The 53782-nt window shown below is 43.6% G+C and overlaps 2 protein-coding genes and 1 pseudogene across 5 annotated transcripts; all 3 read right to left on the bottom strand.

Moving 5' to 3' along the window:
* Positions 1-24762: 24762 nt before the first annotated feature.
* On the bottom strand, positions 24763-35906 carry LOC117444874 (uncharacterized). 4 transcript variants are annotated; one of them, XM_034080253.2, is made up of 10 exons: positions 34740-35906; positions 34142-34225; positions 30990-31099; positions 27901-28059; positions 27584-27726; positions 27118-27202; positions 26855-27008; positions 26051-26192; positions 25681-25808; positions 24763-25234 (listed from the first exon to the last, which is right to left on the bottom strand). In XM_034080253.2, the coding sequence occupies exons 2-8, from the start codon at positions 34206-34208 to the stop codon at positions 26149-26151; spliced, it is 762 nt and encodes a 253-aa protein (XP_033936144.1). In that variant the 5' UTR covers positions 34209-34225; positions 34740-35906; the 3' UTR covers positions 24763-25234; positions 25681-25808; positions 26051-26148. The 4 variants fall into 4 exon arrangements, with proteins under 4 accessions (XP_033936144.1, XP_033936143.1, XP_033936146.2 ...); XM_034080252.2 differs by having other exon boundaries at positions 34142-35906; XM_034080255.2 differs by lacking the exons at positions 34142-34225; positions 34740-35906 and adding an exon at positions 33632-33825.
* A 198-nt stretch (positions 35907-36104) lies between these two features.
* Positions 36105-49370, bottom strand: LOC117444875 (organic cation/carnitine transporter 2-like; annotated as a pseudogene).
* On the bottom strand, positions 40340-43940 carry LOC139433691 (uncharacterized). Its single transcript, XM_071202802.1, has 3 exons — positions 43661-43940; positions 42812-43033; positions 40340-42100 (listed from the first exon to the last, which is right to left on the bottom strand). The coding sequence occupies exons 1-3, from the start codon at positions 43873-43875 to the stop codon at positions 41887-41889; spliced, it is 651 nt and encodes a 216-aa protein (XP_071058903.1). The 5' UTR covers positions 43876-43940; the 3' UTR covers positions 40340-41886.
* Positions 49371-53782: the final 4412 nt, after the last annotated feature.

Here is a 53782-nt window from a genome sequence, read left to right as displayed (position 1 = left end):
TTGAAGACATTAGGCCCACACTGCCCCTTTGCGCGTCTGCGGAGATTCTTGGCTGCAGGCCAGAGGAACGGTTCTCTTTCGCGCCTCCCTCCTCCTGGTGTGTGGAAATGTTGGAAGGTAAGATAGTACTGTCTATCATGTCCTACATATAAATGTTCACATTTTTTAAGGTTCATCACAAGACTTGTTGTCTGCTTGCTTCACTGTTAGACAAGGAATTTAAGTTTGTTCTCGACTATTACTCACTGGTAGTCGGTCACTGATGCTAGATAGCTGTAGCTAACATAGGCAACCCAGTCTCACGGCATTTCGTGTTCACCAACATGATTTTTAATCTATTGATTCGTGTTTACCAACACGATTTGCCCCTTTTTTTCGTGTTGCACAGCACGATTTTAAAAGCAATTTATTTCTACTGGTAATATGTTTCGTGCTTGCAGGCTGCAGCACGTCTTTTTCTCCGGTCGGGTCGTGGAAGACCGGAAGCTGTGTGGTTCATAAAAACATGTTCTTACTCAATATCAAGCCACAGTTATTGCTTTTATTTTAAATCGTATAATTTCGGACTTTTGTTGCTATCTGTGAGGAAAATAAATGGGGCTCAGAGCCTCAGGATACTGAAATCTGTATTTTTTCAATCTTTTTTTCCTTCTAATTTGTTATTCTTTTCAAAATAACACACTGTTATTTACTCACCAATAACACACAATTATCCTTGCTTTTATTTATTGGTTTAATTCCATAATCTCGAGCTTTTTTGGCGTCCGTCAGGAACTGAATTTCAAAATAAATATAACCGGAAACAGACGTGGGCATTTCGAGCGATTACCCAAGATCCTCAGCTATGGTTTTAAGCTCGCTGATTGGATGTGTTATCCGCAATGCATGCTGGGATTTGGTGTTTATATTATATGAAATCCGGAAAACATTTTAAAAGAATAAAATAATACTTAATTCCGAGTGCTCTTGCTTTTCTCTTTGAAAGTCATCACATAACAGCATTGTAATACACGGTTCGGCTGCATTACATATTACAGATCTGCCGTAGTTCTTTATTTAGAGAGCCCTGATGAGAAGACCTTTGGAAAAACTGGAAGAAATGCCGCCGAAACTGAATACTTGACGTGGATCATAAATATATCAACAATTAAACAACATCTTCAATTTCTCTTCACACAATACGTCTCCTTGCAGTATCAACACTAATTTGGCTGACTTTTACATTTGATCTAATTCATAGATAGGTTATATTTACACCATAACGGTGCACAGCTGATATAAAAGGACTGTCGTTTTTAAAGATATTACTGATTTTCTTTGAATGTAAGAATGTAAATACTGAGTCTGAAATAGTATAGTAATATGCTGTAAAATTATGTGAAAGCATGCATGAAACTATACATCTTCAGATGTTGTACATACACACTAATAATACAAAGTTATTATGGCTGTGTGTACCTTGTGTACACCTCCTAGTGGTTAAAGCACGTTATTGAATTATTGTTTTTATGTGTTATATTTGATTAAAAAAATATTAAGAGTACATACTTTCATAGGGGGAAAGTATAAATATAAAAATATAGAATATAAAAAATCAAGAAGATACTATAAGTGATCTCTACAATAAAACAGTTTAGTGCAGGATGTACAAAGATATTAAGGGTTGCTTCTTTAAACATTAATGGGGGTAGAAGTGCTTTAGTGCTGGAGGTCTTTAATCCGAAAAAATTAGATGTGATATTTCTGCAGGAAACGCACAGTGATAGCCTGAATGAGACGGACTGGGGAATGTGGTGGGGGGGGTCAGTATGTACTCAGTCATGGCTCAAACCTTAGTGCTGGAGTAGCTGTTTTTTTCTCCCCCTCTCTAAATGTTAAGATTTTATCCAGCACAGAGATAGTGGCAGGTAGAACCTTGATGGTGACAGTGGAACTGTTAGAGTTCTTTTTCACTTTTATTAATGTGTATGCACCCAATCAGGGCCCTGCACGTGTATCTGTGTTTCAGTTATTAAAAGATGAGTTAGACACTAGTGTACAAGGGGAGTGTGTTATACTGGGGGGGGGACTGGAACGCTTGCAGTAATGTCACTTTAGACAGAATAGGACGGGAGCCCATTCTCATCCAGGTGTATTGTTATTGTGGATGAGAATGCTAGATGGGGGGCGTCCAGTCAGTGCAGCCAGGCTAGACAGATTTTACACGTCTGCTTCTTCTATTACTCGTGCAGTGAACTGTCACATCCAACCGGTTGGTTTCACAGACCATCAGCTAGTTTCTTTAGATTTGGTTTTATCCAACACAGAGAAGCCGAGATCGTTCTGGCAGTTTAATGTTAACATTTTACAAGATTTGACTTTTTGTGAGAATTTTAAATTATTTTGGATCAACTGGAAATCAAAGAAAGAGTCTTTTCCCTCCCTGAGTCAGTGGTGGGAGGTAGGAAAGGCTCAGATTAGAGTGTTCTGCCAACAGTATACAGCCTACTCCACTGTAAACATTAGGAGAGCTATAGAGCAGTTAGAGAGGGAGATCAGAGAGTTAGAGAGTGTGTTTGCTCGAAATATAGAACAGTCCCTCCTAAAACAACAACAGCTTAACTGTTTTCTTCAAGAGAAGGCCAAAGGAGCCCTGATCAGAGCCCGTTTCACTTCCATGAGAGACATTGATGCACCAACCACCTTCTTCTTCAACCTGGAGAGGTCTGTGGGCCAAAGGAAGCAGATGGTATGTCTGCGTCTCCCCGATGGACAGGTAACCTCTGAGCCTGCTGAGATGAGGAGGCATGCAGTGTCCTTCTACACAGACCTGTTCAAAGCTGAAGGTTGTGACGTGGAAGCTGCTGATGAACTTCTTCAGGGTCTTCCACAGCTGAGTCCAGCCGAAAGTGACACCCTGGGCTCTGACATTACGCTGGAGGAATTGACCTCTGCGGTGACACAGATGGCCTCCGGCAAGGCTCCCGGCATAGACGGTTTACCTGCAGACTTTTTTAAACATTTCTGGAGTATTCTGGGAAATGACTTGCTAGAAGTGTTGATGGAGTCCTTTGGGAAAGGGACTCTTCCAGCTTCCTGTAGGCGTGCAGTGATTTCACTGTTGCCTAAGAAAGGAGATCTAACCCTGCTGAAGAACTGGAGACCTGTGGCTCTCCTATGTACGGACTATAAGATACTGTCAAAGGTCTTAGCTAACAGACTGAAGGTTTTTATCGAACTTCTTATCGGTCCTGATCAGACATATTGCATCCCTGGCAGATCAATTGTGGACAATTTGTTTTTGATGAGAGACACTTTTGATGTTTGTAAACTGTATGATATAAATGTTGGTATTATTTCTATTGACCAGGAGAAGGCGTTTGATCGTGTGGATCACACGTTTCTGGCTGCCACATTGCAGGCTTTTGGTGTTGGGGAGCATTTTTTGTCCTGGGTGAAGTGTTTGTACAGTGATGCATGTTGTGTTGTGAAGGTGGGGGGAGGGCTGAGCAGACCTGTACCAGTTAAAAGGGGGATCAGGCAGGGCTGCCCTATCTCAGGCCTATTATATAGTATTGCCATCGAGCCGCTTTTGTGCAGACTTAGAAACCGGCTGAGGGGCCTGTGTCTGCCAGAGTCAGCTCAGGCCCCCCCGGTGGTTGTATCAGCTTATGCTGATGATGTCAGTGTTTTTGTCCAGGGTCAGCGAGATATCCAGGAGCTACAGGACAGTCTAGCTTTGTACAGGAAGGCTGCTTCAGCCAAAGTTAATTGGGAGAAGAGTGAGGCAGTTTTGGTAGGTCAGTGGAGTCTTGAAAATAGGCCCAGTCTTCCTGGTAACCTTAGCTGGGGAAACAAGGGTTTAAAAGTCCTGGGAGTTTGGTTGGGGTCTGAGGACATGGTGGCACAGAACTGGGAAGGATTGCTGGAAAAGGTGCAAGCAAAATTAGCCAAATGGAAATGGCTGCTCCCCCAGCTGTCCTACAGGGGAAGAGTTCTTGTCGCCAACAATCTGGTTGCCTCGTCTCTGTGGCACAGACTGCAGGTGTTAACCCCACCGCCGGGCCTCATGAAACAACTGCAGCGGCTCCTCGTGGATTTCTTCTGGTCGGGTCATCACTGGGTGCCAGCATCGGTCCTGTACCTGCCTGTGGCGGAGGGGGGGCAGGGGGCTTTGGTTTTGATAAACACCTGTTTCTGCTGAAGGCCCCTGCGTACAAGATAACTGGACTTACACCTTTTTACTGCTCAGTCATCAATGCCTGGAAGATTCTGAGTTTTACCAGACCACCCGACCCCCGGCCTGGGATGTGGCTGTTTGAGGAGCCACTGTTTGACACTGGTTTTCTTTCTGGAACCCTTTTCTCTTCAGCCACCCTAAAGAACGCGTTAATTGAAGCGGGAGTGGTAAAACTTGGCCATTTGACGGGGTCTCCATGGAAAAACTGGCTGAGGTGACGGGCATTCAATCAACCCGAGTTCTGGAGAACTTGGTAGATGAGGTGTGGCAGTCGCTGTCGCCATCCCACCTGACTTTTGCTCTGGATGCAGATCTGGCTGACCAGTGGAGAAAGGGACATGAGTATGTTTTTCCTGCCTTGAGTGTGGGTCCTGCGGTGGGGGAATGGAGAGAGGAGGATGGTCTCCTGCTATCACTGGGGACTCTAACACCTGCAAAGTTCACCTCCTGCAATGGGAAGAAGCTATATCTTAGCTGCGTAAAGGTGTTAAATCTCAGCTCGCTTGCAGGCGTCAGAGAGTCGAGATGGACGGATGTGTTTGGCTTGGGCTCTTCCCCTCAGGGCAGCTGGCGGATCCTGTATAAATCTCCGGTTGAAAAACGGATGGCTGACATCCAATGGAGAATTATACACGGTGCAATAGCCACTAACAAATACAGAGCTCATTTTGACCCAGGCACAAGGGGAGGCTGTCCGTTCTGTTTTATGGCGGAAACATTGGAGCATTTAGTCGTGTCCTGTCCCAGATTGGCTGGTCTTAAACATTTTTTACAGGGGTGGGTGGAAGGGTTCGGGGAGGTTTTCTCCATACCACTTTTTGTCCATGGCCCCAAATACATCCTGAAAAAGAAGGAAACCCTACTGTTGATGAATTTCTTGTTTGCTAATGCAAAATTAGCAATCTGGAAAAGTAGGAAGAACCAACTTGCTGGAGTGGGATGGACGGATGCAGTGCTCTGTCTGAGGGGGCTGGTGGCAGCGCGTCTGAGGGTGGAGCATGCGTACTATACGCTGATCAATCATCTGCAGGGGTTTCTGGATGTGTGGGCTGTGGGGCGGGTTCTGTGCTCGCTGGGGGAGAATGACTCTCTCATATTGAAGTTTTAAAGGATAGGTGTAGTTTTTGTTTTTAAAGTGTTTAAAAGAGGATGTCTTTAAATGGGTAAAACGCTTTTCAAATGATATTTATTTGGTAGTCATGAAAATCTGTTTATTTATTTGATTGTGTAATGTTTTAGTTTTGTTCCGACTCTTTTGCAGGGTGGGTGTATGTTTAAAACAAATGCAAATAAAATTTGTTTTAAAAATCAAATCAAATCTTCTTCTTCTTCTTCTTCTTCTTCTTCTTCTTCTTCTTCTTCTTCTTCTTCTTCTTCTTCTTCTTCTTCTTCTTCTTCTTCTTCTTCTTCTTCTTCTTCTTCTTCTTCTTCTTCTTCTTCTTCTTCTTCTTCTTCTTCTTCTTCTTCTTCTTATGTCTGTTCTCAATCGCCAAGTATGGGATTTAATATTACATTAGTTTAGATTAGATTTATTGTCCCCAGGGGGAAATTCATTTCCACAGCTCTGTTGTGGTAATCTGTATTATATAAACCGTATTGGTACAATTAGCCACATCTAGTGGCGGATTGTGGAACATTGATCTGATTTTTCTCATGGCAGTTTGACTCTAGAGACAAACCAGGGGACTTTACTTTTAATCTGTGTCTGTCCATTTGGTGTAGTGTTTGATCCAATATTACATTTGGTTTATATATTAGTCACTTTCTTATGAAATGCCAGATTTTAGGCCTTGGTCTGAACATTCAATCCTGGAAATAAAAAATCAACCAGATATATTTTTCTAGATAGATAGTAAGTAACATCTGTATAGGAAGATGAGTTAAGGGATAGAGGAGAAAAGGTTATGGTAAAATTACAGAGCCAATTTATAAATGGAGGAAATCAATGTTAGTCTGTTAACCAAAGTGCAGCCATCTAATAATGTACTATCTGTTATTAAAGATCAGAGGAAAAGAACAGAATGAGAAGGGTAAATCCGGAATACAAATAAAGAAGCAAAGAGATTGTAGAGCAGTGAGAAGGAAAAAAGCTTGGTGTGTCAATTCATTACATTGCCAGTATTTTTCGTTGTTGTGAGAAAAAAAATCGCCCCCTCGGATTTTTTAACAGCCCCCTCAGTCATTTCATCCTGGAGCCGGGCCTGGAGATCAGTATCACTTTGTGTTGCAAGCCAAATTCATGTAGGGGTTCTACTTGAGCCCAATTTAAATACCATAAAGAGAGTATTGAACCCAGCTCAAGCTGAAAGTCAAATGTATTTAATTCATGTACAAGTGTTTTGATTTATTTTAAATTCTCCAGTCGAGCTTCCTTCGAGTTCAGTCTAAGCAACAAATTGTTTCTCTTAACAAGCGCCTCACATTCACACTGCTGTCCCAAATGTTTTAACCTTGAGCAGACAAGCTGTTAACACGCACACACACACACACACACACACACACACACACACACACACACACACACACACACACACACACACACACACACACACACACACACACACACACACACACACACACACACACACACACACACACACACACACACACACACACACACACGCACGCACGCGCACACACACACACACACACACACACACACACACACACACACACACTTTGGATAAGTATTCACCTTATCCACATTGTAAATTGTTGCCTTCCTTAAAGTTATTAGTAATTTAAGATTATCTTTTAAATTAAATGCGGGACATAAGATAAAATGAATAAAATAACTTTGACTTGATAATTTTGTTCACACCATTAGACCTTGTCCTCTAATCTCTACTAGAATAAGATACGTGTGCATGTTTGGGTGTTTTAACGCTCCCGTAATGTACCTAATCTTGTTGTACTTTTCATTACGGAGCTGGGAAGATGGTGTATTGATTAGATTCTGATATGTGGTGCAAGTCCAATTTTGACTGACTTTAGTTCTAATGTTAATTTGACTTCAACCCATAAGTAATCAACTCTAAATGTCACCTGATGATGGATTAGTGTTCCACATTTTTTCCACTAATTTGTTTTACAATTAGGCCAAAGGTAAAGAGAGACATTGATGACCTTGTGTCCCTTTTGTTGGACACCATTTCCTGCTCCCAGAGAGAATGACACTCCTCAAACGGAACATTACAGCCGTTGATACTGTCTCACGTGGGTCTGCTCCCCCCCATCGAGCCATGAACTGAAAGCTTGACCTCTGCTTTGAACACTTGGAAGCCTCCCTGTCACACCAGCACCAACCCTTGGGTCAGTCAGATGACACTAACGGCTTCACTTAGGGCATTTGGTTCAGATACATGACTCTCGTTACCACAGAGTGGGTTTTTTTGTTTAAAGGATATTCATACTGCTATGCAGAGGATGCCTGTAAGTTGGCAAGCTGTTAAAAGCCCCTACTATTTTTAGTATAGGCCTGATGTCAGGGGCCTCTTAATGTCTAGTTCTACATGTATTCACATTATATGGACCATGTTTCCACCTGGTGAAACTAGAGGCTGCACGAAACTCAGGCTACAATACAACCATTCTGTTCTGCTCTAACGATTCAATTGATAGATGCTACATCAAAACAATTAGCTTTTATTGTTTCCAATGATAACGTCGCCTTAAGTGGAGGAATGCAAACCTGTTTTCAAATGTAAGGTTTTGATTTTGTTTGACATTTCTCAGTAATGACACCCTCAGACATCCACTATCATTCATGCTATGCCTTCAGTAATAACTCAGATGTTAAGGGGATGAAGCTTTTCCTCCCAAATCAGATATCTTTGTTCTTCAACAAATGTATAAATTTCCTGCATAATAGGTTTCTCACAATTGTTTTTTGAAAGCTGCACACAGGTGATACTGAGTCTTCTCGATTCATAGATTATAAACTATACCATGTGTTACAACCCGGCTCCTGGGCTGCAACATAAAACTGGGAGGCGAGACGAGGGGTATGAATATAAGAATAGTTTATTCATAATAAACAAGCAAGTAATGGAACCAGCAACAGGTCCCCGAGGCTGGCACGGAGAGAGTGCCCCAACGGAGTGAGAGAGCGACGTATCCGGCTTGGCTCCTCTTGAATGCTTCCGGCAGGTTGAGCTCATCAGGCAGATGCAGCTGGAACCTGCAATCACACACAAAACACACACAAACAGACGGCACCCCACGTGGTGTGTAGGGGTCGTCACACTCCCCCCCCCATAAAGAAAGGAGTTCCACTAAGAACACCGTAAACTACCCAACAGGACCCTCTTCTCACCAAAACAATACAGCTACATTAGCCTTCAAAACTCCAGACTGACGTCTATACTCCTTTTTGTACCAGCCAACAAACCTTCCCCTGCCCACTCAGCAACTCCAGCGCCTGAAGAAGCGATTTAAGAGGGACAGAGTAAATCTAAAAGACCAGACAGCACAGTAATGTCAGGCAAACCCAAACAAACTAGGAGCTCTCCTTCTATGCTTCGGTGTGGACAGGAAACAATTGTGGTCAGTCCCTTGAGTCAGGGTTAGGGTTAACCCTAGTCATGGAAAGGCCCGGAATGTTTTTCTAGAAACGGCAAACTCGCCCTTGGCAACAAAACCAGGAGCTGACCCCGAGGAGCGCTGCTCGTTTAGTCGCTGTCGAATTGGCTTACCTTTCATTTGACACGTGTGACATGATTTAATATGCCGAGACACATCTCTCTTTAACCTGTTTAGCACTGAGCCTGTTTTTCAGGTCTCAGGCTCGAAAATGACATTTCTAGAACAAATTACACTACACTTCTAAAAGGGTTAAATTAATAATCTTTTTTCTCAAAGTAATAATAAACCTGTGAGTTGGATGTAGAAAAGTCAGAATCAATATAGATGTTTTTTATTTTAAAGAAAATTCAGATTGAACATAGTAAAAAACTGTAAATGATTGTGTCTGTCCAAAGAATATGTTGTACTTATAATGAAAACCAGTGGTGTAGTGGGCGTTGGATGTGGGGGTACGCTGTACCCCCGCTTTTTTTTAATAGTCTAATAAATATAAAATCATTGCCAGTGTTATCAGTTGCAAGTGTGTATTTTTTGTAATAATGACAAAAACATACAAAATAAAAACGATTTCCTTAAATAATTATGATTTGTCATCACGCTCGTGACCCTGCGGAGAGCTGGGGGTGTGTCAGTGACACACCCACTGGGGGGAACCAGCTTGCTGCCCGCCGATTTTGCGGCAGCTCTTTCCCTCAAAAACGCTAAAGAAAAAGCTCTATAATGGCAGGCAAATATTTTTTACCTGACTTCTTTTCTAAAAAGAATATAATTGACAAGAAGAAAGAGGCTAGCAGCACCGAAGCTACAAATGAAGCTACTACTAGTACAACATCATCAGAAAAGCCACCTAAAGACGTGGATAATGCTAGCACTAACGTTAGCTGCGCTAGCAACATTCCCCTGGCTAGCTCAAGCTCACCTTTCCCAGATGCGTGGACGGAGGAGATGTGGCGGAGGAAACAAGAGGCATACCTGTGGATAGACTGCAAAGCTGGGAAACTGGGCTGCAAAGTTTGTTCATCCATTTCGGATTTATCAGTCTTCAAAACACAAGGTGTGTGTGTGTGTGTGTGTGTGTGTGTGTGTGTGTGTGTGTGTGTGTGTGTGTGTGTGTGTGTGTGTGTGAAAAGCAGCGCTGTCTGCTTATTTGCAATGTAGGCTAGGCATAATCAGATTAATTTCAAATCCAGATTCATTGTTGTTTGCATAAGTAGGCTATATTTTTCGTTTCGTTTATTTAATAAGTTAATTTCAGGACAACTTTGGGAATTTTGTTTGTTTGTTATGAGTTTTAAATAGATTGAGAGAGAGAGAGGTCTGCTTAGTTGCAATACTGTAGTTGATGCAATTTAGGCCTATAAATTGTTTATGTAATTTATGTGCCAGTGTGTCCATGGTTTTGAGTCTGTGTGTATGTTGAGCGCAGCGCTGTCTGCTTTTTGCATAGTAACTAAAGTGGGACTAAGCATACCGGTAGTTTCTGTGGACCTGTCTGCCCGTTTTGTGAGTGCACTGCGCGTGTGCGCTCTTGTGTGGCATTGTTTTGGGATTATTAAAATAGCGTCCCCCCAGTAAAACAATCCCCACTACACCACTGGTGAAAACTAACCTTGGATGATGGGTTAGTAGACTAAAAGCTTTAGGAATCCAAAGTACAACTTATAATAAGTACCCTGTATCAAGATTGATGCAAAACAAGTGAAATCTGACCTTTTTTTAGAGAGATTTAGCAAAAGAAACCCACTTCTGGGGTCATTTGGGTGGACTTTCCATATCGCTGGCCCCCCTTTGTCGATTTTGCTGATTGACATCTCTTTCTGACCGTTAGAGCGAATAGAATCGAAGGGAAATCGTCCCGCACATACTCATGTTAAAAAAAAGATGGCGTCTTCGTGCACACAGTTTTGCTCCAGAGTGAAGCTGTCTCTGTGGTGGTTGTGTACTCCAGCCACCTCCCTTGTGTGTGTTTTCCCTTCCCCTGTCTGTGTGGGCGTGGTGGCTGTCACTCCTGGCTCCCGGCTCAACCTCCACCTGCTGCAATCAGTTGGGCACCCTCCTCTGCTACACACCTGATTTCCATCATGGCATATCAGCGGAGGCTCCACAACCTGTCAGTGCCAGATCGTTGTTTAAACCCCAGTGATAAAAACTCTCAGCCTTCTTAGTATTAGTTAGCTATTTCCGCTACACTTGAATGTTCTTCTTACCTGTTCTTCTTGTGCTCCAGGATTACTCTCCAGTGGATTACTCTCCAGTGGATTACTCTCCAGTGGATTACTCTCCACGCTCCTCCACCTCAACAGCCGCTAGCAACCGGATTTCTCTCCACGCTCCTCCACCTCTACAGCCGCCAGCAACCGGATTACTCTCCACGCTCCTTCTCCTCAAAATAAAACCTTTGTAACACTCTGCCGTGTCCTGCGTTTGGGTCCACTCAGATAACCGTAACAGAACGATCTGGCCAGTATGGACCCAGCGGACACCGGCTACCAGCCCAAAACTGCGGACGAACTCTGCCAAGCCCTGGCCAATCAAGGCGTTCTCGTGGGGCATCATGATACAGTTCTCCGTGAGGCAGTGGAGACTCTCCGGAACCTCTCCGCTAATGTGCAAAGGATCGGCACGCAGGTAGAACTGCTCACCTCACAGGCTTTTCCCCCGCAGCCTGCTGCACTGCTGACAGCCCCTCCCCCCCCTCCTGCTGCACCCCTCCATCAGCTACGAGAGGCTGTCATTCCCACACCGGAGCGATACGCTGGAGATTTGGGTATTTGTAGAGCCTTTTTGTTCCAGTGTACGTTAGTTTTTGAGCAGCAGCCTAGTACTTATCACACAGATGGTGCTAGGGTAGCATATGTAATAAGTCTGTTGAGGGGGAGCTTTAGATTGGGCTACAGCTGTTAGGGAGAGCCAGCCACAAATTTGCTGGTCATATGATACTTTCATTTCGGAAATGAAAAAGGTTTTTGATCACCCGGTACGGGGGAGGGACGCTTCCAAACACCTTCTTTCTCTCCGGCAGGGCTCCCGTAGTGTAGCCGAACAGTTGCTTCCGACTCACGCTGGAATAACGAGTCATTGCAGGATGCTTTTCTTCAGGGGCTGAACGAAGCAATTAAAGACGAGCTAGCGGCTAGGGATGATCCAGGTAGCTTGGATAATTTAATTGCCACAGCCATTAAGATTGATAATCGCCTCAGAGAGAGACGTAGGGATAGGACTAGCCGTCACTCCAATCCCAGCGACTCCTCACTTCATCCCCAAATTGACACTGCCACTACCCCACACCCCAGATCTTTCCCGACTCCTTACTCAGTCTCATTCCCTGGAGATGAGCCCATGCAAGTGGGAAGGGCCCGCCTCTCACCAACTGAGCGTGCTAGAAGGATCCAGACTGGGGAATGTGTTTATTGCCGCCAAACCAGTCATCTCGTTTCCTCCTGTCCTAATCTGCCAAAAGGTCAGGCTCGTCAGTAGCTGTGGGGATTCTGGCGAGCCCTTCCTCCTCTCTCAACCCCCGACCCAGAACGCAGCTAGAAGCCATGCTTTGCTGCGACCAACAGTCCCTACCCCTGCTCGCCTTAGTGGACTCTGGGGCGGATGAGAACTTTTTGGACATTGACATTGCAGCTCAGGCAGGAATTTCCTGCGAAGTGTTAGATTCACCTCTTAGTGCTAATGCTCTAAATGGAAAATTCCTGTCCCAAATCACTCACCGCACCAAGCCAGTAAACCTCATTCTGTCTGGAAACCATCGTGAGTTTATTCAGTTTCACCTAATTTACTCACCTCATGCCCCCATAGTGTTAGGTCATCCCTGGTTAAGAACACACAACCCCCAGATTGATTGGGTAACTGGCAAAATCATTAGTTGGAGTTATTTTTGCTTATCCTCATGCATGCAATCTGCCCTACCGCCAGCAGAGGCCGCCTCTCCACCACCCAAGATCGAGCCCCCTGACCTGTCATCTGTTCCCACTGAATATCATAACCTAGGAGAGGTGTTCAGTAAACAGCGAGATCTTTCTCTTCCTCCTCATCGACCCTACGACTGTCCCATTGACCTCCTTCCCGGGGCCCCTCTGCCTTCCTCACGTCTGTTCAACCTGTCTCGCCCTGAGAGAAAATCCATGGAGAATTACATCCATGACTCCCTGGCTGCGGGTGTCATTCGGCCATCCTCCTCCCCGGTCGGGGCTGGTTTTTTCTTCGTCTCCAAGAAGGACCGCTCACTGCAGCCCTGCATTGATTACAGGGGTCTCAATGCCATTACTGTAAAGAACAAATACCCACTACCCCTCATTAACTCCGCCTTTGAACCCCTCCAGGAAGCCACCATTTTTTCCAAACTGGACCTCCGCAATGCCTACCACCTCGTCAGAATCCGAGAAGGGGACGAGTGGAAGACAGCCTTTAACACACCACTCGGTCAGTTCGAGTATCTGGTGATGCCTTTTGGACTGACAAATGCCCCAGCAGTCTTTCAGTCGATGGTGAACGATGTGCTCCGTGACCTCCTCAACCGGTCAGTCTTTGTCTACCTGGATGACATCCTCATATTCTCTCGTAACAAGGAGGAGCACATTATCCATGTCAGGCAGATGCTGCAGAGACTCCTGGAGAACAGACTCTTTGTAAAGGCGGAGAAATGCGAATTCCATGTCAACACAATCTCATTCCTGGGCTAGATCCTTGAGGAAGGAAAGCTTAGGACCAACCCTGAGAAGATCCAAGCGGTGGCAGGGTGGCCCAAACTAACCTCAGTTAAACAGCTTCAACGGTTTCTTGGTTTCGCCAATTTCTATCGGCGCTTCATCAGGGACTACAGCAGAGTGGCGGGTCCTTTAACCAGACTCACTTCCCCTACAACTGTTTTTTCCTGGACCCCAGAGTGCGATGCAGCCTTCTCAGAGCTAAAGAGACTCTTCACTACTGCCCCTGTGCTCATCCACACTGATTCCTCTCGCCAGTTCGTTGTGGAGGTCGATGCCTCCAACATACCCTAGGGACCAGAGGGTACAATGGTTGGACATTTACTACCGGCCGCGGTATGCCTAGTGTACAGGGTCCATATAACCGACTTAATGCATAGCGGGAAGTCGGTTATATAGACATCAACAGAATAAGTGTTTAACGGTGATTTAAACTAGTTTATGCGGGGAAAAGAGTGCTCAAAATCGGATTCAACAGGCCATCCACACCGACTCCCATTAAAAGTGATTGAAATGTACAGGAATCTGTCCATTTCAATCACATTTGATGACCCGTCCAGGGTGACTTTCTTCCCCAGGAATTAGTGTCTGAAAGCTGGCTAACATTACTTTAAATACAGTGTGCACATGGCTTTATTACCCATGAAATAGTGTGTGAAAGCTGGGTGAGTTTGATGTGAATTTAAGGAAGATATGGCCATTTCATCCACACCTCACGACTCCCATTAAAAGTGATTGAAATGTACAGGAATCTGTCCATTTCAATCACATTTGATGACCCGTCCAGGGTGACTTTCTTCCCCAGGAATTAGTGTCTGAAAGCTGGCTAACATTACTTTAAATACAGTGTGCACATGGCTTTATTACCCATGAAATAGTGTGTGAAAGCTGGGTGAGTTTGATGTGAATATAAGGAAGATATGGCCATTTCATCCACACCTCACAACTCCCATTAAAAGTGATTGAAATGTACAGGAATCTGTCCATTTCAATCACATTTGATGACCCGTCCAGGGTGACTTTCTTCCCCACGAATTAGTGTCTGAAAGCTGGCTAACATTACTTTAAATGCATGGTGCACATGGCTCTGTTACCCATGAATTAGTGTGTGAAAGATGGGTAACTTTGCTGTGAATTTAAGGGAGATATGGCCATTTCATCCACACCTCACGACTCCCATTCAAAGTGATTGAAATGTACAGCACTCTGTACATTTCAATCACATTTCACGACCTGTGTAGACTGGCTTTCTTACCCATTAGGTACACCGACAAAGGCACCTCGAGCACCTTGGGTCCCCGGGCCCCCGAACTTAAGCACTCCCCCACGGACTAAACCAAGATGATCACACCCTCAAGAATCTCGTGCCCCTGGCTACACTTAAAGGGGGGTGTATTTTGCGGTGCTTTACCGTCCGCCCATCGGCACCCATAGTCGGCCTTCTTCACAGCAGCAGCACCCAACCTCCATGGAGGATTTTGCTCGTGCCCCTGGCTACACTTAAAGGGGGTCTACTTTGCGGTGCTTTGCCGTCCGCCCATCGGCACCCATAGTCGGCCTTCTTCACAGCAGCAGCACCCAACCTCCATGGAGGATTTTGCTCGTGCCCCTGGCTACACTTAAAGGGGGTCTACTTTGCAGTGCTTTGCCGTCCGCCCATCGGCACCCATAGTCGGCCTTCTTCACAGCAGCAGCACCCAACCTCCATGGAGGATTTTGCTCGTGCCCCTGGCTACACTTAAAGGGGGTCTACTTTGCGGTGCTTTGCCGTCCGCCCATCGGCACCCATAGTCGGCCTTCTTCACAGCAGCAGCACCCAACCTCCATGGAGGATTTTGCTCGTGCCCCTGGCTACACTTAAAGGGGGTCTACTTTGCGGTGCTTTGCCGTCCGCCCATCGGCACCCATAGTCGGCCTTCTTCACAGCAGCAGCACCCAACCTCCATGGAGGATTTTGCTCGTGCCCCTGGCTACACTTAAAGGGGGTCTACTTTGCGGTGCTTTGCCGTCCGCCCATCGGCACCCATAGTCGGCCTTCTTCACAGCAGCAGCACCCAACCTCCATGGAGGATTTTGCTCGTGCCCCTGGCTACACTTAAAGGGGGTCTACTTTGCGGTGCTTTGCCGTCCGCCCATCGGCACCCATAGTCGGCCTTCTTCACAGCAGCAGCACCCAACCTCCATGGAGGATTTTGCTCGTGCACCTGGCTACACTTAAAGGGGGTCTACTTTGCGGTGCTTTGCCGTCCGCCCATCGGCACCCATAGTCGGCCTTCTTCACAGCACCACCTGCCCTGCTGGAGGTTCACACTTTAACTTTTTTTACCCTCTTCTACCTTACAAATCATCCCACACTTGAGCACTCCTCACTCGGACTAAACACCTCCATGCTACCACCAGAACCAGAATATCGTGCCCCTGGGGATCTTAAAGGAAGAAAACCCATAGTGGGATTTAAAAACAGAAGACTTAGTAATTTTAACAAACTTTATTTACAGTAATATTGACAGTAATAAATACATTCAAACAGGATATAACGTATTTACAAGGGGACTGATTACAACAACACACTGCATATTTACAAGTTGATCACTGGCAACAGTGGGTGAAGTTGGGGTAGAGTATGGCACCCTCTCTTCACCCATGTCTGAGGGGTTGTGTTCGGCCAGTGACTGGTCCCTCTTCGGGACATGTCTTGGTAGGGAGTCTTGGTAGGGAGCCGGGCTGTGCTCCTCTCCAGAGCTGTCACTGTCGATGTCAATACCCGCAAAAGTGTCTTCATTTCCCGCTGCTGCTGCTGTCGATGCCGCCGCCGCTGCTTGCAGTGACTCTGTGAAGAGCAACCGAATGTCCGCAGCCTCCTTCAAAGAAGGATTATTCGCGTAAAATGTGTCCGCAGTTGCAGTGTTGTGACACATGAAATCACTCACTCTTTGGCGGTTGCCTTTGTCTTGAAACCTCTTCGCATTATCGGCGTGGACTGTGCGGAGGTCGGTGAAGTTAATGGGACTGCGGAGCCCCACATCGGGGTCGTTTCTTCAGAATGACCCGCTCTCGTTCCTCCCCATCGAACGCGGGCATGTCCCCGGCCCGCTGATCCATCCTCTGTCGCTTGTCCTTTATCCTCTGCTGCAACTTGCAGCGCAGGGATTTCACCTCAGCAGCATATATGTCCCGCTGAGCCCTCACTGCGTTAGCCTCCAGCCTCCATTCTTTGCAGTCCGGGTTGTCACATTCATTCACCGGGGACAAGGGTGGAGGTTGTGACAGTATATCGTCGTCTGCCACCGTGTCAACAGCCCAAGCGGTAATCATTTCTATGGTGGGGTTTGTCATTCGGAGTTCATAAAGCTCCTTCTTGGCCACTGTCATTTTCATTTGATTTTGAACCACATGTAGTTCCTCCCGGGCCAGCTCAACATGGTCTCTGGCCAAGTGGCGATCCAGCCTTGTGCCGCGGTACTCGCATCCCAGAATGGTACAGGGATGGAGCCTAATGTTGGTCCGTCCGTTGGCCAACAACAGCAGAATTTTTCTTTCATCCAAGTTACGCACACCATGGTTCCTCTGTAGGTGCTTGCTCAGGGCACGGTAGGAGCTATTGCAGATCGGACAACGGACCGCCATCCGACCTGTATTCTTGAGCATTTCGGTACCGGGAAATGTCACCAGAATCGTGGGTAAAAAAGAAGGAAGCGTGAAAAGACTCACGAAAGACGCACTCAGCTTATTTTCAAATCAGTGTTTGTTTTCATTTGCATCATGGTGCGGTGTCCCATTTAGGCACTCGTTAGGCGGGCAGAGATCCCTGTAATCTCCCCTCACGTTCCTCCAGAGTCTGATTCTCCCAAAGGATACCCGACAGTTTCGGGTACGACCCAGAGGGCGCACGGTGGACGGCCAGGGCGAGGCCGCCACACCGCGCTGGAGTCAGGGTCCCGGTGAGGCGCAGGACGGAGCACCCGGCAGTAGCCTCCAGCAGACCCCCGCGCGGTTCCCTCGTCCCTCAGAAGAGGTGGAGAGGCGGAGGGGTGGGTCTTTTCATCTGCTGGCGGGTTGCCGGGATAACAGTATCCTCCGGGGAGGCATTGAACCCCTCTCAACTGCCCCCCGGAGGAGGCAGGGGAGTCAGGTACCCAGAGGGTGGACGGCCAGGGCGAGGCCGCCACACCGCGCTGGAGTCAGGGTCCCGGTGAGGCGCAGGACGGAGCACCCGGCAGTAGCCTCCAGCAGACCCCCGCGCGGTTCCCTCGTCCCTCAGAAGAGGTGGAGAGGCGGAGGGGTGGGTCTTTTCATCTGCTGGCGGGTTGCCGGGATAACAGTATCCTCCGGGGAGGCATTGAACCCCTCTCAACTGCCCCCCGGAGGAGGCAGGGGAGTCAGGTACCCAGAGGGTGGACGGCCAGGGCGAGGCCGCCACAACCAGAGAACCAGAGAAAAGGGGTGAAAATGGGAAAAAAGTACCCCAAAATAGTGTTCCATAAGGCGGGTAGAGTCCCCTGACAACTCCCCATACCTTTCTCCAGGGTGGGAAAAAGTACAAGTCAACTTTTGGAAGAACCAGAGAAAAGGGTGAAAATGGATAAATTGTATCCGAAAATAGTGTTCCAAAAGGCGGGTAGAGTCCCCTGACAACTCCCCATACCTTTCTCCAGCGTGGGAAAAAGTTTAAGTTAACTTTTTGGAAGAACCATAAAAAGGGGTGAAAATGGATAAAATGTATCCCAAAATAGTGCCTCTTGAGGCGGGTAGAGTCCCCTGACAACTCCCCTTGCATTCCTCCAGAGACCAGTTTGAAAACTTAAAGTTTTGTGAGAACCATGATTGGAGGTCCTCCAGGCAACAATTTCATCCGATCCAAAGTGCTCATGAGGCGGATACATTCCTCCATGATTTCCCCATCATGTGAAAATAGCTCGTTTTTTTCTAAGTGCTCTCAAAAACCGGGTTTCCGATTTCGTGCAGATGGTAGCTTGGAAAAGATGAATGAATTTTTTGGACAGAGGAGGGGAGCTCTCGTTTCCCCTCTCCGTTGTAAATTGCAACGGGGGAGTGCAAAAGTCTCCGGGGCTTCGTTCCGAAGCGCCGAAGACTTGACCCCCTCCCCCGTTTTCAAAAACTTCATTTTTGATTATTTTAACATATAATTGACCGTTTTCTTTACTTTTTTTTGCTTTCCACGGGTGGAGGCGCATGGCAGGCCGCATATGAGCTTCCAAATTCGGCCTGGAACGTCCGGGAATTATGGGTTAAGCTCCATATACTGATGACTCCCATTAAAAGTGATTGAAATGTACAGGAATCTGTCCATTTCAATCACATTTGACGACCCCATTAAAAGTGATTGAAATGTACAGGAATCTGTCCATTTCAATCACATTTGACGACGCATGCAGGGTGACCCTGGCTACACTTAAAGGGGGTCTACTTTGCGGTGCTTTACCGTCCGCCCATCGGCACCCATAGTCGGCCTTATTCACAGCAGCACCACCCAACCTCCATGGAGGATTTTGCTCGTGCCCCTGGCTACACTTAAAGGGGGTCTACTTTGCGGTGCTTTACCGTCCGCCCATCGGCACCCATAGTCGGCCTTATTCACAGCAGCACCACCCAACCTCCATGGAGGATTTTGCTCGTGCCCCTGGCTACACTTAAAGGGGGTCTACTTTGCGGTGCTTTACCGTCCGCCCATCGGCACCCATAGTCGGCCTTATTCACAGCAGCACCACCCAACCTCCATGGAGGATTTTTCTCGTGCCCCTGGCTACACTTAAAGGGGGTCTACTTTGCGGTGCTTTACCGTCCGCCCATCGGCACCCATAGTCGGCCTTATTCACAGCAGCACCACCCAACCTCCAGTGGAGGATGTTATCATGCCCCTGGCAACACTGGTAAACACTGGTAACATCTGTCTAGCCGCTGACAGGAACTTGACATCGGAACTTGACATCGCATTTCCATTGAGCGGACTCCCGTACATGTGAAGGGCAAGTCCCACGGTACCTCCGTTCATAAGGCTGACATTTGCCTTACACCGGGGTAGGGGCAGTTCTTTCCCAGCGCTGCATTTTTCTCTCGCCACCTCACCCCAGCTGAGAAGAACTATGACGTGGGTAACAGAGAGCTGCTGGCTGTCAAACTTGCCCTAGAGGAGTGGAGGCACTTGCTGGAGGGAGCTGAACTCCCTTTTATTGTATTGACGGACCACAAGAACCTGGCGTACATCCAATCTGCCAAGCGCCTTAACTCCCGTCAGGCTCGATGGGCCCTGTATTTCGGCCGCTTCTCATTCACCCTCACCTACCGTCCAGGGTCACGGAACCTCAAGCCTGACGCTCTCTCTCGCCAGTTCGCTTCCGAAGGACCAGCTGCCAGTCCAGACACTATCCTGCCTGCCTCCTGCGTGGTGGGGGCTGTTACCTGGGAGATTGAGTCATTGGTGAGGGAGGCTCAACGAACGCAGCCTATCCCAGGTAACTGCCCAGCTAAAAGTCTAAAAGTATTTTTGTGCCTACCCCTGTTCGCTCCAAGGTCCTGCAGTGGGCACACCCCTCTCGTCTCTCATGTCATCATGGTGTCCATCGCACACTGTTTATTCTCAGACAACGGTTCTGGTGGCCTTCCATGGCTCAAGACACCAGGGCCTTTGTTGCTGCCTGTACAGTGTGTGCCCGCGCCAAGTCCTCCCACCAGTCTCCCTCTGGCCTGCTTCGCCCGCTGCCGGTACCTAGTCGCCCTTGGTCGCATGTGGCATTGGATTTTGTTACTGGACTTCCACTTTCACAAGGAAATACCATCATCCTAACTATTGTGGACAGATTTTCAAAGATGGTACACTTTGTGGCTCTTTCCAAGCTTCCCACTGCCCGAGAGACTGCAGATCTTCTGGTCAACCATGTAATTCGACTTCATGGGATCCCCACCGACATCGTCTCTGACCGGGGTCCCCAGTTCATTTCCCACGTTTGGAAGGCCTTCTGTCAGGCTCTGGGAGCATCGGTGAGCCTGTCATCTGGCTATCATCCTCAGACGAACGGGCAAACGGAACGGGCCAACCAGCATCTGGGGGCGGCCCTTCGTTGTGTGGCTTTCAGGAACCCTTCGTCATGGTGCCCACATCTGCCATGGATCGAATATGCCCACAACTCCCTGTCAAGTGCAGCCACAGGTATTTCACACTGTCATTGTGCCATGGGTTTCCAACCACCTCTGTTTCCAGCCCAGGAAGAGGAAGTTGCTGTTCCCTCTGTTCAGGCCCACCTTCGTCACTGTCGTAAGGTGTGGAGGGACACCCGAGAAGTTCTGCTCCGCGGCCCGCAACCGCCTCATCGCAGACCGCCACAGGACCCCGGCCCCCAACTACTTACCAGGTCAGAGTGTTTGGCTTTCTTCCAAAGATCTCCCACTCAAGACAGAGTCGAAGTAACTTACTCCACGGTATGTCGGTCCCTTCATCATCGACTCTATTATCAATCCATCTGCAGTCAAGCTCAAGCTTCCCTCACACATGAAGGTTCATCCGACTTTTCATGTCTCTCTGTTGAAACCTGTTGCCAGCAGTCCTTTGTCTCCTCCAGTGAGTGTTCCCCCACCCCCCCGCATCATCAATAATCACCCAACCTACACCGTCAGGCGATTGTTGGACGTTCGTCGCCGTGGAAGGGGATTCCAATATCTTGTGGATTGGGAGGGCTATGGTCCAGAGGAGAGGTGTTGGGTTCCCCGGCGAGACATCGTGGGCGCATCGCTGGTACGGGACTTCCACCGGGATAACCGTGGAAGACCTGGTAGACCGCCTGGAGGCGTCCCTTAAGGGGGGGGGTACTGTGGTGGTTGTGTTCTCCAGCCACCTCCCTTGTGTGTGTTTTCCCTTCCCCTGTCTATGTGGGCGTGGTGGCTGTCACTCCTGGCTCCCGGTTCAACCTTCACCTGCTGCAATCAGTTGGGCACCCTCCTCTGCTACACACCTGATTTCCATCAGCCATTACTAATGGCATATCAGCGGAGGCTCCACAACCTGTCAGCGCCAGATCGTTGTTTAAACCCCAGTGGTAAAAACTCTCAGCCTTCTCAGCCTTCTTAGTATTAGTTAGCTATTTCCGCTACACTTGAATGTTCTTCTTACCTGTTCTTCTTGTGCTCCAGGATTACTCTCCAGTGGATTACTCTCCAGTGGATTACTCTACACGCTCCTCCACCTCAACAGCCGCTAGCAACCGGATTTCTCTCCACGCTCCTCCACCTCTACAGCCGCCAGCAACCGGATTACTCTCCACGCTCCTTCTCCTCAAAATAAAACCTTTGTAACACTCTACCGTGTCCTGCGTTTGGGTCCTCTCAGATAACCGTAACAGTCTCTAGGTCTGACATCTCAAAACCGAAAAGCAGATGTATTGCTCATGGATTATCAGAAATCATTCAAAGTGACACAGACACATTGGATTAACTTCAGCATCGTTTTTATCGTTTTAATGCCATTGAAGACCACTTTTGACCAGACTACACAGGTGAGCCATTTTGCTGTTTTTGGCTAACTAGCTCCATATGTTTTGATGTGTGTTCTTGTTATTATCTCCGATAATTCATATAATTGAGTGATAATGAGGGGACCCATCGATTCTGTGTCCCCTCACGATGTGAAACGATGGGTTGAGATGTGCAGAAAAGATAAATAATAAGGTTTTGTGAGTGAATTTCGGTGCAGTCATCTGTTAGCATTTTTCGCTCGTTGCTAATTCAGAGGCTCAGCGTTAGCATTGTGTTTTTTTTTTTAAAAAACAATTTAAATGGTCAGTTAGATGAGTTTCTTTCCGTTACATGGATATAGAACATTCATAGTTTATTAAATGAACATGCCCTCAGACACTGTTTCCTGCAAGATGTTGCAGGAGGCCCCCGAAACCGGGGTCTCTCGGGCTTACCAGGATAAATGACTAACACAAACCTTACATTTATGCATGTGCATGTGTCAGGAAGGCTCCCAAATAATTCTGAGGGGCCTATCCTATTTTTGTAATTGAATGATAATGTGCTAATCAATTTGAGTTGTCTTTACTCAGGAAAACATCCCTATCAGGTGTTAACCCAATAACTAGGACAGCTCTCAAGGCCAAGGGTCAGAGAGAGAGGGTCACACTCTCCAGCTGCAGAGAGCACCCCCAGGCACGGGCAAGGAGGCACGAGGTCGTTCGAGATGAGAGGATGCTACTCTTCACCTTTCTGCTGAGAGGGGGTTCTTCTCTTCACCTTTCTGCTGAGAGGGGGTTCTTCTCTTCACCTTTCTGCTGAGAGGGGGTTCTTCTCTTCACCTTTCTGCTGAGAGGGGGTTCTTCTCTTCACCTTTCTGCTGAGAGGGGGTTCTTCTCTTCACCTTTCTGCTGAGAGGGGGATCTTCTCTTCACCTTTCTGCTGAGAGGGGGTTCTTCTCTTCACCTTTCTGCTGATAGGGGGTTCTTCTCTTCACCTTTCTGCTGAGAGGGGGTTCTTCTCTTCACCTTTCTGCGGAGAGGGGGTTCTTCTCTTCACCTTTCTGCTGAGAGGGGGTTCTTCTCTTCACCTTTCTGCTGAGAGGGGGTTCTTCTCTCCACCTTTCTGCTGAGAGGGGGTTCTTCTCTCCACCTTTCTGCTGAGAGGGGGTTCTTCTCTTCACCTTTCTGCTGAGAGGGGGTTCTTCTCTTCACCTTTCTGCTGAGAGGGGGTTCTTCTCTTCACCTTTCTGCTGAGAGGGGGTTCTTCTCTTCACTTTTCTGCTCGGTGGGCTCTAGCAGACAACCCTGCAGGACGAGCGAGGGCTTCAGAGGCTTCTATAAACTCTAAAAAGTGATGCCACCATCATCATATCCTCTCAAGAGTCAAGTAGATGATGAGGATAAGGAGGGGTTGGTTTTGGTGGCTATATTAAAGAATGATATGAGATGTTTTGTTGCAGTTTTTGTTGCCATTATCTTGTCTGAACATCCAGTATCAGGAAGTTCTGTGGTTGTTTGGGTACAATACCTTGTTGTTTTTTTCAGCTACGGTATGTGTTACCCCATAAGCTACTCACCTTTCTCTTTTTTGCATCTGTTGAATAGTTTGAGGTTGTCCAAAACTCTCTGCCAGGAAAATAACAGAAAAGGCAGAAACAACAGCCAGAGTCCCCAGTGTGATATACTGTAAGGCAGGTACTCAAAATATTCACCTGTACAAGGAGAAGGGGAAAATAAAAGTGTGTACAGAGCACCCAAACAACAAATAGATGCTGAATATCCACAGAAATGTGTCGATGTACTTACACAAATTGAGGTTAAACTAGATAGTACCTGATATTGAAGACGAGTTGACTCACTCAGCTGTAACGAAAAAGGAGCAAGGCAGCTTCCTATTCTGGAAACAGTAATGCAAACGCCTTCTGCTGTGTTCCTGAGCACTGTTGGGTAAAGCTCTGCAGTGTAGGCGTACATCAATAGCCGCGTTCACACTGCGGTACTTTTCCCACAAAGGTTCATGCGAACTCTTTAGTTCGCATGAACTAAGTACAGATCGCGTTCACACCAGAAAAAGTCCCTGGGGGTGGATTAGGCAAATGAAGCCGCTGACGACACTTCTTCTTCTGCTTTGGGTTTACTGGCAGGCCGCAACCCACTTCACGGCGTATACTGCCGCCCAAAGTCCCCGGCCGGAAGTCCCCGGAGTTGGGGACTGGCTTCAGTAGAAGCTGCTGGGAGTCCCAGCAGCTTCTACACTCTTAAAACGACTGGGTTAAAAACAACCCAATCTGGGTAGTTTCCCAACCCAGCGCTGGTTAAATATTGGACAGAACACACGCTGGGTTAATTTAACCCAACAAATTGGGTTGGTTATTTAACCCAACAAATTGGGTTGGTTATACAAGTTATATTACCAACCCAATTTGTTGGGTTATATAATATTACCCAACAAATTGGGTTGGTTATACAAGTTATATTACCAACCCAATTTGTTGGGTTATATAATATTACCCAACAAATTGGGTTGGTTATATAACCCAATGAAGGGTTCACATTGACTACACTGCTGGGTTTAGTTGTTAATGTATAATTAATTATGAATTATTACTAATTATAATGGGTTGTTCCCTTTTATAATTGACATTTCATTGGCACAACTGATAGTCATCAATTTAACTAAATTATCACATTATCACAATTGTGTGATACATCTTGTTGGCATTTAATCACCTCTGATCCTTCGGTTGTTTTCTTGATCAAATATATTCTCACACCAATGTAACAATAATGATTTATTAAAAGTGAAATCACAGAATCAAAACACATAAAAAAAATAAAATTCCCAGTTCCTCACACAAGGGTTATTGATACAATGTAGAGATGTGGAACAAGAGGGAGAGGAGAGAGAAAGGAAGAGATGGGTGGGGGGGATGCAGGCCAGTCTACTTGCAAGCATGTATTTGCGTTTTCAGGAACTTCACTGCTGGGGAAACAGTTCCCTCGAGTTCATACACAACATTCTGGAAAAATTGCCAAGTAGGCAAACACTGATTTGTATATTGTATGTCAAAGACATAAAAACTCTTAAAACAGGTATCCACAGCTGCGAGAGCCGTCTCAGTCTCAATAGCCTTGCCTGAGATCACAACAAAGGCTTGAGAGCACAGCATCCCATCTTGAAGCAGTAGCACGAACGGGCACGACCTGGACGATTTGGCTTGCTCCAAATACTCCACCATGTTAGTTCCGACCTATGATGAGAAAGAAAAGAAAAAAGATAAGTATTTCTACCGGTGCAGAGAAATTGTCATCAGCTCTCTTCTGAAGCTCTTTCAACCCCCTCCCACCCAATCAGCTGATTTAAGAAAGAAGCGTGACAGCCCTAAATTCAATGGCGTGGTCTTAAACAATTTATTCTGGGTGCGTGGCCAGTCTACTTATGTGTGGTCTGTGGTTTATACATCCCACGTCGATCTGGAGTAACAACGTACACCGAGTTACAACTTGTAAGAATAGTGCTTCATGAAATGAGTATTCTGACAAACGTTAAGCTGTGTCACTCATTCCACGAATACAATCTTTACAAGTTGCCCCTTGTTGTAAAGAGGAATCAGGCTTTCCAACAGTGTAAAAGAATAATTGGAGTCATTTCTATGAATTTATATTTGAATTTCTGTTAAAAAGGTAAATAACTTACAGGCTTAACATCAATGAAGAATCTCTTTGATTCTTCCACACTGGCGCGGACCAATTTTCTGCCCTGTTTATAAACAGGCGGAGGGAGCATGACGGGCAGCAGCATCAGGGCTACTTCTCCCCTGGCATCTGTAGGAGGACAATTATGGGTGTCAATATAGACTTGAATAGTCGTATAATACAATAAAATAAAGTTCCACATCAATCAAATCACCAAAAAAAATGTCTTTCTTGTTTGAGTGTTTTGTTAGTTAAGTTCTTATGTATAGTGCATTTGAGTATCCAGAAAAGCATGATATAAAAACAAACTCATTATTATTAGTAAGGTATTCTTTACATTTGCTAAGTTTGTTATAAAATAACTATCTTACCCAGACTGATCTGTTCCTCTGGCAATGCGAGTTTCCCTTCGCGTTTCGCCAGACGAATGATCTTGTCAGCGTAAAGAGGAACCCACGTTTCGAAGAGTTTAGGTGCAGGCTCTGCGAAGAGGATCGAAAAATCTTGTGCAATCTAAAAGATGGAAACAACTTGAGAAACATGGTCATTTAGACAATATGACAATACACTCACTATTCCTAGTGCATAGTAAAAAAGTACATTTTCCTGACCATAAAGTGATGACGTTTTAAATAGAGGACAAATAAAGATATTGACATAATTCTGGCAAGTTGACAAGACCTATGATGGCTGAGCTCCAATACTTAAAGAAGCAAGGTTAATAAAAGCATGACCAAGATTTAGCCTGTAGGAATCCAAACTCACGAGTAGTGACAATGCATAACAGAATGTGCACACGCTACTGTATGTGCACACATGCGACCCCGGTGATCTCTCAATGTGCTATACACTATTTTCTTATGTCACTGATATGACAGGGTTCCATAGGTTTGAAATGATGCCCACGTGTGCCAACTTCCTTGTATATAAAAGTAGCGAAATCCTCTGAGACAACATTGATGCAGCAATTGAGGCAGTTTCACAGAAAAACAAAATTAATGGAATAACAGCTCTAAAGCCAGAGCAGAATTCTGCACTGAGATTTAAGATGCAGCATTACAGGCTGCATAACAAATATGACGCCACAGAGAATACTTTGTTGCAGAGCCGTCTGTCAGATTACAAATACCACTCTAAACCAGAGGCAAATCTGGGACAGATTTTCATTGCATTACCTGGTATGACTATCCTGCTGGGCACAGTGTCTTGTTCCCTCTGTGGCCTGGGCCCGCGCGAGCTCCTCCTCAACTGCTTCCTGATATTACGGAGTCTTTCTTCTAGGAACCCGGTTGCTGGGTGGTGGGATCGCCCCTTGGCATACCATGTTCCCTGACAAGATATTAAAATAATCCCCATATAAGCCCATGAGCCTAATTTAAAAAAAGAATCAATCTTTTTTTTAGATAGTATTTAGTTTTACTTCACAAAAAGTACTTACAAAACCACTGCCACTGTCATCATTTAAGCAGGGGAATGCATGAATCAAGGCGGAAGCCAGGGCAATTTTCATCACCGCGGTAGGTCTGAAAATGGCCAACATGTACAGATACAATCATTAGACAATAAAACAGTCATCATACTGTAAAAACACTCTAAATGTCAACAAGACAAGTAATAGTATTTGAGAACATTGTGGTCTTAGGCCAGGAGCCCATCTCCTGTGTATGTTGCGTCAGACAGCTTGATGTACACTTACAATCTTAGGACATAGGTCTAACGCCAATATGTCACAGGGACTTACCCCTAACCCTACCCTTGATACTGAAAGCCAAGCAGGGAGGCATCGGTTACCATTTTGAACAGTATTTGGTATGACTTGGCCGGGGATCGAAGTCATGACCTTTCAAAGTCAGGGCGGACACTAATCTAAAAACGAAATCCTCCTTCTGTACATTTTTACTCACGTTTCTCCACATCTTTCAATGAGGTGAGACACCAAAATCCGCACCATGGCCTTTCTTTCCTTTCCTGTGATCAGTTGGTCTGTGTCCAGGCTCTCCACTATAGACCTGCCCTCAGGCACGGCAGAAAGAACAGCACAGATATCCTGAAAGAATACAGACAAAAAGGCAAATAAACTACATGCATTGCTGTTGTCCAGCTCCAGCACTTCCTGGAGGAAGCTCACAGAAAGGTTTCCTGCGCGAGAGCAAAAGCATTTTTTAAGAAATAGCTTATAGAAATAGTAGCTTTTAAGAAATGTTGGGAGACAATGACTTACAAATACTGGAACTATCTGCAGAACAGGCACCATTGTTGCATCAGGCATCTCTGGGTCTGGGTTTGGAAGTGCAGCCATCTCTGGGTTTGCGTTTGCAACTGTGGCAGCTGGCAAATCTGGTGTTGGGAGTGTGGCTGGTGGGCACACAGTATGCCTAACCTGTGCAGGGCAATTATTTACAGCACTCTGAAGCTTTAAACCCCACAGCTCTATTGAAGCTAGTTCAACTGAGTTTAAGAGTTGAACAAGCTTCAATCCACAAGTTTCTTAGGGCGTTATGGGCATCACTTCCTGTCAATTTTATCCAATCAAATCCAATGAGATTCAATGAAATCGACAGGAAGTGATGCCCACAACCCCTAGGAAACGTGTGGATAGAGAACTGTGTAAACTTTAAAGCAGCCCCCCACACCTAGTCTCCACTGAAACTCTTCACCCCCCTACCCTAGCTCTACTTAATCTTTTTCACCCTCCATCAAGCCCCCCCCCCCTGTCAGTTGATTTATTCTAAAATACTCTATAGCGAAGGGAGATGTATAAACAGTCATCATGTTCTCTGTATGATTTCACAGCATGTAATGAATGATGATCAAGTAGTTTACTTGGATCAACAGCTGCAAAAGTTTGAGTCTGGGTCACACTCTATGCATGAAAGTGCCGTTCAAAACCGTTTGTTTCCCACTTCTGTATGACAAACTTAGTTGTTGCTGTGTTTGTCATTTGACCCAGAAGTATGATGGATTTTATAAGCCCAAACTGGGGTTCACCATCTGGGTCGTAGGAGAGGAATACTGTCATGCCTGGTCTGTATTTAGTGCCCTTGAAGGTCACCCAGGCTGGCTCCAAAACCTCACTGAAAACAGGAAAATCTGTTAGATCCTTTTGGATTTCTTTTAATCCGTCTATGGAGGACAGAAAGGTGGTGGACCCTGGGCCGACCTCCGTAGTGTGACTCAACATGGTGCCAGATAGAAAATTATAACATAGGTGCATCTGATGCCGATACGCCATTGTCTTGCACATATTGCGGAAATTGCATGTGATGTGACTGACACGTTTGAAGAAGTTGTGTTTTGCTTCAAACCGCATTGCCCAAAACTGCATCAAGGGTCCCAGTTTTCTGATTGCTCGTGGGTAGTGAACCATGAAGTGGTGCTTTGGACGCAAATGTAATTGAGGAAAAAGTTCAAGGAAGAGGGAGTGATGCTCTTCAATGATCTTGGTCAAAAACAGTGTTGCAGCGATGGTAATAGAGGGAGAGAAGATGAACTCCATGCACAGTAGTAAAAGTAGGAGGAGTTCCCACTCCTTGTTTCCCTCGGGGATCAGGTGGGCGGGGATCAGGTGGGCAGTAGCCTAATAAGGCACCACGTTTGAGCTGCTGACTGCCGCATGGCCCCTTCCGGTCTGCTAAGATCATTTTTGCTAATCAGAGAGGGCTTGTTAGCCTTATCACAAAAGCCATAATCGAAGCTTGTGAGTCTGAAGTTCATTTGGTCAAGTGTGACAAGTTTTTGCTCAATCAGAGTATTCAAGATGAGCTTGACCTCAAGGGGGCCTACTCCTTCTAAAATGTCATGCATAATGTCCGGTGCCACATTGTCAGTTACATGATAAAAAGAGAGGTTGTTGAGCTTGCTGTCTCTCTTCAACCCTGTCTCTGAAAGGCTTGCGATTTCCAGATCTGCCTGATGGGTGTGTATATTACGCAGCTGTGCTGGATCTTCCAATGTCTGATGCTCCGAGATACGTTTATGCACTCTGCACCACCGGCACATATGGTTAGCAGAGAAACTTTTGGAATAACCGAGGATGGCATTTAAGCCTAAATTCTCCCCCACTACTTGGACAAGCGAGAACTTAACAACGCCTTGAAAAGTAGGGGTGTCAACGGGGATGCCTTCTTTCTCTAGAAACTGCAGCTCTGCAACAATGGGGCGCAGGACATCATCAAGACCATATGTTTTTGCATCATCTGATTTGTATACTGCACACAGGAAGTGCGACCGTAAACTTGAGAGCAGATCTGGTGGCAAGCTCTTGATCAGAAAGTAAATGAAGCCTAGCTTGTGTGTTCCAGTCTTTGATCCTAGAGGGTTGACTGTTTCACAGTCATCATTGTACAAAATAAGTGGAATGGAAGTCTCTTTCAGGAAGAGTGGGTGTGTTTTGCAAAACTCCCCATCAAAGACATCCTGAAGGACTCCACCATCTCTTTGCTGCCAATCAAGCATTGCCAGGCATTTCAAGGACCTGTCTTAGAAGGCGTGTAAGTGGAACACGTTGAAACGTGTCAGGAACCGCGACTTGTTTCACAGTGCCGGTGGCAGAGTCCCTTCTCTGGACGTAGGAAACCTCGTCATGATGGAAAGTTTCCTCAACTGGTTCAATGAAGCCTCCTAATTTGACAAAATACTGCATCTGTTTATACTCAGTGTCTAGATCTCGGAAGGGCTCAGCACAGTCTTGGAACTCCACCATTAGTTGGTCTACCTCTGGGATTTGATTATGTCCCAAACTACTGAAAACTGCCAAGGTCCTTGATTGCAGTCTGCCCACAATGTCAGAGATTAAACTAGAGGTCTGCTCAACAAAAAAATGAATGCCGGACAATGTTTGCGAAGGCACAGACCTCAAATGAGCTAAAAAATGTGCTACCCGATCAGTAATGCCCTCTGGCTCAATCTCATCCCACTCCTCAACTTCCTCTGCTGGCTGGCCTTCAGCATTAAGGAACTCAGGCTGGACTGGATCTTGAGCGGGTACACCAAGCACCTCCTCAACATTTTCATGCTGCTGTAAGTGTCTTCGGAAAGATCGCATGTAGTTAAATGTTCTACCGCAGCCAATTTCACAACACTGGAAATAGTTTGCAGCATAATTAACATGATGTACCGCACGTAAATGGATAAAAAGACTTCTCACATCCCCAGGAATTCGAGTTTTACATCTAAAGCAAACATATCCCATGACTCATCTGAATTCTGAACTAAAAGGGCAAGCAGTGAAGGGTAATGTCTGTCTGTCAGTCCGTCCGTCTGAATTTTAATTTAGAACATGGTGAATGTGTATGCAACTGCATAACTTACAAATTCATTATGTTTGTTAATGAATTTTAGCCTCTCGCCTATTCTGGGGATCAAGGTGGTGATGGTGTGAAGATCCAGGTACCCAAAGCTTTCTTCATCAATAGCCTCATCTGAAAGACAGAACACAACATATTACTACGGTGACCATCCATATAAACCACAAGCTCTAGAAAGGTCTAGGACTAAAACTGCAACTCATGAATAGATATTAGGGTCTGGGTGCCATATAATGGATAATAAATTAATCCTATAGTATTAGACAAGGAATATTGAAGCCCATATCCCTTCAGGAAGTAGTGCAGCTGAACACCAGCCATGCATCTGATTTGTGTGGGAACACCCAGTTCAGTTAATCAATTAATCCAATAGTAGACCATACATGGGCAACTGCCGGCCCGGGGGTCACATGCGGCCAGCACCTTAATTTAATGTGGCCCGCAGGTTGATTTGATTTCAGCTGTTACACTGGGTTTTTAATTACTTCAGTCTATACTAGTAGCTTAATGACTTGTATTACAATGGTATGGTCTTTTTTATGTCCAATGTATTTGTATTTAAGTTCATAAAGTTAGCATAAGTATTATTAAATGCATTTGAAATTATTATTAAATGCATTTGAAATTAAGTAAAAAATCTTACTTTTCAGGATTCAAATGAAAAATTAGCAAAAAAATGTAGAACGTGCAACGCTTTTTGAGCTTGGAGATCTCCTATTTTTACTACAGTATATATATGCAATGTGGGTCTCTAGAGAGAGTGTGGAAATATAGTGGCCCTCTCCATCATCAAAGTTGTCCACCCCTAGACAGTAAACTACAGTAAACCACAACAGTAAAGATATTTGTATTTACAAATGTGTCCAATGATTTGTAGGTAATTCTGACTACTCAAGACTCCTGACTTATACATCTTCAAAGGAAGACTGTGTTCATTCTACAATTACATGGGATTAAAGCAACATGTAGTTTTAATTGTATAATACTTCAATTTTATATAAAAGACAGTTTGTTTTCATGTTTTCAAATAAACAAAGTCTTGGCTTTCAGAATATTAAAATTGTTTCGGCAAATTCAGATGATAAATACAACTTTGAAGCTTCGGCATGATTACAAGCGGAGAACGGACTAATGTAACGTCACAGCAAGCATAACAGCAGCCGGTGTTTCTCGTGAGTGTTTCCCCGGTACACAAACGCAATAAACACAAACACACTCGCGAGCTTCCCCCAGACCAGTAATACAAACGAAAATGTGTCTTCGGGTGAATGCGACTGATTTCGATAGAGCAAGTCACATTTGGTTTAGGTACGAAACATACAGTAGAAATACATTGCTTTCAAAATCGCTCTGTGTCGAATCAATAGATTATATTTCGTGACTATAACACGAAATGCCGTGAGTGCTTCATCCTCTGAACACTAGTGATGGGAATTCCGGCTCTTCTTGGTGAGCCGGATCATTTGGCTCACCAAGAAGAGCCGGCTCTTTCGGCTCCCAAACGGCTCTTCAGTTTACCACATATTATACCTTTTAATTAAATGTAGCCATTTTTGACTAATGATTTATATGTGTACACATATATCACTTAAATTATACAAGACATCCTTTGTACTGAAGTATTCAAAAGTAAAAATTACATGTTTAATATAAATGATTTGCTGTGGCCAATTGTTTTCATTGCATTTACAGACCCGTGTAACTCTCTGATACCACCCAATGAATGCATTGACTTGCTTGTAGAACCACGCTACACAAAACAGATAGCAAAACCTATAAAAAAACTATTTAAAAAAAAGGGGCTACTGTATCAACCTATATAAAGTATATAAATATAGTTTTTTTTATATAAAAAAGACTATATAGACCAAAAAGATCCTGCATTTTAGCCATGCCTCATTTCGCTCTATTTGCTCTTTCCAGTGCTGTTTTTGCAGGGGGCTGATTCTGTGAGCTGCAGCTGACCACGCCACCCTGCAGGAGAGGGGAGCATGCTTTGAGATCAGCTGCCTCCGTGTTTTATTCTTATAGAAGTAAGAAGAGAAGTAATGGGGCAGATACCCTCCTTTTTACGCAGCGGTCCAGACATAGACATCATAGCTACGGCGACACATATTCAGTGTGCAGTTCCTTTGGCATTAGGGCAGGGATATCTAGATACTTCCTAAGGTTTGACAAAATGAATTGTGCTACTTTTAAAGCAAGCAACGATGTTTTCAAATCTGTAATCAAAAAGCTCCTCAAAAACACTAAAGAAGCAGTTCCTGCCATTGTTACGTTAGTTCAAACAGTAACAACGGACTACTTTTCTTAGCGGAATTTAAATTTAAATCAATACATAAAACTATTTTTTAAATCAATAAAATCATTTTCTAAATCCATAAAAGCATTTCAATTATTATTGGGAGTCATGTCGTTACTTTGTTGAGAATGTGGCCGTGTAATAAGCGGGATAATGTGCACATTGCATAATGTGCCTTCAAGCCGATCTAGATCCCTCCGCAAAAAAAACAAAAAACCGGCTCGTTTGTCCCGTGCAATTATTATTATCCCTCTATCGAGTTTGCTATTGAGCTCGCAAACGTTAGCTTAAACAAACGTAACATGCAACGTTAGCCTAATCTAAAATGCTCTACTACGGCGTACCTTTCATGTGGCTCGTCAGCGCAGACTCTCGCATCGTTGTGTTTGCAAAATTTGCAGGAGGCTACTCGTGGGCTTGACCCTCGTCTTAGCCATGGCTTTGTCTTCTGCTAGCCAACGCTCGTTGAAACGGCAATGTCCTGGCACACAGTCATCTATCACTCTCATCAGAATGCCCAGGTCACACGTAACACAAACACTTGCAGGTCGCGCGCATAGCGCGGGAAGGTGCAGCGGAGCTGTTTTATGTAGAAGCGAAGCAATTCTTTTCTTTTAATCTAACAAGCGAACTATTCAGTCAGACAGCAATTTATTGTTAAAGTAAAGCATACACATTTTCAAGCACTTTATCTCAATTTCAAGCACCATTCCCAAAATGCAAGCACTTTCCCAACCTTGAAAACACCACGTCAAATTTCAAGCATTTTCAAGGATTTCAAGCACCCGTACGAACCCTGCATAACACAGTACCCATAAAATGAAGGCATGGAGATGACTTATAAATTAGCTTACCTCTGAACCTTTCTATCAGCCCTGGAAGCTGCCACTCAATCAACTTTGAGGTCACAAAATCGTCCATCTATTGTTCGTATCAACCTGAAACATCAACACAAACAGAGTCCATTAAGAAAAAAACATACAATAACATGAAATAAGATTCAGTAGTCCAAACGTCTTTTCACTGTTTTAACATAACGGTTAGGCCTAACGTTAACGTTACCAAAGTTTTAGTCGGCGGTTAAGCTGTGGAAAGCCTGGTGAGCTAGCTAGGTGAGGCCTGCTAGCATGCAGAGGCTAGCTGATTCACCACCACGCTTTCCTCTCCATAACACTCACTTGTGTGATATTGCATTAAAAGCCAAATTGACGAGATAACTAACGTTGTCCTTCTAGCTACAATACATGACACATTTCTCGGGTCATTTCGAGTAACAACAACATAGTGTGTTTGCTACATAGCTAGCCAGCTAACGTGTTAGCTTGTTACTTTGATGCAATGTACACAATAGTGCTCCACGAACTTACATCTTAACAACAATATGATGCTTTATATAATAATATCAAGTCAACTACATGGTAAAACAATGTATATGTAATGTATGTAACAAACCTTGCTTTGAGTCTCCTCTCTTCACTTCAGTGGGACCGTCCGACCAAAACTGTCGTGTTGGAGCGGGAGAGTAGTGGGAGGTGCTTGGTTTCGCGGGTTGTGCAATGCGCATGCGCATGCCCGCACGTCAACCCAATGTGTTGGGTATTCCAAAACAAACCAACACAACTTCATAGAAATTGCAACCCAACAGCTAATAACTCCATACCCAACAGAAATAACCTAGCGAATTGGGTTCTCAGAATACCCATTTCCATCAAAATAACCCAATTAAATTAACCAACAGGCTCAACCTAGTGGTTGGGTTGACAAAACAACCCAACATTTTTAAGAGTGTACTGAAGCCTTCCGAGTAAATCGCCAGAACGCCGACACCTCCTCATCTCCACCGCTCCCATGTTTTATTTTGTGTTGCCATAAGTTAGTCTCTCTGCGTTTCTGCGCTGGGCTAATGCTAATAATGCTAATGCGAGGATAATAAAATGGCGGCTTCACAAAACTTTTTGGGAGTTTTACGGGGCGTGGTTTGCAATTCGCCCAGCCAATCAGGAATATAGCTCTTTTCTCAAAAAAGAGCCGCTCGAAAGTCCCTGCTTTCTAGCAGGGACTTTCGAGGGGGTAAAAAGGTTCGCATGAACTACTTTTAGTACCGGCTCTTTTTGGTGTGAACGCGATCATGAACTAAGTTCGCATGAACCTTTGTGGGAAAAGTACCGCAGTGTGAACGCGGCTAAGGATGTACCGTTGGTGATAACAAGTTTACCCATTATCTCCAGAGCGACAGCCAGCTCTGATAAAGCTGAAACGCAAGAAATGGATAAACAACAGAATAGAATGAAAACAATACCTGCCTCTAAATGATCTACTCTGTGAATTATTAACTGCATTGTTAATATCCCAGGAGGGGGCTGGGTGCCAAGCACAGGGCAATGGGCAAGTTCCTGTTAGTTTCCCTGTCTTATAATCAAGTTCTCCATTTCTTAGCCTCCATGTGTTGCTGACAAGTTTCCCCACTTCCCCCTTTTGCTGAATGGGTTCCTGGTTCAATATATTAGTGATTGACAGTTTTAGTTCCTTTGGAAAGCTTATCTCTCCTGCCAGGGCCCCTCCTGATAAGTGGCATAACTGACAAGGTATAACTGACAAGGTATTCTGAGAGAGTGCGCCCCGAGTGAAAGATGCATACAGGTTATATAGGATCTTGCCAGTTCAACAACATTCCGTCACTTATCAGGAGGGGCCCTGGCAAGATCCTATATAACCTGTATGCATCTTTCACTCGGGGCGCACTCTCTCAGAATACCTTGTGTTCTGTGAGACCTGTGTCTTTGAAGCTTCAAATAAATAACCAGAAAGACAACTCTGTCTGTTTCACCATTTATTGTTTGATATTTCTGACTTGTGTATCTCCACAGTATTGACTAGGTCTAAGATTTCCATAACATTAACTTATCTGTTTTACTGATACTTATTTGGTTGTTGAGTCATTGGTTTTTATTTGACGTGTTTTAGCCTCTTATATTTAATGTTGCCCACTTATTTATTTTCTTGCCTTCCATGCACCATCCCTTTGCTGTTGTAACAACATATTTCCTGCTGAGGAACAAACAATGTTCAATACCCTAGACATAGCTGTCAGGGAAACAATCATAACTATAAACAAGATACCCTTATAGTACTTGTAATGAAAAGATCGCAATGTAGATCAAGTCAGGAAGTTCTCCCAGCAACATTGTTATTATTTGTTGAGTTTTTTATTGCATTTACAGGTTATATATTCCAAAAGTTAAACAAAGATATTGATAACAGATCCAATAGCTTTTTGACAAAGCTGTATGGTGTCACAACAAACATGCCAACTGTGCAACATGTGTCTAGTGAAAATGTTGTGCTTTTCAATGTTGACAATAGCAGTGTTTTAATATTAAAGCTCTGTTTTGATATTTGTCATTTTACACACAATTGACTTTGTTCCAAAATGATTAAGGCCATATTTGTATCATAGTGCTCCTTAATGCTAATTATCATTGTAAAAAATGTCTGTGCTGACCAGTCATATGAAGTATTATGATACTTGACCTTATACATCATGATCTATGATTTTGTGATAAAGCAATCTGAATATTTGTGAGCGCTTGTAAATGTGATAAAAGCCTTCAAACTTTTAAAACTTTGTTCGTAAGGCATTATAGGGAGGCGTGTGGCATAGTGGGTTGTCCGTAGGTGTTGGGATCAGGGGGTCACAGGTTCAAACCCCGCTGCAGTCAGCATGTCGTTGTGTCCCTGAGACACTTCACCCCAAAGTGCTCCTGTGGGGATCGCCCACAGTACTGAGTGTGTGAGTCGCTTTGGATTAAAGCGTCTTACAAGTGACATGTCATGTAATGTAATTATAGACATACAGCAAGTGTTATTAGAACCGTATACAGCAGTATAATATTTATGAATAACTCATTCATGTTTGACAATCAGAGTCTACTTTCCAAATGCACCACAGGTTTCAAAAGTTATTTTCTTGTGATGCATGGGCACTTCATGCTGTAGTGATGAAAGACAACACAAATAAAACAATAATTAGATTTTCAAAAGGAACAAATAAATAGAAATAGACTGATGACACCATCATAACATCCTCTCAGATTGACATGGATAATGACAATGAGGGACGCTGGGTTTTGGTGGTTATATTAAAGGTACCATGAGATTTTTTGATGAAGTTTTCTTTGTTCTAATTCATTGCTATAAGTGAATACATATATTCAAACACTGCTTTCTTGGTATGAATGTGTCAACAAGGACAGTTTAAGTATTGAGAGTGTTTTGCACGTTTCTTTAAATCTAATACTCAGTGTAATTTCTGTGTTTTATAATGTTGATGAAGAAATAGTTAATGCTAGATACCCACCAGGGTTTCCGTTAGCCGGTAATTACCGGTTTTTAGCTGGTAAAATGTATTAAAAACCGGTCAATTCAAAACCTGCCGGTCAAAATGTCTGGTAATAATTAGGGAGGCTCCGATCGATCGGCCGCCGGTCATTATCGGCCGATATTCACTCTTAATAGTTTGATCGGTGCTCTCTATAAAGGCCGATCAGAACTGGATCTGATCGATATGGACATAAACGCGAGGGAAGTGTAACCGGACGCGAGAGAGATCAGATCAGATGCTGAGTCTGACCGAGACACCAGCTCTGCATAATCACCTGAAGCCCCGCCCTCTGTTTAGCGAGCTGCAGGAGAAACTGACGTGCTGTCAGGAGAGAGAGAGGGGAAAAGAGAGGATCCGTTTCTCCCGTGTTATTATTCAAATGTAATGTACACTTTTGAATAATGTACGTTATCTACTACAAGTAGTTTGTTTGAATGTAATAATTATGTTGTTTGTGGAATCATTTATTGAAAAATGAATCTGAATTTTTCGATCTGTTACGATTATAACCTGAAGCAATATAAAAATGAGCCCGTGAACTGAGTTTTAAACTGAAGCATATCTGCTCATAGTCCGGTAATTACCTGCTAACGGAAACTCTGCTACACAACTCTTATTATTATTATTGAAATAAATTCTGCCCGGACATTTGACCGGCGAGAAAAAATCCTAGCGGAAACCCTGATACCCACCTTTCTCTCTTTTGCATTTGCTGAATAGTTTGAGGTAGAGGTTTTCCAAAACTTTCCGGCAGGTAAAGAGCTGCAAAGGCAGAGACAACAGCCAGAGTCCCCAGTATGATATAAGGCAGGTACTCAAAAGATTCCCCTGAATAAGGAGAAGGCAAAATCAGGAAGAGGAAGATCCGGGGTCCGACACATGTGCACTATAAACATGTACAGGATGTGAAATCAGAGCATCCTAAATATTGAAATGCCAGCTTATCTTCACAAATTCAATATGTTAAGATAGGATCACACAAATATCTACTATGAAGACGAGTTGACTCACTCAGCTGTAACAAAAAAGGAGCAAGGCAGCTTCCTATTCTGGAAACAGTAATGCAAACGCCTTCCGCTGTGTTCCTGAGCACTGTTGGGTAAAGCTCTGCAGTGTAGGCGTACATCAGGGATGTACCGCTGGTGATAACAAGTTTACCCAGCATCTCCAGAGCGACAGCCAGCTCTGATAAAGCTGAAACGCAAGAAATGGATTAACAACAGTGTTTTTTATCAAATGTTCTCCTTTGCTTGAGTGACTCCAAAGCTTTATTCAAGTCCTCCTCTTTCTCTTAGCAATTATTCCACTTACAAAGCCTTCTTAAAAAGGAACTCTCTCTCTCACTATATATATATATATATATCAAATTAACACCAAACCAAAATGTGCACATTTGGTGCTCGTAATATCAAGAATTATGGTTTTAAATTCTAAGTGATGGCACGAGAAGTAAGTGGGAGGGAAGTGACCCCTAAGTCCCTTTCTTAATTCGGCATCATTTCTGGTTTGATCCCAAGAAAATCTCTCAATGAGGAAAAAGAAGGCCAGCCGGGTCCAGATGTATGTCTCCCCCTCTCATCATGTAATGTAAAATAGACGAGCTAACAGCGTTAGCCTGGAGTCAGATGGAATATTTGGAGTGCAGTTTACTTTGATAATGAGAACATTACCAGGATATATCTAATGACAACATTTCCATCCAGCTTCACCACGTCTTCACCATGAGCCTGAGTGATCAGAGGGTTCTGTGCTGTGGAGGACGCTCGACCTTGTTCCTGTGCTTAAGACGCCGCGTCCCAGTGGCTACTCTCATTGCACATTGTTACTCTTACCTCCTATGTTTGTATAAATAGTTATTGACTTTAGTCCAATATGGTGCACATGTAATAAAACATAACTTCCCCCCGGAATAAATGAAGCATTCTGATTGATTGATTGAACTGCTTACTTCAGGCACCAGTTGAATGAGAAACAGAGACACTCCACCAAGGAGTAAGATAAAGATGACAGAGAGTCGACGTGGGAAGGTATTTCAGTGCCAGCAGCAGGACATGTAGGCTGGTACCTCTGCAAGCTGCTGAGAGGAAGCAGCTGATGTAGGGGTTAGCATGAAGCCGGGATGTGTTCAGGGACAGGCCATAGTACCCAATACTCAAAGAGAACCTGGACATACACAGACCGAGAGATGTTTGTTATTAGGTTATGAATATATTCAAAATGTATGATCCAATATGGTTATAGAGAGCTTTGTCAAATGGGGCAACTTCAATCATTAAAGCTCAATATGATCAAACCAAGGAGCAGGTTGTGAAAAAGAAACCCATTGTAGGAAGTTGTAGCCATGACAGTAGACATTGCTACAGATATAGATGTTGCAGCTAATGTTACGAGTTTATGTTGTGATTTTTTAGTCTACCAACCACTAAAAAGGACTTAAAGAGCCTGTGACAGCCACCCAACAACTGTTGTGCAATGAAATAGTGGGCTACTAGTAATCTCGATACCGTTTCGATAAATATCAATAATTTCGAACATCGCGGGGAAATTCCTTCGACTCATTTTGAGGTTTGGGGGGAAGCCGGAAGTGACGTCAATGCGGGAACGTTTCACTGTGCAGCGTGAGATCCAAACACGGACAAAGTGTGTTGTCATCAGTAAGAATGGTTCGACGATGCGTTGTGTCTGGGTGTTCCAATACAGCAAATGACGAACTAAACATCAGCATCCATAGCTTTCCCACAGATGTCAAGCGTCAGCGCACATGGGAGAAAAACGTGCAGAACACAAGGACACAATCCATGGCAGGCTGGAGGGGAGGGAGTCCCACAAGAAATGGCTGGAACCATGCGAGTGGTTTTTTTCCCAAATGTAATATATAATTAGCATATACTATATACAAATCCTGAACTGTAAATATACATGGCTACACATTTTAAGTTACTGATAATGGATCAATATAATCAGTTGCCAGTAATCAGCAACAATTGTTTGTGCAGTCCCAAAACAGAAATGTTAGGGACCAAAGAAAATAAATATGAGGGATTGTTTTCTGTTAGGTTATATATAATATGGGATCAAAGGTATCCAAAATGGCAAACAGTCGTATTAAAACAGGTTCTTGTATTTAAATACAACCTCATCATTTTGTAGTGGTATGTAAATATGATATATGCAAGTTTCCATAGGGTAAACTTTTAAAAATATTTTTCAGCATCCAAGGCAGCAGTCAAATTGGAGACGCTGGTGTGCAACAAAACCCTGTGTAACGACATTTTGAAGCTATCTGGGGCTGCCAAACATCAGCAGTGGAGGGATTCCACAGCCTCCTTATCCAGTTTGCGCCGAAGATGCATGTCTTCTCCTACACAGGAATGCTTTGTCGGTAAGTTTATCACCATTGATCCGGCTTGCAGCGTTTTAAAAATAACCATGAGGTCTAGCAATAATACATATTTTATATGAACTAGCCCTTGAGAAACTTCATTGACAAGAGGCTGGATTGAAATGAAATATCGAAGTATTTTGCAAATGTATGTTAAATTCTGTTTTAAAAGTAACACAGGTACACATGCTTATAAGAATTGTAAAAAGGAAGGAAGCCCCCCCCTCCCAGTTTGTATGAATCCCAGTAATAAACAAATATTAAGACATAATTATGCTCCAATTCTTATTGCAGGATACTGATTGCAGCCCTCCACTTCAATGAAAATGCCAACCGGGTACAAGGTGTGACAAAGGCTGGGGAAGCCATGTATAGCATCAAGTACCCAAAGGGTAGAAAGGGAGCAGCAGTACTTCGCAGAGTGTTGGAAAGTCCAACCTATGGTGAGTGAAATTTGTAATAATGTAATAAAGAAAAAGTAAAGACAACATGATGTGGTTGCCATGCACATTGTATCAGTGACATTCTGTAACATACAGCCTTGTAACATTACCAATTCCTTCCGCAGACAGAGAGAATGCATTAAGGCATTTGTGCATTTAGTAAGGTTTGCACAGTGATGGGCATGACTATTGTGAAGTGACGCAAGAATCAATTACAAAATTGCAACAGCATGTCTTGAACTATTTCAATTGGCACTTGCAGAATATGCCCAAGAACTCCTGGCAGAAGTAGTGAAGGAGTGCACAGACAAGGAGAATGTTGAGGCAGAGTTCGCAGTGGAACCAGTGATTGTGCCACCCCCACTTTGTGCCGAGTTCCCACATCCCGAGAAATCAGACTTTGTGAAGCAACACCTCAGTCGCTTCAAGAAATAAATTAGGTTCATCAGGTTCTGGCTGTGGCTCTTGAAATCCCTGGTAGTCGGGTGATGGGAAGGTATCACGGATCTTCACCACGACACAGGCAGGCAGTGGTACCCTGATTTGCTTGCCGAGGTATCCCCAGCACCATCGTACCAATTGGCGGTAGGCAGTGTAGCGTCGACGTCTGTAGGGAAAAACATAGGGAGAGTGAGTTATTAGCTTTAATATGCATTACATTACGAAGTGTAAGATGTTCATATCTGTAAAATAGTTTTGTGATGTGTGTTACGTGCCATAGTGGGTGCTGGTGTTTGTGTGTGTGTGTGTTTCTCTCTCTCCATGATTCTCTCCAGGTGCAGCCTCTCCCCCAGGTGCTCCCAATCACCAATCAGGACCTCCATAAAGGACCTGAGGAAGGCTGCAGTGGCCCGCTCCCCTTCTCCTCTGGCTGCATGTGTGAGATGTGCTCCTGTGTACCTTGTTTAATGTAGTCACTTTCTGTTTAAAGAAAGTTGTTATAGTTTATTTTGCAAGTTGGCTGGTGAGCCCTTTCTCTTTGTTTAATTAAAAGTCCATCTTGTGGCTTCACAAACCGGTTTCCTCTCCTTTTTCTCTTGCCCGGTTGTTTTTGTGTTTTGTTACTTCTCTGTGGTTCCCCTAGTCCAGTAGGGAACGTAACATGTGGCAAATATAATAAGTACTATGGCAAATGCTCACAAAAGTGACAGTGAAAGATGTCTGTTACCACTTGAAGTAGTAATGTTTCAGTGGGCAAGCTAAAATCTGTAGTGGTATTGTCATCAGTGTACATGGTCGCCTACTTGCATCAATATGGTATGAACTGTGTATAGTATTTGCACATCAGAAGTTTAATTTGTTGTCAGATTATACATACTCGTGTGGGGATTTGTTGAGGTGGCCATGGTTCTGCTTGTAGTATGAATAGGCCACGTCCAGCACATATTCATTTAGGCAGACTGCCTCAAATCCAGGGTGCTGTGTGATGCAGGACCCCCCATGGTTGCCATTGAGTGCCTGGACCTTTGCCAGCTCTCTGCAGCATATACACTCCTGTACTGTTTCCAGGTCGTCTGCTCTGCAGCATTCACACGTGCACCTTGAAAACAACAGTTGTATTTTTAGAAATGCTGCATGAATTGTAATAAACATCAGTAAAATGTGGTATATTGTGTGTGATAAAAATCATTGTAAACATGATTCATCACATATTTGCTGTTTGTAATTTACCACATCTTTATTTTATTAACATGCATTAATTAATAGGAAGCCAACAATTAATTGTTGCCTAATGGAATATATTTTACTCCAGAAGCTATAGATTAGCAGGGGAAATATAATTATTATGCACAATTTGTAGACTACCCCATTCAATCAATCAATGTTTATTTATATAGCCCAATATCACAAATGTTACATTTGTCTCAGTGGTCTTCACAGTGTGTACAGAATATCAGTATGACAATACGACACCCTCTGTCCTTAGACCCTCTGTCCTCAGACCCTCTGTCCTTAGACCCTCACATCGCACAAGGAAAAACTTCCGAAGAAAACCCACAGTTTAAAGGGAACATGGGAGAAACCTCAGGGAGAGCAACAGAGGAGGGATCCCTCTCCCAGGACGGACAGACGTGCAATAGATGCCGTGTGTAAATTGAAAAGATAATACATTTGCAACATAGGTAGTCCAACCCCATTGGCTCCGTAAATAAAATAGTTTACAAACCATTCCACATTGTTCAGGCGTTGTAGATCGAGAGGTATCTGGCGATCGTCGGGCGGGTTGTCACCTCCACTGTCCGACTCGGAGTTCGTTTCACCCGATTCAGAGGCATATGGTTCGAATCGGTAGGGCATATAGCCAATATCGTCTACAATGTCATCATGAGTATCACTTTCCGATCCTTCAGCCTCATATGAGCTCTCAGACACGTTCAACATTAAACTGTCATCGCTGTCTGAGCTTGCTGCTGTGTGCGCCGTCGTGCGTTTACATCTGACTGTATATATATAAAGGTTTACATGCAGAAGCTGGGATCCTGGACGGTGCAGCTGGAGCGCTGTGCCCGCAATGACGTCACGCGTAATTTGGCGGGACTTGAAGAATCCCCGAGAAGATCCAGAAAATGTCAACATTGAAGGCAGATTAATGGTTATCAAAGTACAAATATTCAAAATCAGTTCAGTAACGGTTTTCAAGGGGACAATATGTACTCAAATTGATGGGTTTGGATGATGGGGGAAAACCGTGTCACAGGCTCTTTAAGCCCACATAGCATCATTCTTCCATTTGCACACACAATAAAACACAAACACTAATGGCAAGAGCTGAAATGCCAGATGCCAACCTACTCATCAGGACCGTTTAAGGGCCAAGTGCTTTGGAGGAGCCGAGGAGTTGTACCTGCATTCCAACTGTGGGTATGAATTTAGATCTCATTATCTTTCTTAATCAGACATCAATCTGTAAGAATCATCTGCTAAACTACTTTAATAGGTATGCCGGTGTGATCTAAAATTCAATATGATGGCTGGGGAGTTGTAATAAAGAACACTACTCATCACAGTAATGTGATCACTTCTTCTGCTAATGCATTACCTATTGAGTACATTCTGCTGTCTTTCCCCAACTGCTTCTGTTTACCAAGGAGCTTCACTTGGAGGTTTGGGACCAACTACTAGGAGTTACAAGTTCAGCAAAAAGGACATGAACCCTGTTCAGAGTGCATACTCACCACACCAGGCAGAGAATGACAGTCGTGCTTCTGACGCTTTGTGTCTTCACCAGGCTGATAACATTCAGGTGTTCCTGAGGGTCATCATCAACATATAAAAGTATCAGTTTTACCAGCAGCTAGTTATGTTTTAGCCAGTCTGTAACCTACCACTTTGGTGAAAAAGTAAAAATGTCGAACTGTAGGAAAAATAGCTATGACATTTGAAAAAGGACTGCTCTTTACAGAATAAATAGTACTATTAAAGTTGGCCTTAAGCATATCAATTGGCTCCTGTGTCTTCACAATCAGGGTTCGAGTTACGTGGGAGCCAATGGGAGCTGAGCTCCCATAAGGAGGGGCCTGAGCTCCCACGGACCCAGTGAAATCAAACATCTGTGGGGGTCGCTAATATACATTAACAACCTTTATTTTGATCACAAATAATGCATTTTTCAATGTAATGAGTATTATTTATGTTAACGAGGTAAATAGGCAAACAAAACAATGTTTTCCAAAAGAACTACGCATCGTATTCTCTCTTGAATGACAATATGCCTGCACTTCACCTCTAACGTGCGCAATAAAATATTGCGCAATCTATGCCTGTGAGGCTGTGAACGTGCTGCGCGCGCCCGAAGAATGAACCGTTATATCAACACACATTCAAATATATTGACAAGATACACACATACATACTACGAGTACCGTAGGCTATCAGACGATTACCATGCCGCCCAAAAAAAGGCCACTGCCGCCGACGGGGTCTACAAGCTAGTTTTGGTTTTCTCACAAAGAAACAAAAAACAGCTTTTGACAACCAAAATGCACCTGCTAGCGTGACAGCTAGCACTAACCTTGCTGCTACGGAGGATGCCGTCTTTGCTGCTGAAAACAGACCACTTTGGGCTATTTTATCTGCGCACAGGTATGTGCGTGTCTGTCTGTCTGTCTGTCTGTCTGTCTGTCTGTCTGTCTGTCTGTCTGTCTGTCTGTCTGTCTGTGTGTCTGTGTGTGTGTGTGTGTGTGTGTGTGTGTGTGTGTGTGTTGGACCACGTAATTAGCAGTGAAGTCAGTCTCTCTCTCTCGTTTTATCTGCGAGAGCTAATTTTTGTATGTTCTTTAATTGGTATAGCTCTTACGTTGTTATTGATTGTGTACGAGTTCATGTGTTTGAGCATGCGCAGTCGGTCCTAAGTTGTGGAGAGAGTAAAACGTAATAAACGGAGTGCGCTGTTTGTGACGCTCCACAAGTACAGAGTTCCTGAGTTTTTGTAATTATCTTTGAAGCCCTAACACATCAGGACACTAATTGTATTATTTGCAAGGGTGTGCAATATATACCATCAGTTGGAGTCTGCCACCCCCAAGGTGCGCAATCATTATTGCGCAATCTATGCCTGTGACTGCGTGCATGCGCGTGCAGGCCGCAGGCATGCGTTAGTTTTAAAGACCCCCATAGCTCAGTTTATATCTCGAACCCTGTTCACAATCACTATTCAAGTCCGACTCACTTGTGCACTGTAATCTTTAAAGATGACCGTTGGAGCCTCAACTCTGTTTGTCTTAGCCGCCTTTCTCACTATGGCCTCGGCCTCCTCCACTCTTCCCTGAGAGAGCAGCCAGCGAGGAGACTCCGGGATAAACCTTCCTCAGCATTAAAGACAGAAAAAAAGTTACCCATGGGTTTAACATATAAAACAAAAAAGGAAGATTAAGTTAGATATTTTTAGGGAAATAACCAAATTGTTGTTACCCTCTCCTGACATTTTGCCGTTATAAGTACAACTTACCACCAGAAAGGGATGTAGAGCACGCCAGGTAGAGAGATAGCTAACAAGAGAGATTTCCAGTCCCTTAAAAAAAAAGCTACGAGAGGCAGAATCATGTAGCCAATGGCATAGCCCAGACACCACACCCCATAGATGAGAATATGACCCGAACATCGCCAGTCAATATCTCAGTGCCTGTAGACAAAGAGAAATGTATGATGGAAACAAGATGTACACGGCAAATATATGCATATCATTCAGAATCAGACATGTCTTTAAATAGTACTTTTCTTTGTTACAAGAGCATTTACCCAAAACAAAACCAGATACATAGTTGGATATCTGTCCCAAACCATTGAAGAAAATGAGGATGGTGAAAACCGTCCAAGAAGGTGAAAAAGCTTGACAGAAGGAAAAAGTTGTCTGAACTGCCATGGTGGTGAACAAAACAGGCTTTCTTCCAAACCTAGAGTGAGAAATCCAGATGATAGAATACAAATTATACAAAATAACATACTAAATATAAACGAGAAATGTTTCATCAACTGTATGCATTATGTACCAACATAAAATGTAATACTGAGGAAAACGCCTGTTGGATTTGTAGATTTCTGTACCTGTCTGAGAGCTGTCCTGAGATGAAGGATCCAACAAGAAATCCCAGGAAGCAAGCTGTGGAGGTGAACGGTTGCTTCCACTGATCACTGCACACCAGGTCAAACTGGAATATCCATACATGAAAATGTATCAATGAATACAATGACCAAAGGAATCCATGTCAAAAACAACCTGATGAATACAAGTACAATATTCAGTAGCTGACTAGGATGCTATACTTAACAGCTCCGTGATAGAATGGTTATCTGTTTGAATGTATAACCATTTTGTCAAAGCTGCAAATGGTAGTATGTGAATGTGCATGGTGTGGGGGAAACTGCTGTGTAGCAATGCAGGAGGAGTCACCGACTCAAAAGGAGACACGGGGAGAGCTGGAGCTTTGACGTCAAACACTGATGGCTTTATTTAGGAGCTTCGGCCGGAGAATTCACAAAACAAGGCCAAGAGCCAGAGGTTCTGACTTCACGGTAGAGTTGCCACGTCAAATCTGAAGAACTCACCAGAACTACCCCAGACCCATGTGTTTAGCTAGTTCAGAGAGAATAATCAACATAGAATCATAACACCTCTATCAGCTGACGCCAACAGGCAGGAGCAGGGAGACAGAACCCTGAGAGCACAGCAGCCAAGGTTACAGGTGCGTGTGCTCAGTCAGGACAGTTCGAACTGATGAACTGGGTCAAAGTTATGGGCCTTGGAAAATATTTCCCCAACACATGGTATTTGTAGAATTGTATCCTTTTATCAAAGGAATTCTCTGTCATAGCATAGGAAATGAAGAAAAACAACAGCTCAAACATCCTTTAAACAGGATTAACTGGGAACATGTTATTCTTATCACCCATTAATCAGTTTAAACAGGTTATTATTTTACATTTTGAATGGCCTTTCCAGCTTCCCTTGGTGAGTTCAGCCCATCTTTTTTTAAATTAGCATATAGTCTTATGAGAACATGACTAGCCCTTCATATGTGTACAGAGATCACCTTGTAACTTGTCACCTATTTAGTCCATAGATCTAAAATTCTAGAAATGTTAGGAATAGAGTCTGCTCTCTACAGCTGAAACTATAGGGACACACACCTCAGAGACCAGAGTAGACTGGTAGATGTCTTTGCTGTAGCTCCACCCGTCCACACAGCCCTCCTGCTCCAGGTCGGTGAGGTTGACGTCCCTGCCAGGAATGAAGCCCTGAGCAGAGAGGTTTCTGACCACATCCAGCCTGTACCTGCTGCATCTGCTCTGCTCCCGTTTCCCATTCACCACCTAACAGTCACATTAACGTTATTACTGTTATAAGCAAACATGTAATCAAAACAAACCTACCCATGTCAAGTGTGGTGCCATACCGTGTAATAAAAGAGTAGTATTTTTATACTTTTTACTCACTACATTTATTTTACAGACTTAGTTACTGGTCACTTTGCAGATTTAGTTTTAAATTAATATATGTTATTATAGGTTAAGTTAGCCAGTGTGTGTATAAGACAATTCAAATAAACCCCACCTTTACCAAGTCCAACGTTGAAGTTATGAACATATCAATACATGAATAATGATAATACAATTATATAAACTATATGGTGCTTATTTGTGTCATTCTGTATGGAGGAGTACTTTTACTTTTGGTACTAAGAGTATATTTTGATGCTAATTCTTCTGTAGCTTCACTGAATGCAGCCCTGCAGAGTATTTGTATTTGTTTACTTCAGTAAATCATCCGATTTATTTTTCCACCCCTGGATTCAACATTATGGCATTGACAACCGTGTCCTTGCATGACCTTTTCCACCACAGTCCAAAGTATAGAGACTAACTGATCACTTGATTCCTTTAACTGTTTACAGCAGACTCGTAAAAAAAAAACATGCTGCACATCTGAACAAAAGACAAACAAACAAACAAATTAACATTTCGTTTCTGGTTTGGCTAGTGTAAGAATTCATAATGAGGGAATAAAACGGCTACATTCTTCATATTTGTATTACCTCTATCGGGATGATTGCATCGCGCCAATCTTGAGTCAGGTTTTCCTCAGGAATCAGGCAGTGGTGTCTGGGAATGTCTGTCAGGAAGACAACAGAGAAAGCGCCCAATCCATTGGGCACGATGCTGGCACAGAGCAGGAAGAAGACAACCTGCTGGAAACGTCCCCACTGACCCAGAAAAGCAGTGGACTCATCGTAATCCTTCATAGCCTGAGTATTAAAGGTGGGGTTGGTACGTTTCAGAAACCGGCTCGAGTGCACTCAAATTTGAAGTACACAGCCGAAAAGAATCCGCCCCTTCCTTCAGACTTCCTTACAGAGCACCTCCTCCAACACACATGAACTCGCACATGACTTAGGTTGGCTATATAGTCAATAGAGTCGAGATGGGTCTGTCTGCAGACCGCAGCAAGGAGGCGTTTCCTATAGGGGCGTTTCCTAACTTTTTTTATCCAGCTGCTTTTATAAATCCTCGCAGAAGAAGTCATTGTTCTAGTGATGGGAATTCCGGCTCTTCTTGCTGAGCCGGATCATTTGGCTCACCAAGAAGAGCCGGCTCTTTCGGCACCCAAAGGGCTCTTCAGTTTACCACATATTATACCTTTTAATTAAATCAAATGTAGCGCTGTTTTGACTAATTATTTATATGTGTACACATATATCACTTAAATTATTCAAGACATCCTTTGTACTAAAGTATTCAAAAGTAAAAATTACATGTTTAATATAAATTATTTGCTGTGGCCAATTGTTTTCATTGCATTTACAGACCCGTGTAACTCTGATACCACCCAATGAATGCATTGACTTGCTTGTAGAACCACGCTACACAAAACAGATGGCAACACCTATAAAAACTATTTAAAAAAGGGGCTACTGTATCAACCTATATAAAGTATATAAATATAGTTTTTCTCCCTGCAGGAGAGGGGAGCGTGCTTTGAGATCAACTGCTAGGCTGCAGCGGGGAGAAGAGGGGGACACAAAGTAGGAAGAGAAGTAATGGGTCAGAAACCCTCCTTTTTACGCAGCGGTCCAGACATAGACATCATAGCTACGGCGACATAGTTGCCAGTTTCTTTTGGCATTAGGGCAGGGATATCTTTCAAGGTTTGACATAAATGAATTGTGCTACTTTTAAAGCAAGCAACGATGTTTTCAAATCTGTAATCAAAAAGCTCCTCAAAAACACTATAGAAGCAGTTCCTGCCGTTGTTACGTTAGTTCAAACAGTAACAGCGGACTACTTTTCTTAGCGGATGCATGTCAATTTAAATCAATACAAAAAACTATTTTTTAAATCAATAAAATCTTTTTCTAAATCCATAAAAGCATTTCAATTATTATTGGGAGTCATGTCGTTACTTTGTTGAGAATGTGGCCATGTGTAATAAGCGGGATAATGTCCACATTGCACATTGCATAATGTGCCTTCATGCCGATCTAGATCCCTCCGCAAAAACAAAACAAAAAACGTCTCGTTCGCTGGCGAGAGCCGGCTCCCGTCGTTCACTATAGGAAACGCCCCTATAGGAAACGCCTCCTTGCTGCGGTCTGCAGACAGACTCTATTGATAGAGTCTGGCTGGTCTGCCGGATTTTGAAGCCCCTCTTTAGTTTTGTACCTGCAGGGCCCAGAGTGAAATGCTTTGGTGAGCATAAACTAGAGGGTGACAGCCAGCACCAGTGTGATTTTGGTGAGTCTGTGACTATCCAGATAAAGGGGGGGTTCCAAATCCGGCAGCTCCAACACCTGATCTGAACATGTTATGTAGAGAACAGTGCAGATCTTCCCTATTGACACCAGGATTAACCTAGTCTAAAATAAGGAACATTAATAGTGTGATAGACAATTATATGTAATGTAATAGAGGCACAGATATAAGATCAATAATACACTTTATTTTAAGGCACCTTTCAAAGCATTCAATGTCACTTTAAAATACAATTAAAAAAAAATAGTTGCATTACAATACAAACATGTGTTGAGTAGGGATATATACAAATGATATTCAAAGGAGCAATTCAAGTGAGTGAAGCCAGTTTGAACACATTGTCTTTTAGGCTTGATTGAAAATAACACAGTGTCTGACATGATCGATATCATTACTGTTATATCATTGCTTACTATTCGTGGTTATCAGACACTTAAACAACAGAGAAGGTTTTAAGAAATAGGACTATTGACAAATCACATATTATCCTGTCATTGTCAGTAGTGATACAAATGCCACTTCAATCTCATTAGTATGCAGAAAAAGTGACAGGTCGCCCCGCCCCTTTTCGACCGGAAGTCCCGCCTTATTTGACCGGAAGTCCCGCCTTTTTATTTTTATTTTGAAACCGGAAGTCCCGCCTCGTTCGACCGGATGTCCCGCCCCCGCTTCCGGTTTTCAAAATAAAATAAATTAAAATTAAAATTAAAAAAATGAGAAAAATAAAATGCCGTTGTTTTCAATCAATTAATATGCCTAGGATATATGTCCCGCCTCCTTACCACTTCCTGTGTGGTTAATCCTGTATACAGTATCGAATGTAACTTACAAATACTTGCAAATAACATGAAATTAATCCCAAAAGTAAGGCATCTTAAAAACATATATTTAAACCTCTCTGTTTTTGCAAACAGGACATGACAGGACATGAGGGGAGAGAACATATGGTGGAGGAGGGGGAACACACACACACACACACACACACACACACAACACAACACACACACACTTTCCCCGCCCCTCACCCTCTCCCTCTGTCTAAATAAAAAGCCATCGTCTTTAGTCACTCTTAAATATTTTTCAAGTCGAGAGAAAATGGCCAAGAGACGTCTTGATATGAATTAATCAGCGAGACACCGGTGACAACTTACAGCCATCCGTTGGGTGCTCCAAATCAAAGTAAAGCATATAAAAAACAGATATTTTAAAAAGTCAGCCTTTTTGCTAGAGGATAAGGGAGGGGGAAAACCCCAAACCCCCTATGGAGAAGTCATAAACCCCCTATGGAGACAAACATGTTGTAAACAGAGGGAGGTAGGTAGGTAATATACTTAAATATATATATATATAGAAAGTCAGAGAATATTTATCAGAGGATAAACCATATACATTTGTACAAGTCGACACTGGTGCATTTTGTAAGAAAACAGAGTTTTCGTACTCAGACCGCTGCAACAATTTCAAGCAGATCTCTGTGATATGCAGTCGCTGTCCGAATATAATGATGGTTTTAATTATTTATTAACAGTCATAAATGTATTTAGAAAAACCTGTGCTCAAACATTAAAGAAAAAGAAGGGTAAGGTTACCAAAAAGCTTTTGATATAGTTTTAACACACAGCGAGATCCCTAAAAAGTCACTAACAGCTGCGGGGAAAGAATTCTTTAAATAAAGTTTTTCAAAACTGTTGAAGAAAAATGGTATACAACATTATATATAACCGCCATTGACATAAAGGCATGTATGGTAGAAAGATTTAACCGTACGCTGAAAACTAAAAAGTGGAGGTATTTTACAGCTAAAAACACTCCTAGACCTATGATAGTGTTTTTTATGTATGACAACTCTACAACTGGTAGAAAGTTAAGTACTTTTTCTGAGCAGATTTTCTTTAAGACTGTGACTCTTAACAAACCAACCCCGAGAGACAGACATACTCATCCACTTTCACGTATTTTGTTTTTGTCTTTCTCGCTTTTTTTTCCATTATATTTTTGGAAAAATGCCTCAACCTCCATGTGAATTGCACACAAATCTGCAGAGTGTCACTAATATATATATATATATATATATTCTTTATTTAACAGGTAAAAAAAAAAACCTCATTGAGATTAAAATCTCTTTTCCAAGAGTGACCTGGCCAAGAAGGGCAGCATGTACAAAGTTACAACATATAAAACACAGACATGAAAGGCAGACAAATACAGCTGTAAAACACAAATAAAATGGCACATTAGCCAGTCAATATAAAACCTTTATTTAACCAGATTGGTCCCATTGAGATCATAGATCTCTTTTTCAAGGGAGACCTGCAGAAATATGCAAAGTAAAACAAACTATTAAAATCATTCAAAAACTGGCAACATTTTTAAAACGATTTCAAGATATACGAGCACTCACATCGACCAAAAACTAAAAAAAGTGTTACACAGTGACTGACATTCTGTACGGGAGTTCACACCTCAGCTGCTGTAGGGAGTTGAAATATGTTATGGCTCTCGGGGGATGGTGGTTAAGAGACAGATTCTTAGTTTTTGGACTGCCTCAGGGGGTTAACGACATCTACTAAAAACAAAGTACTTCATATATCTACTTTTTTCAGCTTTTATACACAAAAGTGCAAGGAAGGTAGGCAGATTTAGAACAATATCTATGAGATAGTGTTAGTGTTCCCTGCCCTTATCCATTTATTTTTCTTTATTCAGCAATCGGCAATTGTGTCACCTTGTTTTTCTTGTTAATTAGGAAGGTGCTTGCTTAAATTTATGTATTTTAAGTGCATATTATAGAACAGGTATAGGGCAATATCAAAATTAGCCCAAACTTTTTTTTATTCACAATGTTTACTGATAATCATCAAAATATATTTAGAACACTATCTGTACGATAGTGTTAGTGTTCCCTGCCCTTATCCATTTATTTTTCTTTATTCAGCAATCGGCAATTGTGTCACCTTGTTTTTCTTGTTAATTAGGAAAGTGCTTGCTTAAATGTTTGTATTTTAAGTGCATATTATAGAACAGGTATAGGGCAATATCAAAA

The sequence above is a fragment of the Pseudochaenichthys georgianus genome, unplaced genomic scaffold (assembly GCF_902827115.2).
Source record: "Pseudochaenichthys georgianus unplaced genomic scaffold, fPseGeo1.2 scaffold_971_arrow_ctg1, whole genome shotgun sequence".
Lineage (NCBI taxonomy): Eukaryota > Metazoa > Chordata > Actinopteri > Perciformes > Channichthyidae > Pseudochaenichthys > Pseudochaenichthys georgianus.
This window is presented reverse-complemented; position numbering and strand designations above follow the sequence as displayed.

Bases quoted from the DNA above. Each gene is read 5' to 3' on its own strand.
- LOC139433691 (XM_071202802.1), bottom strand. From the start codon at position 43,875: ATGTTGAACGTGTCTGAGAGCTCATATGAGGCTGAAGGATCGGAAAGT. The intron at 43,034-43,660 runs GTTTGTAAACTA...GTTGTTTTCAAG, and splicing joins CGCCTGAACAATGTGGAATG to GTGCACGTGTGAATGCTGCA. The intron at 42,101-42,811 runs GTATGTATAATC...TTTTCCCTACAG, and splicing joins CTCAACAAATCCCCACACGA to ACGTCGACGCTACACTGCCT.
- LOC117444874 (XM_034080252.2), bottom strand. From the start codon at position 34,208: ATGGACGATTTTGTGACCTCAAAGTTGATTGAGTGGCAGCTTCCAGGG. The intron at 28,060-30,989 runs GTAAGTTATGCA...TGCCCTGCACAG, and splicing joins TTAACAAACATAATGAATTT to GTTAGGCATACTGTGTGCCC. The intron at 26,193-26,854 runs GTAATGCAATGA...TCCATCTTTTAG, and splicing joins CAGCAGGATAGTCATACCAG to ATTGCACAAGATTTTTCGAT.